Below are 72,089 nucleotides of genomic sequence, written 5' to 3' on the forward strand. Positions count from 1 at the left end.
CTGCCTACACCAGAAGTCTGAGCTGGGGCACATCCAAAATCCAAGGACCCCAGTTTCAACTCTCTCCTATGAATGGGTTCAAATCCCTACCTCCTACTTGTCCAGAGTCTGTGATACACAGGACTGTAGGCTGAGATTCTGGCACTTCTTCCTCATGGGAACAATTCCATTTTGGAAAGAAAGAAAGGAAAGAAGAAAGAAAGAAAAGAAAGAAAAGAAAGAAAGAAAGAAAGAAAGAAAGAAAGAAAGAAAGAAAGAAAGAAAGAAAGAAAGAAAGAAAGAAAGAAAGAAAGAAAGAAAGAAAGAAAGAAAGAAAGAAAGAAAGAAAGAAAGAAAGAAAGAAAAAGCAAAAAATTTGATTACATGATTAGGTGTCTAGAAGTGGTGTGAGCTGTTCTGATCTCTTTCTGGGCTTAACACTACTACTCAAGGTGAGTCTATGTTCTGAATAGATTTTTTAAAGGGCACAATTTTTATGTGTAACTGATGCAATAAAACTGTCTTCAAAGCAGTTCACATTGAACACTGAGCCAAATTTATTTTGATATAACATTCATTCTTTTTGCTGGCATCAAAGATGCATTTGACCTCATTCCTCTACAACATAATGTATATCACAAAACTGTACAGCAACAGAAGAAAATTCACTTTCTATACTAGCAATAAAAATTAATTTTAAAGCCAAAAGAGATGGGATATTCAGAAGCAACATGCATTGTGTATGATTAAAGAACTTTTTCAAAAGTATTTAGTCACTGCTTTTTTTTCTTCTTTTGTCAAAGACTAATGTACATATTGTGAATATGAAATTGCAGCTTATGAACAAGCAGCAGAAACAAGTCCACAGATGTCAAGTTTGTCCTTCAAAAAGTGGTTTTCTGGAAAAATGTTATTAAAACCTTCCAAGAACAAATGCAGCATTTAATATAAAACTGCCAGATCCTGAATAATATGTGTGAAATTTTCCTCCCAGTAGCACATGTCTTCCAGAGAAAGATGTCCTTAACTGAAATGTCTCCTTCAAATAATATCTTTTTCCTAATGAAACATTCAGTACTTGTTTGCTCAGCATCTTCTCCACCTTCCCAGGCTTTACTGGGCTTTTTTGTAATTTAAATTGCTTATAAAACACTTGTTGCTAGACCATTCGCAATAATTACCTTGTTTTAATTTGTGTCCCTGCTAAAACACACCTATATTCACGACATAAGCTGTAAAAGCTTCGCATTATAGTAACGGAGCACCTTATTTTATTATGTGGAAGTGTTAACTCATCACATTGTAAATTGTATTCCTGTGATTCAAAAGCAATCACTTCATGTCATTCACTTAGTATCTCTCCACAAGGCAGCTGTGAGCTCAAAATCCAAGCAGGTATACTGACACAAAGAATTCTGATAAATTTGTAAAACATCTGAAATCAACAGTGCTGTGAAGTATACATAAACATTTTTTTCATTGCACTCTATCTGTCCTTTAATATTTCAATATTTCACAGCCTTGGAAATTTGTATTGTTAAAAACAAATCCCCATGAGAAATGCCCAACGTGCTTCTTTTATACATCCTCAAGTTCAGCTGAGTTCACGGAAGCCCTTTCTCCGGTGCCTGTCAGAGACACAAAAGGGGTGTCAGGAGTGCTGAAGCAGCTCCAATACCACCACGGTCAGAGAATGCTCAAGAAAATCCTCTTGAGGGGCTTGAAAGAAGTCATAGTATGAGAAGTGACACCAAAGGACATTCTTTCAAAGAGTTACAACACTAAGCTGTCAAAGGTGAGCTGTCACTTCTCAGCCGATGACTCAGGAGCACTTGTAAAAAGAAGCAGTGGAGAGGTCTAGGGTCACACCAGAGCCCAGGACATGGGAGGGAAGTTCTGAAAGTGATCTTGGGCTTTTGATTTCTAAAGATAGATAAGCACGAAGTAGAGAAAAACATCTGGGCTTCAACAAAATCACACCTTATTTTGAAACATGTATTAAAAAGTACAAGGAGACCTTGAATATTTATAATGTCAAAACAGACTAACATTTATTTACATTACACTTCGAAATATTTTGATTATATGATTGCAGATAGCTAAGAGTAATGGGAAGTATGTGCTTATATACAATGTATGTTGTATTCAGAACAATATTCCAATATATATTAAGGAAAAAGCTTTCATCAGGATTCTAAATATGTATATATTCATGCTCCAATATAGAGATCTCGGTCATCTCATAGGCAGCCTCTACGGCAGAGGAGAGAGGGCATGATTTCCAGTGGGAAATTCCCACAGGCAACAGTCTTCTGCATATCCAACAAGTTCATTTCTGTGGTGTCAAAGCCCTGCAGAGCCTCTGGGATGTGCACAGCCTTTCACTGTCTCCCCAGTGAACACAAGGAAGCACAGCAGTGCTGCCTCATGCCTGGTTCCTGCCTCGCCAGATCTGCCAGGGAGTTGGAGAGCCCATGTGGGATGGCCAGCATGGCCTGAGAGTGCAAGGGGAACACAGGGCAGAAGTCATCTTTGTAGCCACCATGGTCTTCAGTGGCTGCCGCACCAGGGAGGCCATGGAGAGGAGCAACACGGAATGAGAATTGTGTGCATTTGTTAAAAGAGGTTTGCTAATAAGAGTGCCTACATCCAGACAGTCACAAACTCCCAACTAGTGGAATTTACAAATGCTCTAGGTCTGCACAAGTTCAAGAAGAGCTTGCACAATCCAGATACTGGAATAGCCCAGTTTATTGAAACAAAACCCAAGAAGGTTGGGGATTACTGTATGCACTAACTAGAGGTATTAATGTATATAGTAAAAGCACTAACTGGAATGTCCCTATATACATATGGTAAATTCACTATCTAGAGGGTCCTAATACATATATATTAAATGAACTACTCTGGGGCATTACTAAGTATAGTAAATACACTAATTAGAGGGTGTAGCTCACACTGGTCACTGGAGTGGAGAGGTGCCAGCTAGCTGCTCCTCATGTGACCGGAGGAGGCCACAAGAGCGGCCACTCCCAGGCTCTCTCTCTGAGGATAGCCGGGTAGTGGTGCAGTCTGCGCGTGGGTGACACAGACAAGGGCAAGCTGCGAAATCCCAAGGAACGAGAGAGCAGACACTTGTATGGATGCCCAGGAAGCTTTACTCCAAGATGGGACCGGGGACAAGCATCACTCCAAGATGGGACCAGGGACAAGCATCAGTGAGAAAGGGTCTGGGGAGGCTCTTATAAAGGGAGTGGGCATAAGGCGTGGAAAAATAAGGCAACCACTAAGCAAAGGCAAGGGGAGGAGTGTAAGATATGGCAGAACCCAGTGAGAAAAGGTCTGGGGAGGCTCTTATAAAGCATACCACTAAGCAAAGGCAAGGGGAGGAGTGTAAGATATGGCAGAACCAATGAGGACTGCACAGGGGCGGGAAGAAGCCTCGGAGAAAAACCATGGACTAGACTAGGGATCATTGACACAGAATGTTCTCGAAAGAAAGGGGCGTGGTTACAATGACAGGCAGGGGTGGTGGGAAGCACCATAAGGATTGACACAAATATATAAGGGCATAAGGGGAGGAGCAGAATCACTCTGAGGGGCAACCCAGTGGCGGGAAAAACAGGGTGTAAACAACTTAGGGAGAAACCATTCTGAGGGACTTAAACGGGGGGAACAGAGGATTAAACCATTCTACACACTAACAGAAAACAACAATAACATTTAAAAACCACCCGACGCCACAAGAGGGTATTAATATATACAGCAAATGCACTAACTACGGGAGGTTAATATATACAGGGTCTGCCAAGAGGCCTCACAAGCACAGCTCTGTGCACCAGCGTCTCTTTCAATGGCCAGGATCAGCAGTTGTTGGAGCCGATGCAGCAGGCGGTTGTACTCCTGCACAGCCTTCCTGTGGGCATCTGGACTGCTGGCCAGGTGCTCAAAGAGGCTGTGTGCTTCAGCCGCCCTGAAGCCGGAGGGCAAGCTGATCTCCATAAGAAAGCTGTCACTGCTGAAGACAAAGTGGTGAAGCTCTTTTGTCTCCAGCGAGCAGCGGAGGTACTTCAGGATATCCATCAGTCGCTGCCCGAAATCCCTCCTGCACCACCGTGTCAGGGGTACAGTGCTCAGGAGGTGCATCACCACTGTCTTCAGGGCATACCTGGAAAAACCTACACTCATCAGGAAGCCTGTGAGGAGCTGCAGGCACTTGCAATAACAGCTGCCCTGGGGGGCCTGCCTGGAAACATGCCTGAAGAATTTTGCCTCTGCCACAGCATAACTCTCCAGCCATGTTGTGCTTGGGATGCCTACTTCTGTAGGCGCACTGCCCACAAAGATATCTGAGTCTCCTTGCCGCACTCCAAAGACCATCTCAGCCGTGAAACTTTCCTGGTCATTCCTCAGCTGAAATTTACAGGAGCGGCTGCAGGGCTGCAACATTAAACGCCAGTGGCGGGATTGAGGCAACAGCAGCCAGGCTACTCTCACAAATCCATAGAAACACTGGACAGTTTTCTCCACATCTAGATAGGAGCTGGTGCAGAGGGTGTGCAGGAGGCTGGGCTCCTGTTTCCTTCTCAGCTCCTCCTTGGGGTGGTGGAGGAAAGACAGCATGTCCTCCCCCAGCCTCTCCCTCATGCAGGTGCACAGCAGCTCCACACAGACACAGAAGTTCCTCTGGAGCATGCCTGCAGTGTCCAGCTCCAGGTGGAAGGCATGTCCTGGAGGGGGACTCAGGGGTAAAAGCACACAGTACACAACATATGTGTACAACACAGTGCCTGGGGACTCCAGCCTTCAAAGGCGCTGCCCACTCCGAAGGCTTGTTGTGGCACTGGGTAGAAACTGTTGGACAAGCCTTGTCCAAAGATGTGGATGAGTTTATCCATCATGTCTGTTATCAGTGAGCAGCCTTTGTCCAAATCTAGATCAGGCAACTGAATGCTCTCCTCTAAAGGGCTTCCAAGCTTCCTTTTGACATTGTGGTCATTGTTCTCTCCGTTTGCCTTCTCGTCATTGTCTTCGTCGTTTCTGGCAGCATTGGCTTCCTCCCCGTTCTCATCTTGGTTCACTTCTTCCTTTGCAGTTTCGTAGCCTTCTTTTGCTTCATTTCCAGCATTGCTTTCTGCTGTTGCATCAACATTGCTGCCTTCTTCATTTCCATCATTTTTGTCTTCTTCCACTTTTTCAACAATGCTGCATCCTTCTTCATCCTCTACCAAGTTGCTGCTGGACCTCTCCTTCTGGCCACCCTTGTCTGGATTGCCTCAAGTTTTCCCAAGTCTAAACCACAGCGCCAAGAGAAGGACGAGGATTCCACTCAGATCCCAGAACTGCCACCCGAGCAGGGCCCCCCAGGCCCCACCACTCTGCTCCAGCTTCATCTGCTCCAGCTCCTGAATCAGCTGAGTCATCTGCTGGCTCAGATACTCAGCATGCTGCTGCATGCACTCCAGTGTGGCCTCATCCAGCCCATTCCTGGCCTGCTGCGGGTACTGGATGAGGCCTTGCACAAACAAGAGAAGGAATGTAATGGCAAGCATGGCCTAAGGACATGAGCAGGGCTTCAGTGGGGATGGGAGGGAGCTACTGATAGGGGAAGTGCCGCGGCTGTACTGGGGCAGCGTTACCTGCTGCTTCTGTTGGCAGCCGTCCCCACTGTCACACGGGGGCTGTGATGTCACAGGTGCCAGAGTGCATTCAGGCCAGGACTAAATTATGGTGGACTTAGTGATCTTAAAAGTCTTTTCCAAGCTAAAGGATTCTATGATTCTCTTCCCTAAATATATCCCTTGCTACTGGACACTGAACAACCACTCCTGACTACCCAGACCTGCTTTGAGCCACAACCTCTATAGTACAACCTCCTCAATTCTGAACAAAATGTTTTTGCCAATGTGTATGCAAGGTACTACCTTTGGTGTATATGCTGGGAGATGCATATAAGGGTTTATGCACATACAAGGCACTATCACATGGTCTGTTCTGGGGGGAAACCTCAGAAAACTTGAGGGCTAAAGGAGCCAAAAAGGGTCTTCTTTGGTACTTCATACCTTGTCTGATAGTTTTAACCACACTTTGATCTTCTGCAGAAACTGAATGTCTGAGTCTGAATCTCACCATGAATTTTCACATCATGTACTCTGGTTAAGCAAGCAGCACATCCCTTTGACTCCATCATTTGTATGACCATGCATTTTTTAAGTCCGCACTTCTTATAGAAATTGTGGTACTGAAAGCAATACTAGAAAGGTATTCCCTTTTCAAATTTGATAGTCATCTTTTTTCTGTCTGTTCAGGGAATCTGTTTTATCCATTACATTAGGTGCAGTTATTGTAACAGTCACCACCATGTTTGCCACAGCTATTTCTATGATGCAGTAGAAATCAATAGCATTTTTTCTATGCATCAGGGATTTCTCATACATATTTATTTACAACAATCAAATGAGCACAGGTTCCACTCATCTGAATAAGCCTGGTAGCTTTATCCCATTTTGGAAGCTCTGGAAGTAGCAAACTGTGACATTAGGACCTCATTTAGTGTCTGAATGTTTCCACTTCCCTTTCTAAAGCATCCTTCCCCTCAGTTCAGCTCCAAGGCTAGGGCTGTTCCTTCTGAGCCTTCTAATTCCCCCTCCAGCTCTTGAATTTAATACTCTGTTTAAATGACCTTCCCAACCAAGCAAGCAGTTAAGACATCAGACTTCCTTACACAGACTTAAGAAAATTCCAAAATTTTATGTCTTGTTCAGGTGATGAATCTATTTGTCCTGTCCAAGGGAATGTGAAATACACCACCATCAATTCTATGCCATGTATCAGCTGTTAGGTTGTTAGGACTATATCTAAAATACATTATTTGTAGTTTTTAGACTAACAATTTTCTATCAGTTAATCCCTATGCCAACATTTCACAATATCTGAATTTACTCTAGCTCAGCAGCTAATTCAGGTCTGTTGGCATTATTCTGGATGGACCATTTCATGGAGAAATCTGATGTCATTTGTTGTGAACAAGAGGCCTGTTTTCATTATGACTCAATACCTGTATTCAATACTTGGATTACACATAGACACTGCCTAAATTCAATACCTGTGTTACCCATATTCAGTAAGTAATGATTAATTAGTCATTAACCAGGCCTCAAATGGTTAGCCATGGCAATCAGTCTATAAATCATCAACACAAAAAAAAAAGGTCTCTCCCACGTATTCTAATGCTTTCTCATGTTTGGTTTTTTAATTGCTTTTTCTGCTTACAATTTTCCTAGCTACAGTGGGCATGGAGATGGATTATGAATCCCTTTCATCCTATTTACAACAGCAACAGCATCTCAGATTCTGACCTGGCTTGCTGCCAGATGCAAGCAATACATTTCCTCCAGTTGCAAGCTATAAAATTATTCCGTCTTTGTCATTCCCTGGATCTTTTTGAAGGACATCAATGATTCTCTGCCAGTGTTGCTGTGATGAATTATATGCTTTTGCTGTTTAGCACAAGGGCGAGCTACACAAAGCCACAGAGGATGAATTTAAAAAAGATCCACATGAGTTTTTATTGTTTATTGAAACCAATTTCATAATAGCAATGCAAGTACAGCAAAAATATTAAATGCAATTAGGGAGACAATTGAAATTAGGAAATTCAAAGCCTGGTTGTTGGGGTTTTTTGAATGCTTCATGCCTGTTTTCTTTAGTATTGGGATCAAAAAATTACTTGGGAGACTCCATGTCAGGTTTATGCTGCACAGCTACATCTGTGCTTCTGAAATACGAGTATACATCTCCTCTTCTTTTAGAGGAGTTTATGTTGACATGTTTCTGATGGCATTCTAGCCTACTCAATAAATTAAATTTTCCAGTAATTTATTAAACATATTGAGAGTTCTTGTGCACAACACATATAATTTTTGAGACTCTCTCAAGTCTTTAATAATCACATTTTTTGTTTTTTTTTTCCTTTTTCCTCCTAAAATTTATAGTCATGGAAGAGGGATAGCAATATTTTAATTTCAAGTGCATTAAAACTATTTTCCTCACATATTTCCTTATTTTTATTGTGAATGACAGGTTGTGCCCGAAAATATTGCCTTGGTAAACAAAACCAAAACTTTGTCCTGTTTCCTCCATTTTTATTATTTTCATTTAATGGTCACTGAACACTTCTTTTGAATTTTCAGAATTGTGGAGACACAGTTCTGCCAAGGGCAAATATGTCTCCCTCTCAAGAATGTCCCATTTATGCTTTCCCATACAGGCAGGTTATAATCTTCGTCTGAAATGTTCTACTTTATCCTGCTCCACCCAAATTCTTGTGTCACTTTCATCGCTGTGCTAACATAACATACTCCAGCAAGTGAAGCAAGCAAGATATCCTATTTCCTTTTCCTTTCTTCTCTCCACAAAGAAATTTGCTCAACTACATTTTTTAATAAAGATTAGCATTAGGGGGAAAAAAATAGCAGTAACTTGGAGTAATAAAAGCTAAGGTTTAGAAACCCTCTTACTTTTTTTGTGGAATAAACCACAACAGCCTCATTACATTGGGCCTGCCTTTGAATTCAAGCCTTTTTGCCACCTTTTGGCAATACTTTCATCCTTTTGTTAGTACAATCCATTCCTGTTCCCCTGTTTTGCTCTCAACCCTGACCTGTCATTATCCCCAGGTGCCACCCTGATCCAAAGCCATGTGTTCAAACTGGCAATGCTAGAACGTGCCCAAGGCTCCCCAAAGGCTTCCTTGGTCCCACTGCCCGGAGGGGACACAACAGGTCTCAGCACTGTGACGAGCTGCTCTGCTACTCTTGTGCTCCTGGGCAGCTCTCTGAACAAAATCACAGAAATAATTAGGTTGGAAAAGAGCTCTGAGATCACCAAGTCCAGCCTATGACCGAGCACCACCATGTCAACCAGAGCCTCGTCTAGTCCTTCCTTAAATGCTCCAGGGATAGTGACTCTATCACTGCCCTGGGCAGCCCATTCTAGTGTCTGATATCCCTTTCTGTGAAGAAATGCCTCCTAATGACCAATCTAAACCTCCCCTGGAGCAGCTTGAAGGAAGCTATGTCCCCTTGTTCTGTCATTAGCTGCCTGGAAGAAAAGGCTGACCCCCCCCTGGCTACACCCTCCATTCAGGGAGTTGTAGAGAGCCAAAAAGCCTCCCCTGAGACGCCTCTTCTCCAGGCTAAACACCTTCAGCTCCCTCAGCTGTGCTCCAGACCCTTCACCAGCTTCATTGCCCTCCTGTGGACTCGCTCCAGCACTCAATGTCCTTCTTGTAGTGAGGGGCCCACAATTGGACACAGCACTCCAGGTGTGGCCTCACCAGTGCTGAGTGCAGGCGCACAGTCACTCCCCTGGCCCTGACACAGGCCAGGTGCCATTGGCCCTCTTGGCCACCTGGGCACACGCCGGCTCATGTTTACCCGGCTGACAACCAGCACCCCCCGTGCTTTTCCATGGGCTGCTTTTCTTCGATGTCACACGGGCGCCCAACAGAACCAAGACCGTGAAGGCAGGGCAGGGTTTCGGAGCCCGGCACTCTCGGGGCATAGCCCCGTGGAGCGGCCCTGTGTCCCCTCGGGCCGCAGCTCGGCAGAGCTCACCTGGCCCCGGGCCGGGCCCGGCCCGCAGCACCCCCTGCAGGCGCCGCCGGGGCACGGCGCCGCGGGATGCAGCCCCTCCACATTCCGCCCTCTTTAGCGGCGCCTCAGCCAATCAGCAGCCGGGGCTCGGCCTCCCACCAATGGAAAGAGCGGTTGTCGCCAAGCCGGCAGGGCGAACAGCCAATGGCTGACGAGGAGAGCCCGCCCCCGCCCCGCCGCCTGTTGCCGGGCAGCCGCTGTCAATGGCCGCCGCGCGGCCCCTTTAAGCGTAACGCGGCAACCGCCGGCGCGTCCTCCGGGCGGGCCGGGGGCTGGGCAGGTACCGCCGGGACGGGCCGGGGGGGACATCGCGGACATCGCGGGGCGAAGGGAGCGCCACGGCGGGGGGACAGGACCGCCGTGGGGCCGTGTTTTCCTAGGGGCTGTGGGAGCTGGGACGGGCCCGGGCCTAGGCCTGGGGTTGGCCTCCGAAAGGTCTCGGGCCGCTGGTGTTCAGTTCCTTTCCTCCGAAGTCATTTATGTAGGTTTCGGTGATTGCGTTTAAAATGTGTCATCGCGAAGTGCTGCTAGAAAATAACATTCGATCTGTTCTTTAAGAGTCTCCGCTGGGTGAAGGAAAGCTGCCTGCTTGCGCTGCGGGACCCGGAGGGTCGCTCTCGGCGCTGGGCTGAGCTCGGTAGGTCCGCACGCACCGGAGTATGGGTATGGCTGGCAGTATGAGCACGGGCCCCGTGAAGCTCTCTGATTTAGAAACATAATCTCTTCTCCCGCTTGTAGGACTGGCTTGCATGTGCTCTGTTTGAAGTGGAATTTCCTCATTTCTGACCGGGGACTTACAGCAGCTTTTTCATTTTGAGATCTGACAAAAGTAGCGTTGTGGCTTACTGGGACAGAGTCAGGTAAACGTAACATAGGCTTTTAAAATCATACAGCGTTTTAATTCACCAAAATACAGGACAAGGCAACAGTCTTAAGCTGTGCCAGGGGAGATTTATGTTGGACGTTAGGAGCAATTTCTTCACAGAAGGGTTTATTAAACATAGGAATAAGCTGCTGCTCAGGGGCATGGAGTCATCATCCCTGGAAGTGTTTGAGGAAAGACTGAACATGGCACTTTGTGCCCTGAATTAGCTGACATGCTGATGTCCAGTCATAGGTTGGACTTGATGATATCCAAGGTCTTTTCCAACCTAATTGATTCTGTGATTTTGTTGAAAGCTAATAAACCTAGAAAAACTGCATACAGTTAAGCCAGCAGGTGCAGTACCTAATGAAATTATACTTAGTCCTCACTAAGGCTTGTCATTCAGTATGTTTTGATGCCATAAAAGTAAATGATTTTGCTTGACTTTCGTCTGGAAAACTTACAGTATTTGGATATGAAAGAGATGAATGCATGGAGTGGAGGGAGACGAATTTCTTTCGAAATCATTCTTTGCTCTTAAGTTCAGCACTTCAGTGACTTGGACTGATGCTTTGTACTTGTCTGAAGCTGGCTTTCTTGCAGTGTCCCTGTCTCAGAATAGGTGGAAGAACGGAGCGGGCCGTTAGAGGTCAGTGTTTGTACGGGGAAGTGCCATTCGGTCACCAGCAAAGGCGCTGAGCTTCCCCTGCGCTGGGAAGGGGAAAAGGACTCAAAAGTTTTATGAGTCTTGCACTAGAGAACTAAGCTTTGGGTGCACTGCGTGGGAAGAATTGCTGAGTAATTTTCCTTGCTGTCTGTTGCATAATACCTGTAGTTCCACAGTTTTAACTTCTGTTTTAGTGATTGGCTTAGGAGTAATAGGGAATCTCCTGTCTCTGTTGTAGCTGTTTTGTGTTCTGTGTTTTGTCTGTCATGTTCTCTGTGGTGACCTGGTGCTTGAATGTTTTTTGTAATGATGAACATGGTTTTGATACAAAATATGTAAATAACAGCAATAGACAGAAGTACCAGAAGTGAAGGAGTGTGAAATCTTGGAAACAAAACTCTTTCTAAAGTTTTGTATGCAAGTCTCAGATTTCCTTCAGCCTCTCTGTATTGATGTGATCTCAATTTATTAGTCTTCTAAAAGCACGCCTTGAGCTTTTGAGGGGAGAGGATTGGGATTTTGATGGTGGTGGTGGAGCTTAGTAGACCCACTGCTAATCCATAATGTTTCACTGCTCACAACTTATTAAACCTACAGGGGAAAATAGATATCTTTGTGGATCTTATTCACATGAGTTAAACTCACTTTATAATCAACTCAAACTAGTTTGTAACAATTGGAAAGTCAGGGAACCAAAACATTTATTAATTAAACAGTCCTTAGGCTTACTGAGGTGAAACTCAAATATCCTAGTTATTCTTTTGTTCTCAAGATAAACTGTGCATTCTTTTGTTAATCAAATTGTATTATGAACTGTTGGAAAAATTAATTTGGAAAGACTTGACAGATTAAGGGTTTTTTTTTGTTTTGCATGGAAAATATGATAATATTACCAGTTATAGAACTAAAAACCATTTGAAGATCCAGGAGATGTTTTTGGGGATTCCTCAAGGGCGCTTTCTTTGTTTTACCTTTTTCAATTTGTTTTCATTCCATTGCTTTTCAAGTACTTCCAGAATGCATTGAAAATTCCTCTTCATTTTTATATCTGTATGTCAAAATGATACTTAGCAAAATATTCTCAGGAGTGGGGAATATCCAGTACAGGATTGGTGGATAATTCTAATCCTCCAGTTCTTACAATTTGTTTGTTTTAAATACAGTGAGTTATGAAAAGCATTCTTCAAAAAGATTATTGCCTCTTCAGTGAACTCTTGTGAGGCTAGAAAATAACTGATCACTTTAATTTGGTAAAAGTGAGTGCTCTTCTTTTATATATATAATTAGACATGAACTGTAGGCATTTATGCTTTCCTTAAATGTAAGAATATGAGGTCTGTGCCTCCAGAGTACTATTTTTATATCTCATATTATTTTAGTACTTTTATATAAATGTGTTGGTTTCTGTCTTTGCATTCCCTGAAATCCTGTCCTGTGGAGACAGACCTGATGCAGTCTTGCCTGTACATCCTCTAGAGAACAGATTGTGCCCAAAATGCTACCTGTTCAGTCTTGTTTTGCTCTTCAAGGAGCAAAATAACATCCATTCTGCACAGGTGTTTGTGGGGCCAGGAGTTAGGAAAGGAAGTGTTTGGGAGTAGGGAAGCACCGTGATATGTTCTAATATTCTTACATGATCTTAGTTACAGTTATTATTAGGTACATCCTTTCAAAATGATTTTAATAACTCTACTATCTTGTAAGGAAGAAGAACAATCATTCCTGATTATTTGAATGTTCACAATAATCATACCTTCCAGCTTGTGCTTAACAATCTCTAGGACAGGTGATCTCAAGCATAGCTGATTTAACTTCCTAGGCTTTGCAGTGAAATTTTAGTTTTCCTCAGATTCTTTTGACATAAGTTTTCGGCATCTAATTTTTTTTTTGATCACTTTGAAAATATTTAGGTGTTTAAAAAACGTTATTTTGGAAAGTTACTTCATAAGTGACAAAAAATACTCTTTTCCAGGTAATTCAGTATTCATTTCCAACTATCTTCCCAGTTTAGAAACCTGATGGGATATTTATTCCTCTAATTCCTTCTGTATAGATTATGAGGCCAAATGGATTCCAGTCACTGGAGACAGAGTTGTGCTAACAGTGAACTGAGCCAGAAAGCTTGAATTTGTAATGAAAACTGTCTTGGCAGCTGACATTTCTGTTCTGCTTGGCTCTGCAGTAATGCATGTATAGGCAGTGAAGGCTGAGAAGAAGGCCAAGTTTATTTTATTGGGGAAATAAAAATATAGTGAAAAATTTACAGCTCATTTCCAGGTATGTTGAATGTCCTGCAGCATAGAGCAGTTTTGATTGAAAGCAGCTCAATTTTTTGGTGTGTAATTTGCTTTGCCATTTAGAAATCAGCTGGGAGGTTATGTCATTCAACAGGTGGAACTGATGGGCTCTGATGCAGGCCCCATTTATTCACCCACTAGAGACTTGGTATCTCAAAGTTGGATTGAAAAGAAAAAGATGGTGAAATTAGGCTTGAAAGCTGCCAACAGTGGTGAGAGAGCCAAAAGACAAGGGAAGCTGAGGAAGTCAGGAAAACACTTCCTCAACTGTTGAGAAAATTCTTTTGACCTTTGAAGGTGAATAAAATTTGGAATATATTTGCTCCATTATGTTCTCAGGAAGTATCTACAAATACAAAATGGGATGATTTCACCTTGAGATATGGGATTTTTCAGTTTGCATTAGGCTGCAGGAGGAGCCTTTCTTATTTTATACCTGCTTCAGATGTAATGTTTATCATGTACCGGGGGCGTGGTCTCTCTTATCAGATACAAAAAAGGTGTAAATATATAAGTACACATGACACAAACGTGTGTGCTCTGGCCAGTCCTTGAAGGCATGAAGCACCAGATGTTGTAGGGTATGGGAGTACTTTTCAGGGTGAAGATTGAGATAGATAGGTACAGTTTCATTAGGGGTTAGGGAATGGATATTTTCCAGACAAATGGGACAATTGATATTCAAGCCCATTATTTGACATCATTGGAATGTCAAAAATTGAGAAATGGAATATTTAGTCAAATTCTACAGATATCTCAATTCAAGTCACACAAATAAGTTGTTCATTCATTTGGTTAAAAAGTTTTAAAACATGTCTAAATTAGTTTCCTGAATATCAACAAACTTTTGCTTGTGTTCTGTTTTGTTTTCCAAATTTTTCTTTTCCCTTCTCTGACATGGGAGAAGTTTCTTATTCTAGATTTAGCTGTGTTAGTATTCTGATTTCTCTTTTGGAATTTAAATACCTCAGACTATTGAATGTAATAGTGGTAGCATTCCTAGAGTGATGCCTGCCACATTTAATATAAATATAATTACTAATATAAACAATAGGTAGCACAGTGTGTGTCATAAGGTTATGGGAATCATGAATAATTTTACAGTTTTTTTACCTTTCTTTCTTAAACAACTTTCCTTCTTAGCAAAACCATTCTCACTGTTTTTTTCTCTCTCTCTAAATTGTTACAGAAAAATGCATTCTGAATGATAACTACTGCTTGCTGAACTGAACTGCAGAGATCTCGTGTTTGGAGATGAAGATGATAAACTGGAGGAAATAATCTAACTACTGCCATTGTGACAACTAAAAGATCCTTTGTGCCAAGATGAGCAGTCTTTGAGAAAATACTGGAAAGCTGTTAAACCTGAAAAATGGGAGAAAGAGTAAGGAGCCCAGATTCTGAGCAGGAGAGGAAATCAGACGAGGATAAAAATAGTGACTCCTATTATTCAGATGAAGGTAATGCATCTCGTTCATCCAGCCAGTCACCAGCACTAAGCTCTCCATCTACAAACCAAGAAAAAAGACATCACAAAACACAGACTTCAAACAGCCTGTTGCACTACCAAGGTAGGTGGGTAGCAGAAATTGCTGCTTTGTAACTGCTCCAGAGAGTTAATTATCTTTGAAAACTCAAAAAAGAGAAACTAGCATTGTAAGCATCTACAAATACAGTTCGTGTGAATTATACTACAGATGGCAGGTAGACAGTAGCTGCTCCGTTGAAAATTGAAATTAACTTTCTCTTGCATAAGGAGAAATTTTGGTGATTTTCAGAATTCTTCATAATTTTCTAAGCAAGTGAATATTGCTTTTATACTAGCCTTCTGTTGAATCATGCTGATGCTTTCTTTTTGTCACTGACAGAAAGCTCAAAGCCAAAAACCCAAGGCATGTTCTTGCTACGCAGTCTGTAAAAAGGAGACAGTTGTTAAAATTTCCCTGATCAAATAACCTACAGATACCTGTCCTGTGGAAGTCTAGTTGACTAAGCTTTACAGAATAATACTGTGACTTTAAATAAACAAAAGACTGCTAATGTAACTAAAAAAACCAAAAACATTTTTGATGAAAATTAGGTTCAGATGGAGATTCAAAAGAAAGTTTTTCCTGCTTCTTCTCTGAGGGTAAAATATTTCCAATTTGAGATGACACAGCTCCACTTTGAGCTCCCTCACAGACAAAGGCTCTGCTTTTTTGATAGAGTTTGTAGGGAGGTGAACATCCCTGCAAAGAAGAATAGCATGGTTATGCAGGCCCTGGGCTGAGGTAGGGCTGTAAAGCCTTTCTGGTACACTTTGACAGCTTCTTCTAAATAATTGTATACATTTTTTTGTGAAGTCGTAGTGTATCCTACCTTTCTTGGGCAGATGTTTTTGTTCATTGATAAATGCTTGATACTGTGTGAATCATTTGGTCTGTGTTACAATCTAGGCTGTGCCCAAAGGTCTGACCTTAAATGTTTAATTTGCCCAGGGAATGTGTCTCTCCAGATCCTTAACAGTGTGGGTATCCTGGTGCAACTGGTGTTTTGCTGAGCTTCTCTGTGTTCAGAAGTGGCATCTCCTCCATGGTAGTCATCTGTCTGGGAACCAAAAACAGCAGTTCCACCATGCTGTTTAATTTGGACGAGACAAATGTGTGACCATTTCTTTGTTTACATAGCCAGAATTGAATATAATTATTACATGAAGGTAGTGTGTATGCCATATTACATTGTCTTGAAATACACTATTCCCCAATGTAACTGTATGATCAAAAGTAAAATATTGGTACTGGAATTTTATGTGTGCCCTAAATAAGGAGAAATTCTTACAGGGACTGCAGGTCTAGGGTTAATGGGAACTCCCTTGGTTGGTGTTAGGAGTGGCATCATTCCTGCAGTGCATGTATTAGGTAATCTTTTTACACTTGAATGTGACATAAATGTTCTTTGTAAAGGAAAAAAACACACCTTCTATTGTTTGCCCAAGCTGTAGAAAAAATGAGCACCGAGCAGAAAATGCATGAGTATTTCTGCAAAATGTCTAGAGGAAATTATAAGAAGGTATTTTTAAGCTGTTATTTTTGCTGACAAGTATTCTCAGTAGAATAGAAACATGGTGAGTGGCAAAGGTAGGAGGAAGAATTTGCTGTCACACACACTGTCCGTGTACACGTAACTGGACTGCTGCTGTATCCCAGCTTTCAAGCCAGAATTACAAACTGCTGCTCAGTGTACTTCTTTCAAACACTGATATACCTTAAGGAATTATGCACTCTATTAATTAACTCTATTTATTCAGTTGTTTTAAGAGATATTTTTAGTGGATTATATGATTCATTCTTTGAGCTTGCCATGAGAGGCACATAAGATAGAAACAAAATGTTCAGCTTTTATGTGTGGGGATGACAATAATAATAATAGCAATAAATAGGAATGCAAGCGGGGCATACAAGTAATCAAATGAGAATACTGTGTAGAAAATAACTTGTGATACAAGAATAAATTACTCAGGGAGAACTGAATTTTCATGGGATTTATTATTTTGCTTCGGAGGCTTTTTGCATTGAGCCTTTGAAATCTGCTGTTTTGTCTGTAAGCATGGCAGCTGGATTTGAAAATACTACTGCATTTGTCTGGGAGAATTACATCTTGCATAATACATAACTGGCTAATGCTCAGCTAATTGTTGCCATTTTAAAAGCATGTGATCATTTTGTATGCATTTACAGTATAGTATTTCTAAACCATTTTAATAAACAATATCAAATATTAACAAAATATTACTCTTATTTCTGATACGATTTGCAGATTATTTCTTTACAAGGGTCCTGTATTAATGGCTGCAAATATTACCTCCTATAGTAGATCACAGACATAAATCTCCATTTTTCAGCTATCAAAAGGAGCATAACTCTGTCATATATACGCCTTTTATTGTCTGGTTTGAAAGCTGACATCTCTGCTAGATATTGTATGATTGTTTCAGACAGAGCTTGGTTCCAAGGATGTCTGAATAGACAAACTGCATTGTCTAATAGTAAACACGCTTTTTATTTTTCCTCTCTCAGCCACAAAGAAATTGGATTCCAAATATGCACCAAGCAAAAGAGGGACACGGTGGGGTTTCCGTTCTCAGAGCCTCACTAGGGATTCTCCTGCAAAAGATATAGATCTTGTTACAAAAAGAGTTCTTTCTGCTAGGCTGCTGAAAATCAATGAGCTCCGAAATGAACTGACTGAACTCCACATCAAACTGGATGAGCTGCAGAAGGAAAACAGGGCACTGAAGAGGCTTCAGCACAGGCAGGAGAAAGCCTTGAATAAGTTTGAAGATACAGAAAACGAAATCTCTCAGCTCCTTGCTCGGCACAACAATGAGATTAGAATATTAAGGGAGCGCCTACGAAAATCTCAGGAGAAAGAACGTGCAACTGAGAGACGGCTGAAAGATACTGAAGATGAACTGTACAGGAAAAAAACTGCCTTGCAGAAACTGAAAAAGCTGTCTGCAGATAAGCACCTTGCTGAAAGAGATGACCTGGCAAAGAAACTAGCCTTAGCAGAGAGCAAGCTGGAGGACAGGGAAAAAAGAATTAAGGTGGGATGACTTTCTTTTTGCAAGAAATTCTGGTACAGATATTTCTTTCCACAATGAATTGTAATTTTACACAGCTGTGGAGCAAATAGAAAACAAATATTTTTTGGTTTTACCCATAAGTAGAATCAAGTAAATTATTTCTAAGGTGATTATATAGTTACATATGAGATAGTTGGACATTCAAATTTCTCTTTACAAATTAAGCATATTTTGTCAGAATATATCCTGTGGATTTGTGCTTTTAAATGTTTTTATACCTAGCAATAACATTTCAGAAGTGGGTACAGATGTAATATAACTTCATGCAATCTAGTTTCTCCTTTTTGAGGGAAACAGTTTGTAAAATTATCTGGGTATTTAGGGAACTTTACACTAAAAAAATTATGTAATAATTCCTTTTCAATTTTTGAAAAGCATTCATACAGTGTTTGATTGTCCACTATTCTGCACATCTAGGAGCCCAGCTGGACAAAGTTACACCATGTTTTTTAAATACTGAAATATCTTTAGACCTTTTTATGGGTATAAAAGAAATTATAAGAAATTTGTCCAATATATTTTAATTTCATCCAGCAAAAATGTTTTTGCTTTTGTAAACATGTCTAAGGATGTCTACACTGTAAATATGTTTATGAACTTATTTATTTACTTAAAAATTGTGTTAACACTATTAAAATCTGTTGGTAGTTGTACTGTTTTGATAGTATATATATTTTATATATTGTATATAAATTTTATACTATTGTTAGCTTAAATTATGTCATTGAGATGATGTTAAGGTTTGGTATCTATATTAGTAATTAAACCTAAATTACATTACAGAGATAAGAAATCCAAGGATTAAGCTGGAAACTAAGCTTTCATAAGATAAATCCCACAGTACCAATACATAAATGGCTGAGTTAGTTAAACCACCTCATCCTGTAGTGTCACCATCTGTCATCTGTACTTTTATGATTAGGTATTTCAGCATTTGTAATACTGGATCATGTTAAAATGAATCATGCTTTAAAAAGTAAGGGATTTTCTTCTAGTTTTTTCCTACTGTCATCAACACAGCTTTACTTAAAACAGCTATTACAAGATGAGGGCATGTAAGTGAAATCATAATCACAGGCTAGTTTCTAGCAGAAATGTTAAAAATTCCTTCATGTTTTCTTCCTTCTAATGCTGCACTTTCAGGGAAGGATTCTGTCTCTTACCCATCAGTAGGAGATTTGTCTTAGAGATCTAGAGGTCCACTGTTGCAAGACCCTTGCAGAAAGTAGTGTGAGTTTCTATTATGTCCTCAAATCACCTCTGAATACTCAAAAGGATGAGCTGCAGCATCTGCAGATGCTTTGCCCCCTCAAAGTTAGGATTAAAGGTTTAAATGTATTCAGTGTTACAGCAATGGTTGAGCCTATATCCAAACTCAAGACACTGGTTTACTTCATTTTATATAAGTAATTTGACTATAAAAACTACTGCAGTTATTAAAAAAAAATATTATTTTGTTTTAATTGAAGGATCTGGAAAGAAATCTTGAATTAAGTAGTAGCAGTTTTCAACGAGAGTTACATTCAAAGAAAAAAAAGTTGTACGAGGCTCAAGAAGAAAACAGAGTTCTCCAAGAAGAGCTTAATCAGCTAAATCAGAAGCTGAAGGTAAAATAGGTGAAAAGAGTAGAAGTTGCTAACCATGTTCTGAGATTTTATCTTAGGAAGTATCTGTAATCAGGTTTGAATAGTTTACCACTGGTTTACACTCTCTGATGTGTATTTAATTATATACAACATGTGAGCTCTTTTTCTGCATTAAATTGAAATGTTCTGTGCTCTGACCCTACAGTGTTTATAACAGGAATGCCTCTGTGTTAATCATTATTGTTAGCACTAGTTAAGAAAAGCAAGATCAAATACATGGTCAAACATTGAGAGCAAACCACAAAATCTGTGGGAAATTAGGTTTGAAGGCTTGAATTTAAAATTAAATCTGCAGATGTAAATAGTGCTTTGTTACTAATACACTTTTATTAAAGTAGGTTTGCATGAAGATTAATGTAATTTATTTGTGATATTCATGTGTTGCTAAATGTGTGCAAATATTTATTTAGACCCCACACCATCACGATTGTTGTCCAAATTCTCAATAAAAGTACTTAAAATATTATGTTCTACTTAGTGTATCTTTAGAAAAAAAATAAGTAAGACTCAAGCTAAAGTACTTAGTTTCTAGGAGAATTTTCCTCAAACTCCAAGTCTCAATATGTTGGAGATTAACCAGTTCACCACATTCCCAGCTATCCAGCAAGTAGCAGTAGTGTTAGCACCTCTAAAATATTTGGAGTAAGAGTTTTAAGATTTGTTAGTGGAGTTTACAGTTTGAAAACCTTGTCATTGTCAGACGAATTCTGATAACTCACTGTTCATTTCTATATTTTGTTCAGTAAATGTGCTAAAAGAAAGGTATGCCTCTATGTGTATGATGCAACGGGCCTCTGCTAACTGATACTGACAGTGCCCTCTGACAAGTATCATTGCTTGCTTTGAAATGTTTAACTCTTCACAACACTTAAAATTCAGTTGTGCAGTCTGTACACATGGTGTAAGTCTTGTTCATGTTTATGGAAGCACTGGCATTTAGTTTTATTTTCACTGCAGAGATAGGTTTTTTTCCTCCCTAATGTTTTGCTAAGGAGTTTTTTGGGCAGGAGAAAGGTGTCTGCTTTCTCATGCCATTAACAGAGTTAGGAATGTGATTGTTATCCTTGAAACAGTGGATGAGACAATTATTTATTCTGTTTCTATTTACCATATCTATTTTTAATTTACATTACAGCTTTGCTAGTGACTGAAATACTAGTAACTGTTTCTTATACCTACCTCTTCCATTCACAGGAAAAAGAAAGAGAACTTGAAGCAAAAAATATATATGCTAATCGTATGTTGAAGTCATCACCTAGAAAAGACACGGATATTGTACAAAGAAAAAGAGGTAACTTGTACAAAGCAAAAATAAAAGCAGAAAAATTATTAGCATCACTTTGAAATGTCTCAGCTGGGTTATGGCTTTCATGCGCCACTCAGTGCTCAACCCTGATGCTGCTTGTTCAAGCACATTTACCTTTTTGCACTTCTTTCAACACAGCACTGGTTACAAATCATTGTTTTTTTGTCTGTTACATAACATAGCAGAGCCAAAATACAGAACTTCACCAAACAGCAGTTTTACCTCCTTTCATACCAGAAGTTCCTCAGTAAAGGAGGAGGGGAACGTTGGTAGAAAAATCTCCAATAGATGATAGATAATATTTACTTGACAATAAATTAGAGAGGCTTTAAAAATATGTATCTTCACTGCTAAGAATATTTTTGTGATCTGTTTTATTTATTTTTTTCTAATTCAAACGTGTTATCTGTCACATGGGCTGCACTTATTTTTTTCTCAGAGTATGTGTCCCAGAACATAATCTTCTAAAAGTATCAGTACAGTGATTTCTTCTGGTGTGACAAGACAGTCTCAAACCTTATCCATAAATATGTGTGTCTGTGTGTGCGCTTAGACTGTTTTCACTGGAGAAAAATCCGTAGAATCTACTTGTCAGAAGAAACAGAAATTTATGGGACTGTTTTAAATATTTAATGCCAGTATTTCAAACAGTTTGTCTGCTGCTTGTTTTATTATAGATGCTCTACCATTATTCCATTTTAGGTTCAGATTTTTTTAAATGTCATTCCATAAACATAAGTATATGTGTTTCAAAGATGCAAGTAAGTGAATTTTAATTTTATGAGTTTGATTCTGTGACAAGCAGTAGGATGAGTGAGATATTTTGTGGGGCTTTTTAACTAATATTCAGTGCACTGTAATGACCCTATAAGTAGCATTAAGGTGGGGTTTAAATTATTTTTCAGTAGAATTTTTGCATGCATTTTTTTTATGATTAGGTTTTACAGATGCTGAAAACAACTGTGTGAAACTCATCAATACTTTCCACTTCCATTGACTTCAGTAGAGTCTTTTGTTTGCTGCAAATCATGAAAAATGAGAGACAGGTGTATTTTCAAATGAATACACCATTTAATTAGTTTGTATTTTCTACAGTCAGCAACCAAAATATTAAAAAGGGACCGCAGCTCACCAAAAGTGTACAGACCAGTGGATGCTTCTCACCAGCAGAACTTCTTCCAGAATCAGAACTTGTGTGTGGTGACACAGCAAACAAGAAAGAAGGAATTCTTCCTAAAATAGTGAGTTCCATAAAAATTTGAGACCCAGTCCAGACAATGTACCTATTGGATTGTAAAATGCAGCGCTTATATTTAAAAAATGTGGAAATATACATGTCTAAATATATAGAAAATACAATTTCAAAAATATTATGTTCTTTAAGAAAAGATGTACCTTTCTTAGAAATATACTCAATTGTTTTAGAGAGTTTGTCATAATCTTTATCTTACTGAGAGCCATTAGCTCAATTTTTTTTTTCTGCCACTGTAACTTCTTTGAAGTTTTTAAGACTTCATTTTCATTTTCACCCTTTTTCGTTGTTTCTAATGCTTATTAAAGGAATCTGTTAAACAGTGCAGTGATGGCTGCCTTTTCTCTGTTTTCTTTTTGGTCTTAATTATGGTTTCTTTTACTTTCCAGAATTATTTCACAATTCATAAATCTAACACTTCCTCTTATTGTCACAGTGCTGGTATTTCTTTTGGCTTTCCAGCTTTGTCAATATGCTTGGGTTTTTTTTAGTTTTTCCATTTCCTTTTTTAGTACAAAATAGTACCAATTAGAAGTATTGCTAACCCCAGGCTAAAATCAGAGATTTGTAAGGTATTACAAACAGAATGACATATCTGACGAATGAGATTCTGGTACAAATTGTGCAAATTCTGATTACTTGAGGCTAGGACCTTTTTTCAGAAATAACTGTCTGAAGGTGGTCTTGGCTGGCTTCCTGGTAGGGCTGAAGCTTTTTCATGGCAGTTTCATTTGTATGTTTTCTCTTCCCAAACCCTTTCTGTAACTATGGATGCAGTTAAATGTATTCTTCCAGTATGTACTTGTGTGAGTTACAGAACCACACAGTTGGTACAAGTGCAGCTCATGGATTCCAGGTGTGTGTTCTGTATATGTCTATTGCTTTAAATAATGTAAATTAGATTTGGGTAGTCTAGGCTTTCTTCAGTATTTAAAGTCAAGCACTTTAAATACCTGACCACCATCTCCTTATGTAGTTTATATTTTTAATATAACAATGATAACCTTGTACATGAAGGAAAAATACTTGCAGGTTTTTTGGCTAACAGTCATCTTTTCTTTGTTCATTAAGTAGCAGCTATTTCTCTTAGAAGGGTATTCTTAATCTAGAAGTTTTTGTTCTAAAATAAGCACATAACTCCCATGTGTTGGACTATGCTGACTTTCTCTTCACTTCATTGCCACTACTCTTCTGTTAGTGATTTTTACTGCTGTTGTTAATATGTTTTCTGCAGGTTCTTGCCATTTACATATGCACGTGTAGTCACTAGCTAAAATTGTCATCCGAGATTAAACCTTTCTCTTTGATTGTTTGTTACTTAATACTCCATAAATTTAAGTACCAGAATGAAATTATCTGAATCTACCACTCACTCACTTGAGTAAAAAGGTCAGATTGTACAAGTAGAGGGCGACTAATTGCTTGCTTGTTAAGAGAATGTGATGGTGAAATGTGGCCTTCTGTTAAACTGCCTGCAGAAGACAACATCTGGTTTCTAAGGAGAGCCACCCTGAAAGTGATAATTTTGCTTTATGGCATTGGAGCTGCAACTTCCCTGAAATGTGGAATACAAAATAGAGTTCATTGTCTATTCATTTTGTTTCAGGTGTATAAAAGTATACTAGAGGTGATACTATATTGGGGCCAAACCCCTTGGTCATCAAAGCTGGTTTGGTTTAAGGAGACTTACTCATTTTATGTTTAGCAGTAAGAATGTGATTTCAGAATGACATAGAAGTTCTTATGATTTTGTTAGGTTGTTCATTTTATTGACTGCTTTTCCCCATCAGCTTCAGTTTTCTATTAATTTATTTCAGGAAAAAGAAACTCAAGACAAAGCGTGGAAAGAACAAACACAACTCCTAAGACAAGACCAAGACAGGGAGAGGGAAGAGAAACTGAAACCTTTTCAGGAAATAGAGTCCTTAGAGGAGAGGGTTCCAAAACTTCCTGACGGTAAGGAAATGGGCAGCTGAAGGCTGAAAAATGCACCATAGAATACTAATCAAGTGAGGCTGCTGGTTTCTGGTGAAAAGAGAAAAATGATTTTTCAGAGATCACTACAGTGGAAAATTATTTGCAGTTATATTATGCAAAGAAGAATCAAAAAGAAATACAGGATATAGAATAATCCATGCCCTGTACTCAGCTGTGATTAAGTATGCAGCAGTAAAAAATGCTGTCCACAAAAAAGTATTGGAGTCTGAGAGATTGTGCTTTACAAAACAAGAATGACATAGAAAGTAAATGCTGATGTTATCTCTGACTTGCTAAATGTTATTGAGGTAGGAAGTAGATTTTGACTATTGAGATTTGAGTTACTATTTTTACTATTGTTCTGCTATAGTAGAACAAATCTGTTTTCCTTAATATAGCCTTTTTTTCAGTACTTTCTACTATATATATATAATGTGAAATTTTAGTTTCTCTTTTCAGGTCTGGTTATCTGAATCATTTGGTGTGGCTATTTGAGAAATGTCAGTTTCCATCATTATATATTAATATTGCTTTTTTATTATTAGTTTGGTTTTCACAGCATCTTAATCACTTAAATGCACAAGTCAGTCTCAGGTATTTTAGATGGACTGCACCCTGTCATGTTAAAGAACTCTTTCAGTGATTGCAGTTAATGAACAGTAGTACTTATTCTATATGACAAGAATTCTAAAAATCTGTAGCTGTGTTCAGAGGTAAAATCTGTGGAAAATCTTATATCACGTATTACATAAGCCAAGAATCTGATTTTATGTCTCTGAATAAGATGATTTAACCACCTTGCCCATTGTATGGAATAAGCTGGTATTTCCCCCACCTTACAGACAGAAACATGGCTCTTAACTTGTATAATGATCTGCTATTGAAAAAAATATCTATGTTAAATATATTAACTGAACTACTGCAACAGTTTCTGAAAGCCTGAGCCAAAGTACAGTAGATAACATGGAACTTTGTGAAAGCCTAAGTCAGAAATTTGAGTCAAGTGTTCAAAGGAGAATGCCACTGTGTTGGAGGGGCCAAGTAATCATATTCAACTTTTGGCCAAATATACATCTGTTATCTTGGGGAAAAAATATTTTTAAGAGAGAAATATGTGAGAAGCTTCCTCCTTCTTCTACACATTTTCTGGTTTCTGTAAGTTGCTTTTTTGTACCTTTGGTGTCCCTTCATAGCTGTGCACAGTCACTCTGAGTCCTGGCAGTGATGCACAAGAACACTCATGTAAAGGTCTTTGCTGTTTGCATCTGATGCAGGGTATTTTAAATCATTCACTGCTTGAAACAGGTGATGACTCCTGTGACTTTGAGGCCTGATTACTTCACAGAAATAGTTCCCGTTATGAAAAAAAAAGAACCCACACATATATCCCAGGACTGTCCTAATGTCAGCAGTGGTGAAAGAAAAATAAAGTACTGTGCAAGTCAGAACTGTTAAAATCAGTAATGTTGTATTCATTTTCATTCAAACTCAGGAAATGGGAAGGCAATTGGCAGAAGTCAAATTGCTTTGAAAATTCTAAAGCATGGGTAATGTCCTTTGGAAGATGACGGTAAACTTTTATATCTTATCAGAGATAAGATATCAGGTGTGGATTTAGTTGCCATTTTTGAAGATTTTATTCTTGCAGCAGGAAAATGTCATTGTACATAGAAGAGCATGTTACAAACTCAATGGCTTTTGCTTGCGTTATTTTCAAAATCTTACAAGGGTATTTTAAAATTAAAACATTTTAAATATTGCTCAAACATTTTTTGCAGAGTGGCAAAGGAAAGAATATGACAAAATTAAAAAAGAAAGCAACTTTTTATTGGATAAAGAAGAGAAAATAAAGATGGAGACAGAAATTCACAAACCTGATGAAGAGAGAGAAAGCACTGAAACAGTGGAAGAGCGGCGAAAAAGAGAGTTCCTGCTTGCTAAAATGCAGGAAATTGATAGAGAAATTCAAAATACAACAAACACAAAACCAACTTCCCAAGTTCCACTCGTAAATACAGCAAGAAAATCTGATTCCCTGGAGAAAAAAGAGAAAACTAATCCAGTCTTTGAGATTCCTGGGAAGGTTACTAATGGATTTCCTGTAAAGGACAGCCAGGATGATAGCACAAGAACACAAGGGCAGAAACAACGAAACGTAAGGACTGTAGCTTTAAGTAGTGAGTTAATATTTGGTAGTTATGTACCTTCCTTTGGGAAGGGATCAGGGAGACCAAGTTGGCTCACTCAGAAAAGTGACAAATTAGAAGAAAATGTTACGGAGAATGCAGATTTTGATAGTAAGAAAGAAAAGAAGTCCAATTTAATGGAACAACTCTTTGGAAGCAGTGCCAGTACCATTCTTCTTTCTAAAAGTAACAATACGCCACCTTTGGACATAGACTGGGACTCGAGTAATAAGCCTTTTGTTGATAAAAACAGTAAAGTCAAAGTGAAAGAAGACAATGGGCTTTTTGGTGGAGGAAGAAACCTAAACAGACACCGTCTGCAGTACACTACAAACAAGCCAGGAGTTAATAACCTTGGTTCTTTAGAAGATGAAGTTGAAGAAGTAGTCTTACAGTGATCGTGTTTTATATGTTTCATATGTAAATACTGAAAACTATTTTCTTGTAATATTTATTAGATATAGATTTGAAGTATTTCAGATTTATTGTAAAGCCTTATGAAGGAATAATTTACATAAATGGGTATGTGTGTAGAGGAGAGATGCAGAGGAGAGATGCTTGGGGTTTTTTTACCTGTATTTTTACGTGTAGGCCCCTCACAATACGCTGCTTTTTATTTACAGTATTTCTTTTAGGCCTCAGATACTTTCTTTCTTTCTTGGGCATTTGGAGAACCTCTTAACTGTGCCAGGAGAAGGCAGTCATGAAATGAGTAGAAGAGACAGTCTTAGCACAAATACTCTTAGAATATCTTATGCTGCTGCCGTGTTATCTCAGAATAATATCAAAAGAAGCACAATTAACTCAGGAACAGCTGCTCTCTCCTTTTGCATAGGTTTTGTGGACCTTACTAGCAAATGTGTAACTCTTCTCATATATTCAGATTATATTTGTTATACAATGCCATCTTTTGTAATTTCTGAATTTTTTATGTAAAATTCCAATCATTACTAAGTAATTTTTTAACAAAATGGTTTTATTAAATGAGTTGAGTAAATTTCTTGTGTGTAGATCATCTTTAACACAAAGTTTTGACATCTTATATCATATTATTGATACTGGGGGTGATGCCTTGTGAAGGCTGACCTAGAACAGAGACTAGACAGAGTTAAAGAATAAAGTAGGTATTTATTAGAAGGCCTCAATGGATACACCTTGGGCAGCACAAGAGCCCAGCCAGGGCTACACCCAAGATGAACCCAAAATGGTCACAAAATGGATGACCAGTCATGGGGTCTTACTTTTATGAGTTCTGGTCCATTTGCATATTGGAGTTAATTGTCCAATTATAGCTTCAGGTTATGAAGTCCCATCCTTCTTGTTTTTCTCTCTTCAGTCCACATTTCTCTTGGGCCTGAAATTTGGATCATTTGTCCTTGGTACCCAGCTAGAGAAGGAATTATTTTGTCTACCTGCTCTGTGAAGAGAGCTTACTATCCTCTAATATGAAGTTCAGAAGTACACACTAAAGCAGTACAGAATCTGAAAAATATAAAAGCTAAAACCTGAGGCATCAGGGGAAGTTGGTTGCAACTTCACTCATGATGTTATTTACTGATTGGTGCTGTGTACACAACTTAAAAAGATATGCAATGAAGAATTTAGCAGAAGCATTCCAGGAAATAAGCTTAAGGTCATTCCTTACTAGAACAAGAGATTTTCAAACACCTCTCTGATATGCTCCCTCTGAGCCTGATTCAAAACACACTAAAATACAGAGAATTCTTATGATTTAAAGATGCATTGATTCAAGATTTTTCTGAACACAGTGGCTCTTCTGAAGAGGTGGGCTGGTGTCTTCATCATGCAGTAACTCTTCGCTCTTCTCCTTCAGAAAGAAAATTAGTCACAGATCCAGATCCAGGGCGTGGGACAGTTCTCACTAGGTGCCCAGTAGTGAAGAGCAGCTCATGTTCACCTGCTTGCTTACAATCCCCATTACATTCATTGCAGTATTACAGAACTTATCTGGCTCATTTTGCCTGCAGATGGTCAGAATATCAGAAATATTTTAACCAACAACAGTGAATTTAACTCTGTGTTACTTTCCTGCAATGACTTTTTGGGGCGGATGCTGTGCTGTAAGAGGTAGGAGAGGGCTGTGGGTAAGCACTGCGGTGTTTGTGACTGGGTAGTTACTTGTCTTGTCCTACCTGTGGGTGGTGCTGCCCATCTAGAAACAGGTGCTTTGCTCCTGAAGATGACATTGAGGTGGACTGTTTATTTTTATTTCCTGTGGTTGTGGACTATAAGGCATAAAACAATGTATCTGCTGCAGGTGTTAAGGATCATGTAGTGTATGGAGGGGGGGACTATTGGTTTTGTTTCTTTGGAAGTCAACTTATTAACAACTGGCAAATTCCAACTGTTGTGCTGAACTGATGTGCCCTGCTGTTTTAATTACAAGTGTATAGTTTCTAAGCTGTTTTTTTATTATCAGCCCCTTCTTAAGCTCACAAATATTCACATCCTATTGCCAGCCTCTTCCTAAAGCAAATACTGTGGTGACTCACACCAAAAATAAAAGGTATATCTGCATTAGAAAGGTGAAAATTAATTGATCTGCTGGAAACAGTGTCACAGGTATAATTTCCCTTTTCCTCTCATGGCTGTCCGTCTCTACAGTTTATTCTTTTCTCTTGCTGCACTTTCTACTTTTAGAGTTACTGGCAAAAATACCATTACAGATAAAATGTGCGAAAGCAGAGGTAATCTGATTGTGGGAGGAAACATTTGTGTCCTTGTAATATCTGTAAGCAGCATTTCTGCTGTAGAGTAACAGTTTTCTACTCACTGGAAGAAACTTTTGCAAGATCTTAAAAGGCTCTGTAGACCTTACAAATGGGCACACTGATCCCTGTAGTCCTCTGGACCCCTGGTCTCAGCTGCTGTAGCTGGACAGTCTGCATGTTGCTTTTAGTGGGGCCAGTGTCTTAACAACTCTTGATTGACTGCAAAAAAATTCCAGCTTTTGCAGTAAAAAGTAGGTCACAACAGTTTTGATGACGATTTGTGTAAGATTTGATGGTTTTGTCCAGTTGTAGGTTCTGTTTGATGTTTAGACCATATGGCTATTACATCTGTTCTTGCTTTCCTTCTGAACCATCAAAGGTGATGGAAGAAATTTCTCCATTCCAAAAAGGAAGGATCATTAAAGTTTGATTAATAGTTTTAGTGGAATATTCAGGGACATTATTACTGTCCTGGGAAAAATGGTCTTACAGTTCTGATCCCCAAGAGAGTGGTCATCAAACAAAAGTATCTGAGGAGCATCTGTTGAGGGTGGTCAGGTGATCACCTGACAGAAAACAGGAAGTTTTAAGAAGGAATATTTTTCTCTTTGAAAGAGATGAACTGGTGAGTGTGTTAGGGGGAGTATAATAGGTGTTCTGTAATCCAGAAGAAACGTAAACCACTGGAGGAGAACTTGGGAGACCCTTCACAACTCTGAACTGAAGCCTCTCAGCTGAGGTAAGAAAAGGGAAAATGGGAAATGCTTAAACATCTTGAATATTTTTCCCAGATCTGTGGAATATTTGGGATAGCTAAAAAGTGGGACATGGGGAGAAAGTTATTTTCTATAACCTTATGGGATACTCTGTTTGTGATTTTGCTTTTTCTATTGCACCCGTGCCTAAAGGTGTGAATAGCAAATCTGATGCTTCCAAAACAGGACACAGAGAGGATGAGCTTAGGCTACTTGGTAGCCTCAAGTTCATTGCTGGTCCTGAGACAGAAGGTCTTACGCAGCCTGGCCTGAGCCTATTTGCGCTGTCAGGAGGTGGGACAGAATATCTAAACTGGCATGTTAGGAGTATGAATTTGTTCTTGGGACAGGAGCATCAGCAAGGCTTTCACTGATACTTGTGCTCTAGAAAGTGCTTTGGGTGAGCCTTTGCTATTCAAGAGAATAGTAACAAATTCTGCATAATGCTCTGAAGCAGAGACCAGCACAAACCAGTGCAGCAGACATGAGTGCCTTCAGGAGAGTCATGGTTGCAGGAAGGGAGGTTTTGTTCCCAGCATTGCAGGGCTTCGCTAAGCCTGACCTACTCTTGTTCCAAGATGACAACTTTAAGCATAAGAGATGCCCCGGGTGACATTGCTCATTTATAAAATTCCCTTTTGTTGGATCAAATTTAACGTAGTCTCCTGTTTCAAATGATCTCTTTGATTAGCTGCAAAGTTTTGATGTCTGCAGGAGGAGAACAATTGCATCAGTGTGCGCTGTCAGCCAGGACTCGTGGCTGCTGGGGAGTTGCTAGGATACCTCTCTAAAAGGTATGATTCACTTGATTAACCACCAACCCAGTTTGCATGAGAAATATTTTTCCTATCATTGTTTTGTGCTGGCATCAACTGTGCATTAGATGTGCATGTGTGTTTAGAGCAAGCTACAGGTTGATTTTCATGTGTGTCCATTTCATCCTTTTGATATGCAATAAAACCCTCTCTGCTGCACAGAAAAGAATCCAGAGCAGTTGTAGCAATTCCAGTAATCTGTAAAATGAGCATTGCTTCCAGAGGGGAACATCAACCTAGAGAACCATGGGAAGGTTTGACTTTGGATATGCATTTTTGGCATTATAGCTAAAGCTTCACTTTATATGTGTGAAGATGCAAGAGAATTTTAATCTCCTATGCATTATTTTGTTTCCCCACTCTGAGGAAGGGGTTGGACCACATGACCTGCCACAGTCCCAACCAAAACTATTCTATGATTCTGTCATCCTTGCCACATTCCTCTGGTATTAATGCTCCCTTCCAGTGGAAATGCCTTGCACAAAGCTGCTTTGTTCCACTTCCACAAAGTTGTCTCAGAACACCTCCTGTGTGCGCTACTGTTCCTGAATATGGGAGTATTATGTTAAGGATGCAAACCCTAACTCAAGTCTCTCCCCAGCAGCTGCTTCCTACATGCTTATCTTTCCAATGCCTTATTTTTACCTCCATTTTCCTGTTTCCTGAAACATATTGTTCAAACATTAGAGCATCTCGCCATCATTTCTGTGAATCCTCTTTTGTCCCACAACTCTCTTTCTGCACTTTCTCTCGGACTTCCATAAACTCCTTTTGCTACTTCCACCATGTCTTTCCTCTGATGGACCATCATTTGTTCCTTCTGTCTGAACTAACTTCTGTTTTTCGTCCCCTAGGCAGGACAGTTATCCTTTCCCTGCATTCCCTTTATCTCCTCCTCTCCCACGGTTTTGTTCCCCACTCTCAAGCTCCCTACCAGCTGTTTGTGCTGTGTTCCCTCTCACCTGTGGGTGGAAGTAGGTGGAAGTAGTGTTGCAAGAGGGTAGGAAAGATGCTGGAAAGGGATGTGACCTGATTTTGGAACTGAGTTGCCCACACATGAGCACTAAGATGCAGGTGCTGGAGCACTCTGTCCAGCGAGCAGGTACCAAGATGGGTACCCAGCTGGCTTGGGAACCCAGAGCACAAGGCTTGCCTGCTCAGAAGTTCTCCTCAATCTTCTGTTCACTCTTAATTGGGCAGAGTGACTGGCTTTGGAAATGCCATTTGTGTCCTTTAGGAGCAGCCCGTCTTATCCCACCTCTGCAAGTCATTAGGATTTCCTCATTGTCCTTTCTTACCTTCTTGAAACTGCTAAGTGCTCCAGGCTGTTCTTCCCAACATCCTACCTCAATGGCATGTCTGTTTTAGTCTGGGTATAGATCACCCCTACTGTTCCAAGTAGCCTAAAAAGCTGCACATTGCTGTGCTAGGATCTTGATGACCTGCTAATCTGAATGCTTCTGACAGCCCTTCTGCTGATCCTCCTGCTGCTCCCACATCCCAGCCTTCCCAGTAGTTTTTCCTTTTTGCAGTCTTCTTGTTTCCACTGCTGTTCTCTGTGCTGTGATATATTGGGAGTCATGGGACTCGGGCTATGTGCTACTGTGTTGTGCAGAGCTTCTAACGAGCTGTGAGCTTCACAGTTTGCTGCTTAATAATTCTCATGGTAGCAAGGATGGATAACACAGGTGCTGTTATTCACTGGAGATCACTTAATTACTAGTACTCAGCATGAAAAAATCGTGCTCAGATTGGCAAAGGGCACACACTGAAGTCCCATACCTGACCTTCCTCTTGCTGTAAAGCTAACTCTGGCTTTAATGCTTGGTTGAAACATCTTAAACTGCCTGAAGCCTTGGGGAATGATCTTTGTTTAACAAGTAAGCATTAGTTTGACTGGTACATCGTTTTACTTGTCTCATAACCCATCATGTACAGTAACAACAGCACCTGGGTTTCAGAGACATTTTTGACTCAACATGCTCTCTAAACCTACAGGTCTCATGCCACCCATGTGAAAACCCTGAGGAAATGAGAGGTCAAAGTGGCCTTCTCCAAGTCACAGTGGCCAGTGGTGGAAGTTAGACTAGGAATTTCCACATTGTCATGCATTATAAGGCACTGTCCCCAGTTTTGTTTGTGTATGGGCATCCTCTATCCAAATCTCAGGTATAGTGCAGTTCTGGAATGAGTTGTGTGCAATTTTTTTGTTTGTTTGTTTGTTTGTTTTGGTTTGTTTTTTGTTTTTTGTTTTTCATAAAAGCATAAATCTAAGATGGAAACATTCCCAGGATTATTCTAATGTCTTCTGAAAATCATGGCTCTCTGATATTTTGTTTGTTTCTAGTGACTACATCACAAATGCTGGCACATCTAAGTAACATTTGTGAGCAAAGGATGTAGCTTCACCTTATCTGGTAAATCACAGCATCCTCCTGATACTCCACCTGCAATCCAGTGGGGGAAAAAGCATGGTTAAAGCTTGAGCATGATCAACATTTACAAGACACACTGGAAATACTTAATTTTAAGCAATATTAATATTTTTATCTTCTCATCAGTTACAAATTACACTCAGGGTCTAGAGTTTCTCCAAAATGTAATCAAGTAAATCCTGATTTTAATGAGTGGCAATCACTAAACCTGGGAATAATTGTCCTGACTTTCTTAGCAGCAAAGCATTGCAGCGCCTCTTGAATTCAACACAAGATTAATCTTCCTGGGGAAGAAGACTCTTGTCTTGGAATAACGTATACCCATGTATAAGATCTGCACATCAGTACACTGGAGATCAATAGCTCTTCTCCTGATTTGGCCAAATGATGGTGCAATCAGCCAGAGCTCAACTGGGAGATTGAAACAAAGCGTGTGTTGCTGTTTAAGGTACTTCATACTTCTTTGAAGGGAACATGTTGAATTTTATAAGTTAACCACAAAGTAATTGCATGCTTCTGATGGCTAAGGCTGAGACAAAGCACTGCTTACAGTGCTCCGGTTGCTCTCTGGTGCTTGTTCGCTCACATGCTTCATTCCTGTGTGGCTCTTGTAATCATTGTCTGTGTACCTGCTGCTGTGCTGTGTTGTCACACAAGGGAAAAGGTTGGAAGGCACCCCAGTGGGTCACCTTGTCCAACCTCCCTGCTCAGGCTGTGTCATCCTACACCACATTGCACAGGATTGGATCCAGATGGCTCTTGAGGAAGGCTCCACAATCTCCGTGCGAGAATTATTTAGCTCAGATTAAAGTTTTATGAAATGTATCATGCCTACTTTCACTGTGCAGACTACCATTGAACTGGTAGTTCAATGTACTTTTCTTTCCTTAGCCATGATCTGAGGTCTTGGTCCCCACATTTATGTTGCTTGGGACAAGGATGCCTTCTCACCATAAGCAATAAATGTTTGAAAAAAGCTTTCCACAAGGTTCGTTCCCAAATTCAGAAGAGGTATTAATGACTGCATTTTATCATCTTACGGATTATTTAAGTTATTGCACCTAGGCTGTTGCTGGGTTGTTCCATGGCTGTATGAGCAGTGGGTCTCACAGCTGTGCAGCTTTCCTGTGTATCACACGAGTTCCCTTTAGAGGGCACCATTGACTTCCCTGAAGCCTATGTTGATGCTTGTGCTTGCTGTTACCCCTCAACGTTCAGATACGTTTCAGTATTTCTTTTTGCTCTAAATATTTTGGATGCTCTAGGCTACTGCACATTATCGACTGTGTGCAAATAATTGACGTAAAATCCACCTTGTAATAGACTTCTAAGGCCTTGGCTACAATCATTTTCTCAGCCACCAAGCAAAATGCTGGAAGAAGCATGCACTCCAGGATGCTGAACTGTGTTTTCTCACAAAGGTCTTAAGAGGACTGGAAGGCTCATCTTCAAAACACAGAGGCCAACACAAAAGTGAGATTTCACTTCTACTGTGTGGTCTGGGAGATGCAGGTTCTCCCATCCTGTGTGACTGGATCTGCAAAGATGTAGTAGGTTCTCCTTCCCTACTAATGTAGCTGTTTCACAGCAGACGGGATGTTTCTGCAGACAGATGTTTCATTTCATCTTTCTCTCTCTCCCACACTCAATTTCTTTCTTTGTCTGCTGTCCCCAAGGTGGGCAGGATGTGGCTGCATGGTCATCTTACCTCATGAAGTGGTACCAAATAAGCACAGCTTTAGGAGGTTGTTTGTGACGTGAGTTCCTTTCTAGAATGAAGGAAGTTGCTTTTAGATTTTTTAATCTACATTTCTGCTTCTTGTCTTTAATGAAGAAATATGGATATCAGGGAGGTACAGAAAGTGCCTACTGCAGCCTCACAGCTTCAGGCAATGCATGGTTCAAGGGAAGTCCACAGTGATACAAGCAGGAAAATTGTGAAAATAAATGTCTGCTCGGCAACAAAAAAAGAGATTTAATTTTAGAATTGAACACTCAAAAGGATGTAACTCATTTTTCCAGACAATTATTGCAATTTCATGTAGAGCATCCAACAAAATAGTCATTGAGATGCTTACCTGGTCTCTCACTCCTTGTTATTGCTCATGTCCTCTTCAGTGCAATTGCATCAACCTAGTCCTCATACATGGGTTTATATTTTCTATTTATGCGGTTAATTAACTGCAGGGCTGCCTGAGCCTTTCTCTAATATTGCAGATGACTGAGGACTGTTCAGTATTTGCAGCATCTGAGCTGGGTTTTTGATTGTGCCCGTCACGTTGTCTTCTTTGTTGGCTTGAGAGGTGCCCATGGTCCCCAGGGGAGCAGCTGACTGCTGCAGGCAGAGGGGCAGGACGGGGTTGAAGGATGAAGAAAAGCCCAGGTGAGGGTGTAAAAGCCATCCTTTGGAGGACTGCAAGGGGGTATGGCAAGCACCATGGGGCTCTCACAGGGCAGCAGCAGTAGCGGAAGGCAGCCCAGAAGATGTCCCTAGGTGTGTAATCCTGTGAATCTCACCAACCCATCACTTACCTCTTCTTCCATCCCTGTCATGGGTGACTTTCATAACACCCAGCAGATTAAACCTCTCATTCAGCAAACTCAACATAATTTTGTTTTGTTTTGTTAGTGGCACTTACTGTTACACTGTTGCACCTCTATCCCAAAAGCTTTTCAACATCACTCTTGCAACACACTGAAAACATCAAATCTCTTCTGAAATGTTACAAACTGTCTTTTTTTATTCCTAGTTAAATCAGCAGACCCAAGTTGGAAGAAAAATCTAGTTCTACCAAACTTCTAGTTTATTTATGTAGTCATTGATGGCAGGCATGTTTACATCTCCGTGATCCTAAACCTTAGGGAATTGCATTTCATTTCAGGGCTGCTGGGTCTGCAAAATCCCATGAGATTTTTAGCTTTGATTTAAAAATAAACAGAGTGTTTATTTTCCTATGGTTGTGGAACAAGCATTGAAAGATAGAAGTTGCAGACCTCAAAGAAAAAGAAAAAAAGCACATTTGAGAGATAAAAATATATTATTAAATAATAAAAGTTTCCAAGTGCATATTTCATCTTGTGCCTTTTTTAGAAAAATATTTTCATTTTCATGACAGAAGGTGACAATTCATGATTTTGGATTTCCTTAGAGAAAGATTTTTTCAAGTCCCCATCAAGATGACCACGAGTTTCAGGCTGGAATACACCATTACACTGAACTCAGTACTCTTCCTAAGTAATAGAGGGTGCATCCAGTTAAATAAATATGTATTATCAGTGCCTCCACCTTACAGAAGGAGAAAAAACATGCACAATCTGCCTCTTCCACAGCTCCTGGCTCCCAAGTACCTTAAGGGAGCCATGCAGTTACTACACCCACTTTGTCGAGTTTCAGACTTCAAGAGACATATTTTAATCTTGGCTCATATGGGAGCCAGTGGAGTTGATGATAACCTCTCTGAAATCACAGGTTCTTTGTACATTTATTCCTCTCTCTTCAAAATGGTGAGAGCAGTGGTGTGTCTCAAAGTATTACCAGTTAACTTAGAAGTACTTGTAACCCTTTCTGTGATCTTCCTCTCTCACACTTCAGTGGTCAGAGACACCTCAGAGTGGAAAGCATTCCAGTTTGTACAATCCAAATTGAAATCAGTTACCTGGTGATCAGATGTTTCACCTGCTCTGTTTCAAAACCATTTATAAAACACTTGACTCTCAAACCAAGTTCAAGAGCACTCAGGCACCTGATTTGCCAGGAAAGCGGTGGACAGCAGGTCCTGAAACACTCCTGAGGCCACCAAGTGAGGAGCACCTCTGAGTGAGAAGGGCCCAGCAGGCTGCAGCAGTGTGTGGGTGGAACACAGGTGCTGTATGCGATATCTTGTGTTTATCTCATTAGCTTGCTGCTCATAGTGATCCTTCATGGGATGAGCTTGTTCCCAGCTGTCAAAAAACAGAATTAGCAAAGCAGAAGGTGGCCACAGACACAAACTAAATCTCAGCCTGGTGTTGGTTCTTGCATTTTCTAAGCAGTTCCTTGCCACATGATCAGCTATAATATAAAAAAGAAAAATACTTGGCACCCTGGATACCTTGTAGGCTCCAAATTCACCTTTCTACCACAAATTGCACAGGTAATCCTAGCACTCAAGTAAGTTCACATAGCAGCTGAGAGAGAGGTTTTTAGCTGCAGAGGAGGATGCTTCTCTTCTTACAAGTACACTCTTGGCTCTCATCTTTCTGGAGGTTTGTCCCAAAGAGAGCAGCACTTCACCTGCCTCAGCCTGAGACAGGTTCTCTATAAAAGGTGTATTCTCCTGATCTTCCTCTTCTGAAGGTCAGTTACGGTCAGTGCTGCCCCTGCATGGTCTGCAGCCATTGATGCTAAAATTACAAATTGTTCCTCTTTTACTATGTCTATAATGTGTTCTGCTTGAATTTTAAGCTAGACTTACCTGTCCAAAACACAATTGGCTTACTCCCTGAAAAGTCCAAATTCAGCAGTATTTTCTTTCTTTAAATGGAGACTGTAGTTAATACAGCAATAGAGTTGCATCTTTCACATTTTCTAAAGATTTTCTTTTTACTCCATTTTACGGTCTTTTATAACTTCCATGCAATGTTAGAAGACCAGCATCTAGACCTCTGTCTCAGTGCAACAGCAGAGAAGCAGAAGGCACCTCTTCATCATAAAACCCAGTCCTGCAGAGAGACAAAGGAACATGGCATCTCATCCTTAGCTTAAGATGAATTATCTCAGTCTTAAGACTGAGTTGTCTGGGTTGCTTTTGCTTCCATCTAGAAAGCTATTCTCACTGCTTCAGTGACAAGAAAACCTCTGATTTTCAAAATTACTTAAATGGTACTCTTCTGTTTTCCCACTGACTAAGGTATTTCTGAAAGAAGCTACAGTGGCTTTGCTTTGTGATGCTAAATAAGTCAGGTTCCTCTTATCTCCTCTGGAAACAGGGCTCTGTATCCCCTTTACTGTCCATATACCCTCCAAATTTATATGAAGTCCTTTCCCTATGAGCTTCTCAGGCAGAGGTAAATTGGAGTAGGTGTCTGCTAGAATCATTATTAAATATTATTTTGAGTTTAATTTGATATATGAATGTGACCAGCTTCAAAACTAAGGGAGCTAAGACCCAGGCATGTGATCTGTGCTTCTTCTCTTAATAGTGAATACTTGTTATGTATTATTGATTTCTTATCAGTTTTTGTAGTTTACAGTATTTTGCTCAAAACACTAATGAAAATGTGGCTGCAGCTATATTAAAATTCTGTGACAGTTATTCAAATATAAAGAAATTTGTCATCCAATGTATTGCTGATAACTGGTGGGACCTACACAATCCCTGTAATTTTCAGCTTTGTGGGCTATCTGCCTTTCACACCTAGCAAACACGAAGACAAAGGACAGTTATGATGACAATTTCCCATTGTTTCCCATTGTTGAGGACAGGAATGTTATTATTTAAGCAACTGGTGTTAAATACAAAAGGCACAAAAGCTCTTGCTCCCACTCAGTGTGTCATGCCTTACACATTTAAAGACAGTGTTAATCTTTTAAGCTATCACTTTTCACCGAAGATTCAGGATTAGCTCACCATATAGTGTGACTCCTCAATTTCTTTTCCTTTCCCCAGGATGCAATCTCTGCTCCCATAAGCACAAATGTTCTTTTTCCAAGTATTTAACTGTCTGGCTTCACTGTAAATTAATTCTGTTTTCTTGTTTGTGCTCAGTTTATTGCATCTGCTAGAGGGAATACCAGTCCTTTTTTTTTGTTTAACAATTCTCATGGTTTTGTTTTATGTACAAATTTTATCAACAGTATTATATATGCTCCCAGTTCACTGATACAAGTTAAATAATGGGAAGACACAGGGCAATGCACTAAAAATATGCTTCCTTAATAAGGATTTCCCAGGAACACTTATCTTTGAGATCAGTCAGTTGACTGCTTTTATCATCTACTACCTTAGTGATGATTCAGCAAAGGTGTAATCTACAATAATCAAATTTTCATATATATATATACACATGTATTTGATATATTGGATTGGCATTTAGACATTTATCAACTAAATCTGTGACATGACTAAAAGGATATTGAGTTGCTTTGGAAAAAGTCTTTGTTCTCTTATTTTCTCAGTGGTATTGATTGTATGCCTCTCCTGTAATTTATTTAATAATGAAATCCCATACATACCCTTCTGTTAAATTTGCTAGAACTGATATTAGGCTGGCAGAAGAATGGCTAATTTGGTAATCCTTTCAACGCCACTGACATATAGAAACACATTGAGAGCAGCCCTGTGGAGAAAGACTAAGTGGTTGTCATTATTGAAAAGCAGGACACAAACCAACAGTGTGGACTTGTAACCCAAGAAGCCAACCACATCCTGGCTGCGTCAAAAGAGGGATGGCCAGTAGGTGACGGGAGATGATTCTCCCCCTCTGCTTTTGACACCCTACTTGGACTGCTGCATCCAGGTCTGAAGTCCTCAGCACAAGTGTCCTTGCTCAGGGCAAATTTGGGAGACATGACAGACATGGACCCATTACAGCAAGTTCATAGAAGGGCCACAAAGATGCTCAAAGGGCTGGAACTTCTATGTAGACAGGCTGAGAGATCTGGGACTGTTTGGCCTTGAAAACAGAAGGTTTCAGGGATACCTTATAGCAGTCTTCCAGTACCCAAAGGGGGCCTTATAAAAAAGACTGAGAGTAACTTTTTGCACAGGCATTTAGTGATAGGAAAAGTGGGAAAAGTTTTAAACTGAAAGAGAAGAGATTTGGATTAGATGTTAGAAATAAATTCTTGACTGTGAGGATGGTGAGGCACTGGAACAGGTTGCCTGGTGAAGCTGTGGATGCCGCATCCCTGGAAGTGTTCAAGGCCAGGTTAGACAGGATTTGGAGCATCCTGTCTAGTGGGAGATGTCCTTGCCCATGACAGGGGGGTTGGAACCATATGATCTATGAGGTCCTTCCCAACCCAGACCATTATATGATTCCATGATACATTCTTATATGTAGCTACATTTTTTTTCTTCTTGCTTGTCTTATTTTTAAAGGCAAAAAATATACCTCAAAATACAGTTGCTGTTGGCATAAACCAGCTTACTTACTACTGCTTTCTTTCCAGAAGAAGGGACAGGATGAGACTATCAAAGTGTTTTTCTAAAATCAGATGCTAAAACATGAATGAATCATCCAGAAAAGAAAGAGCAACAACTATTTGTATACTAAGTTCATCTATTTCCAGGGAGCATCCTTTAGTGATGATAGAATTAATTCCTTTTGCTTCCCTTCATCTTGTGTGTACAGTCATTGCTGCTGTGCTTTTACACTGATGCCTCTCCACCATGATACACTCTTCTTTCTTCATTAATTTCAGATGACTGCTGCTCTTATCTCTGTTCTCAGCATCTTTTGTAGCTATTTAAAGACCAGGAAGGTTGGTTTGCTCTCCTCAGAATTACTTTGGCTAGTCCTGGCAGGACCCCCGATTTGTTTATCTGAGGAAGTGGTTGGGATTTCATTGCTTTTCTCATCAAACCATAGTGAGGTTTCCCTTTCAAATATAAATATCTCAGACACCTGAGATGCTGAGAGCTAGTTTCCCTTTGCTGCAAAATTATTTCAGATTTCAAAAGCTGTCCTATCCTATTCTGGGACAAATATTTTTCCAGACAGGTTGAGAGAGCTGGAGGTGGTTTGGAGTACAGCACATATATGCAGACTCTCCCACCCTCATCCAGGGCAGGAATTTGGCCCATCCTCCCAGGCCCACAGGGCAGCTCTGAGGAGAAACAGGTATAGATTAAGAAACCTAAGTTTAGGAATCTGACTGCAGGTTGTAGAAGCATATCAGACATCTGAGCTTCTTCAGCTGATGGGTATCAATGGAGCCAGCTCAACTCCCTCTGAAGCAGGTGCCCTGTGCCAATGTGTTGATCCACTGCTTGATTCAGTCACATACACATGGGGCTGGAAATGCTCTCTGCTGCCTTGCCTGACTTTGCAAGGTGCACATCTCTCCTACTTCCTGTGTCAGGTCTACAAGCTCTGTGTAACCCTTGCATTAAACATCCCTGTCCCGCTGGGCAGGGACTCTGACCCAAATCCATCACCTCTAAGTCAAGTAAAGAAGAAATTTCTTTCTCTAGTTGGTAGATATGTCATTTATACAAAGTGGAACAGCCTGGATAGCTGAGAGCACTTGTTAGAGGGGGAGAAGAAGAAGGATCAGAGTGAGAAGTGCCTGCATCCCAAAAGTTATTGAATATTGCCAGAGGAGCCATTGCCATAGTAATTAGTAGTAGAATATTTTGAGAAAAAGAATGTTTGATAGCAGAGACATTCCAGAAAAAAAAAAAAAAAAACCAAAACACATGTAAAATTCATTACTACATGTTCCTAATCAACACACTTGGAGTACAGTTCATGCTCAGAGCAGTGCTGAGAGTGGCTTATCTGCCTTAGCTGCCGGGACTGCAGCTCTGCCTTTGGGGGAATTGCTGAGCTGTGTCCCTTCCTGCCTCTGTCCCCTGCCGCTGGCCCTGCAGCAGGAAGCTCTCCTGCAGAGGAATCCCCCCTGGCAGGCAGTACTTAACCTCCACAAGGAAAGAACATATACAGGCAGTGGAGGATGATGAGGTGAGTCAGCTGTGGCACACAGGTGTTCTGGCAAGGAGATAAGAATGCTTCTTTTGAAAGACAAAGTGGAACTGCTCGCCCCCCTGTCCCCTACAGCTCCATGGCTGGCACCTTTGCAGAGACCATTTGAAGCCTCTTTCTGCTTTCTGTTTCCATCTTGCTACTGAAGACGGAATTTTGGAGATAAATCTTATGCTTCTGAAATCCCACTTTATGTATTATCATCCTCAGAAATGTTGGTGGGTTTTTTCTGGCTTAATTACAGTATGAAACACACACAAGACCACTTCTCCTCACATCCTCTTACCAAGCGTGATTTTTTTAATGGACAAGGAGAAAATGCAAACACTTTGCTTGGATTGACAGGGTGTTCAAGTGATGTCAGATTTTCTCTGTTGTGATTCTTTATTAATTAAACAATATTTCTGTATGTAATTCCTCAAGTTCAACATGATTCTTCATCCCCTCTTGAAATTACTCTGCTTTTGAGTCTTCTGAATCCAAAATGGCCTGGGTGCTGCAGGTTAGGATACATCATTTTTCTTCTTTTTTCTTCTTCTTTTTTTTTCCCCCCCCTCTCCTTTCTTGTTGTCTGGGATGAAAAACTTCGAATAAAAAAGTCTAGGAAGTTACCAACCCAAATACAAATCAGCTAATATATATCCACCTACCCCAGTGCAAGTTCTTCCAATGTTACTGTTTGGCTTCAGTTCTCTGTTACCCAAAAGGACAGTTTTGCTTTTGTGTTTTTGAGGGTTGAATAAACTTGTCATCTTCCTACATCTATCCCCCAGCAAATCTGGAGTTTCCAATTTCAGAAATTCTTTTGAGATATCTTGGCTAACAAAACTGCCTGATTTCTGATTTTATTAACAGGGAATATTTACAGAATGCCAAATCTCTTCCCAAGGTCCTTCCCTGAAGCTCTTCTTTAATATTGGGGCTTGGAAGCCTGCATGTGCTCCAGGTCACCCAGTGTTCAGAGCAATTGATAGCCTTTGGAAACCAGAAATTTAGGAGCTGTCAGTCAGTGTTTCTAACAGAAGTATGAGCATCTATTAATGCACAGATGCTACCTGTTAAAATGTCTCCTGGGAGGTATTCTCCTTTGGGTTGTGGGTGGCTGACAGAAGGTACTGTGGTTTTGGCAACTGTTTTCTGCATGGTGTTTATTCCCCTCTCCTTTAAGAAGTATGCTATCTAGATATAGCCTAGGGGCACATCCTCTGTACTTAAATGCGTGGAGTTTTTCTGACTGCTTTGTTCTTCCCTGACCCCGTTCTATGAGGACTTTGTCTTAAGAGCAGTAACCGTCTGGACTGTCCCCTATTGGTGGTACTAGTCCATAATGACAAGGACAAACCAGCACCTCTGCAGATCCACAGGGAAAAGGGAGAATCATATATTTGAGTCAGGCACAAATACCTGAAAGCTGATTCAGCAGCTGCAGGACTCAAAAAACTCTCTTTGCAGAACAAATTATTCCTTCTACAGAGAAAGAGAGAGAGAGAGATACTTTTCTTTTCTCTCCCACCTTCCAGACCTATTCCTAACTGCCTCTCCATCTGTTTCTCAAGAACCTTAACATAATTTCAGGCTCTCTTCTTCACCCACTTCTCTTTCTGGGATGCCCCAATGGAGCTCCACTTCTGCTTCTTTTCTCTCCTTGTGTAACTGCTGGCTGTTCCCTTATACAGCAAATATCTCTGTGCAAGTGATAGAGGTGGTTTAACTTCTATGCCTCTCTCCTCTGTTCAATCCTGTGCTGCTGGCAGCTCTTGAATAATTATCAGCTTCCAGAGTAGCTAACATACATCTCAGTCAAGCCTTCTGGCAGGCTCCTTTCTTTGTGGTGGAAGATAGTGCTGGTCATCCCATGCTGCTGGCATTAAGGGCCCGAGAACCAGGGATATGCTTTGAGGCCTGCCTCCCATCTTCAGGCTCTTTCTGTGACTTTCATAAATGTAGATGTTTACATGCCAAATGTCATATGTATAAAATACATTTATTTGTGGCTTTACTCTTCTAGGAGATGCAGTTTCACTATCCACCAGCTGGTAGAGAAGTCACAAGCAGGTGCCAAATGTGACTGCCCTTTCTTCCTAAGGCTGTTACAGACAACCAGACACCTTGGTGCTCTCTTAGCACTCACAAACACTGTGCAAGGAGCAGGCATGGACCAGGCAAGGCTGGGAGATGCTCACTGCTCTTCAGGGGTAGGGAGGAGATCACGGGCAGAGGAGCAGCTGGGGAGTGACACTGCTGTGAGCTGTGTGTGATGGGGGTCCCTCAGCCAGCTGAGTGGGAATGGCTGCTCCAACAGCACTGATCCCACACAGATGTTACAAGGTCAGTTTAAACACTTACTGGAGAGCCCAGCTGACTGGTCAAACAGCATTGCCCAAGTTTTGGAAAGGTGAAAATTCAAAGTCAGGCTCTACCCAAGCCATGCCACCAATGATCTCTGGTTTGTAACAATTAATGGCCTTTTTGTTCTGGCTTTGTGCATCATGCAATGAGATCATGATCCATGACTACAACTCCTGTGCAATAAAATAATACAAATAATTAATAACAATAGTAATAATAATGAGTTGAGTTTCATTATGTGTCTTGCACTGCTTAAAATCCCCTGTGAGCAGTTACTGTCAGTGAGAATATTTAATGTCTTGATGCAATTTGAAAATGTAGTGCAAATGACAGCATAATAAAACAAAGAACTTCATCAACTTCTAATTGAAATTAATAAGGACTGAACTTCTACTTTGTGCATAAAAGAAGAGATTTTTCCCCCGACCTTAAAAGATGTTGGCTACAGGAATAGCATGACTCAATTTGAATTATCTTCTTTTTCTACCTGAAAAAGATTTTACTGCAGAAAACTAGTCTTATTCCAAACAACCAGTAAATATCATATGGATTAAAAAGTCAGACTTTTTTCTAATTCCTGCAGCAATGTTTTCCCTGTGTATTAGCAGATCTGTAAGAGATCATAGCCATCTGTATTTTGTGAAACTAGGAGCTGAAAATACATTCCTTATCTAAGACTCTATATTCTACAATACTATTTCAGAAATTTATACATAGACCAAATCTTGACAAAAAAAGACTCTGTTATTTCAAGGTCATTTTGAACCTCTGTGGCAGAGGTACGAATGTTAGTAACGTCATCAGGCAGAAGCACAGTGCGCTGAGGCATGCCAGCATGATAGTCAAAATGGCTGTGGAAGCCCTTTTCCCATTCCCTGGCAGCAGAAGGGAATAACAGAGATGGCTGGAACTGGCCATTGCATTTTATTACCATGCAATAAGACAGGCAAATATAATTCTCCATGCTAACATTTGGCACTGCTACAATTTCACAGACCCCTAATGACTGTAGTGAAGCACCGTTCAAGCCACTCAGCTCCAGAAAATGGAAGTGTTCCTTGTCTTCCAAGTTATATGTAATATCTACTTTTCTTGTAGCTTTTTTGCTATAAAACCTGCTAAACCAAGAATTAGTATTTTCTTTTTTCTTTTTTTTTCTTTTTCTTTACTAGTTTCCACAGCTTTGCAGAGCTTTAAGAATGTCTAAATTGCTGTGAGCTTTAGCACAGCCGTTCAGGTCATTCCACATTGCTATACCACAGCTGTTTGCATTACGTCTTGTGGGTCACTTGTGAAGGGAAGAGTTGTTGTGATGTACTGCACTGGCCAACAGCAGGCACAAATCAGGAGAATTGTACTTGGAGGCATATCATTAAATTTCAACAAACAGGTTTACTGGAGAAGTCATTCTTCCTGTGAGATCACTAAAGCTGCCATTGTCCATAAACTGTTTAGAAGACCTGAGTAAAGGGCTACTTAAAGTCTTCAGCCGATAAGGCTTAATGCTGTGTTTTCTCATTCCTTTGTTTATGATTCTCCTACTTACCAGTGGTTTCTTCTCAGTGCCTGAATAATTTGTGTTCCTGGGCACCTACTTTAAGGATTGTTGGAAAGATAGGATATTTAAATACTACCTCCATCTAGTACCTACAGAGAGACCTAAAGGTCTGTAGGTTTTTTGATGCCACGGCATAACTGGATGGTTAGCTTGTGATAAAAGCATGCCACACAAGCCTCTAAGAAGGTGAGTTCAGGCAGCAGTTTTTACCTCAGATACTGATGGCTTATTTCTTTTCATAGCAGTTACATACACTGCTTCTAAAAATAACTCTTTTTCATATACCATCAGCCTGCATTCTGGGTCTAACTCAAAGACTGTGAAGAAAATTGAGATTATTCTAAGCAAAGATTTTAAAAATCTCTATAAATAGGATAGAACTTGTGATATTTTGTTCTATTTTTCTTTAACCAAATGTGAAGATAGAAAAACTAAAACTTCTCTTTTCCAAAAATGTGATTAGTCTGCACCTTCCAGAGACAAAGGAAGCAGTACCCAGAATCCACAAACTCTTCTCCAAAATGGTTACCCTCTTGGAAAAAGAAACAGCTTGGAATTTGCTGCTTCTTGATGGAGAAGGATGCTTCCTGCAGCAGTATTATACACTTACAATGCATGAATCAATTTACATTTTAATCATGGGGGGCCCATACCATCAATTGGTGAGAGGGCTTTTAATTTACCTGAACTCAGTCATTGGGTTGATCCCCAAGAAACAGCTTGTCAAAATCCCATCTTTCATAATGGAATTTGCTACTTCTTGATGGAGAAGGATGCTTCCTGCAGCAGTATTACACACTTACAATGCATGAATCAATTTACATTTTAATCATGGGGGGCCCATACCATCAATTGGTGAGAGGGCTTTTAATTTACCTGAACTCAGTCATTGGGTTGATCCCAGCAGATTTGCCTCTACAGCAACACCTGCTTTTATCATGTCATCTCTTGAGTATTCAGCCTCCATAAAAATAAATAAATTCTCCTGAAACTGCTAAATTCCTTACCAATGAATCTCCTTTCACTATATGAAAGTCTAAATTTAAAAAGACAGGTTTATTTTAAGCTTTTAACAGACTGTTGTAGTTAATCGTGTATATCAGGCAGGAGGCTTGGTTGCTAAGAAAATCTTTGGCATGTTTCCATGGGATTTGTGTGTTATTGACAGAAAAAGTACCAAATGATAGGAAATGCATCTGCTAATTTGAATAGTGAAACAACAAAAAAAAAAGAATAGAACAATTTTCTGCCCAAGTTTTGAGTTAATGTAAGCTCAGACCAAAAATAACATACTTCCCATCAATTTACAGAGAAGATTTTTGGCTTCAAAGACTTGATTAAGATGATAAAAAAGTAAAATACCCATTTCTATGTGGATAGAATGTATGGATCTCTGGTTGTCAGTGGTTGCCCTTACACTGCTGCACAGAGGTTCCTAGGATGAGCTCAAAGCTAAAATACATTCTGGAGGTGATCTGCAGAAACACCCAGTGTGTTTGTTACTTCCAGAAGAAATACCAGCTGTATTTACATTGAATATGTAAATACAAATACATAAATGTTCTCCCGTGTGCAGTTGTCTGCCATGTGATCAGGCAGACCTTTCTCCATAGTTTTTCCAGCTGTCCCAGTTATCACAGTCCAGAAGAGAGGGAGAAAAACGGCTGGAGATGGGAAAACAGAGTGGGGCCTGCTTTAAAAATCCCTGACAGTGCTTGCCTCAGGAAAGGACACAGCAGTAGGCATCCAGGGCTTTAGTGAGCAAAGCCTGCCTGGAGGAACAGATGCCTAGTACTGGGCCATAGCCTGGAGCTCAAAATGCTGCCAGAGAAGTTTTGCCAGGTACTGGAGCAGCCAGTTGCAGGGCAAGCTAGCAACCCCAGCGTGGAGATGGAGCCCTGCACAGGCCAAGTTTTAAAGCCTGGCTGACCATGAAAAACACACTTATTCCACTTCGAAACTTTTTCTTTTTTGTATTTAAATATAGGCCAGAGTTATCTGGAAGTCAAGAATCAAACAATGGGTTAGATCTTATTGATGTATTCTCAGAAACCATCATTTTAGCTGCTCTGTATTTAGACACTTGGCTATGCTCCATAATCAGTGCATGACCCCATAATTTAGGATTTTGGAAAATAAATTAGTCCCTCAGGTCTACAAGCCAAAGAAAACAGTGGATGTATTGTGGGAGGATATATTGTTTAGCAGGATAACATAGTTCAACAAAGTAGTGTGGTGGCCAAGGAGACTACTCTGAGAACAAAGTTCCTAGGCACCCTGAGAACACTGATCTACAGTGTAAAGCTCATAAAATCTTGTGGAAAGTTAGTTATTCTGTGGGGTGATAATTTTATTTTGACTTTTTGAATTCCTATTGTTTTTAGGTATCATTTTTTATTCCTGGACAAGGAAAGTTAACCGTAGAGCTGAAGCCTATAGCCGCATAAGACGTGTGGGGCTCAGTAGTTGCTGCCTACAGTGTTCTTTTACCTTGTGAAAGAAACCTGGATTTTTTGTTCTCTCTCTTTTAAAATAATTGTTTCTTATTTCAGTTAAAACATGGGAGGATTTTAAAGGCCAAGGAACAGGATTTCTGCCTCTGGTTACCGTTGAGCTAATTAAGCAGCAAAGCAGTACTGGACAATGAAGGAATCTTATGGAGGCAAGAAAATTGAGAATATAAGACTCCCTGTTACAATTCAGTAATGCACTGGAGAGAATTATTCTTTTGTTGTGGAAGATAAGCAACCAGGGATCTTTTCCGTTTTCTTTCTCCTTCACTATTTTATCCACTGTGTGACTTTGGGCAAATCCTCCCAACTTCTTGGTCCCTCAGTTTTCCCTTTCTGAAAAACAACGAATCAAACTACTTTGCTAGAATTTTGGAGGAATGGATGTAGTGCTTTATAAATATGTAATGAGTTCTATTTTTGCTAGGAGGCAAAATGGACTACTATATATATAAATTTAATGTTTGCCACTGGCTTTGGAATTTTTTCAAGATATGCCAGTAAGATAATATATTTAGAAGCTAGTCTGACATATCTCGAGTGTCAAAGGTTTGCATCAAATATTTGATTTGAGCTTCTCTATGAGTCTGTTTTTAAAACAGCACAGAGACAAGGCACATTTGCTTAGCCTGCATATCACTAGAAAGAAATGATATATACATTTTTAAACCATCTTCATTTACTTATGAGAAGAATATCTATCTGCAATGCTTCATGTATAAAATGCATAATGCTCACATAACATATGTACAGAGCATATGTTTTAATTTTAGTTCAGTACAATATTTCAAATTTAAACAAATTAGCCCAAGGCATAAAGTACTACCAACCATTTTTTCTGTTTTTAATACAAGCCAGATTGTAGAGAAGCATTACTAATGAAAACAACAATCATAAACCTGAGCATATTTTACTTACCACATGTTAATAACATAATATACCTCTTTTTTTAATTTAGATTTTCGTACAGTGAAAGAAAATTAATTGGTAATGCCCTTATCTTGCTATTTCTTCACATATTTTTGTCATCACTGTTTTAAGGAATTTTGAGTTGATGATACCATTAAAACATTGTTATTCAGGGCTGTCTGCCTTCAACTTGTTCAGTTTCCATGCTCGGTAACCAGGAAACTTGGACACCACGATCTCTGAACTACTTCTAAGATAGATGCTAATGATAACTAGGAAAAGCAAGTCAGAAGGTTTAAATTTACTGTTCAGGAGTCCACGTTTTTTAATCCTGAGAAATGGTGTCTCTTATGTATATTGAACATGTACTGCAGTAAATTCTCTTTCTCCCACGGAAGGCTTAGCTAAACAAATGGGATGCTATTTTTCCAGTTACAAATATTCTGTGGGAATACCATAGGTAGTTGCATTGCTAGTTATATAAAACTTCATGGTGAAGCCTCTTTAACTTCATTCAAAACTCAGAAGTACCCTCTTGAGAATCCTCTCACTGAAGGGAAATGGAATAGTTAATATTATTGCATGTTATTGAATACTCAGCTATTGCAAAGAATTGTGTTGTCAATTGAATAGAGGTAATAAATAGACTGCTTTTTCTTTCCTGTGCAGCAAATGGGGCATTGTTACAAAAAAAAAAAAGATTAAAGACCAGGTTTAAAGTCCATGTAAAGCAATACATTTAAATCTGCTACCAAAACTTATTTGGGTGTCCCTCCTGTTCACAAGAACTCTTTCATCAGACAGGGCTTCCTACAGGATCTTCATTTGTGGAATCTATCTATCTGACTTGCTCATATGAACCCTCCTCCTTGGTATTAAGTGAAGTTAACTGGGATGTCTTGAGCAGAATTCATTTAGGTCTTTGACACCTTCTCAGGAATGACTTATAAGCAGCTCAGCTGGGAGGCTGAGGAGGATGGAGATCTCTGGAGCAAAGATACAGAGAAAAGGGGGGAAAGGGAGTTGTGTCTGTATGGAAAGGGCACTCAGGAGAAATGAAGGTAGGAGAAGAGGAGTGAAAACTCTCCCATTGGCTCAGCTAGAACTGGAGGGAGACGTGCCCATGGCAGTGTGGGACAGAAAAGGATCCAAAGGATGGACTTGGTGGAACTTGCTCAGGTGGACTTGGTCAGGCACTCAGTTAAAGTTGTTCTGCTCAGTGCAGCACCAGCAGCACCAGATCATGGGTACAGCAAGTGCAGCTGTGATCCCACCCTGACTCTGATTCCCATGCCACACAGAGATGCACACACCCACAGACAACCCTCTGCAGGGAGACTCCTACACCCCTTGCACTCACAACTCTCTCCCTGTTTCTCACCCAGAAAGGAGAAGGCTGAGGGACTCACTTTTTACAATTGTCTTAAAGTGAGAAACCTAGACTAAGGTCTGGTTCCAGATCTCTCTCCAACTTGAGAGAATATAAACTCCAGTCACTCCTCTGAGGGATTTCCAGCCCTGTATGGATAAAGAAATATTTTATCTTTTTTTTTTTTTCTTTTTTTTTTTTTTTTTTTTTTTTTTTTTTTTTTAACAGCAGCACCTAAGTACCACCCTGAAGGGTCTGTGTTTGAAGAATGAGTACGGTGGGGTTTTGTAGGGAGCCCAGTCTTGTCAGCATGCATTCCATGTGTGCTGACAATTCCTGCCAGACCTGCTAGACACACCCCCCCTTGGGGAACACCTGCCTGTTTCCTGGAGGGTCCTGGAGTTGAGCAGACACCAGACTACTCAGCCTTGTTTGAAGTAGGGCTGCCCTAAAACAGGAGTGTGGTTTAGGTGTATAAGGAATGGAAAAGCACTCCCAGAATTAGACAGAACAGATTTAGATTCTAATTTCTGTATGAATCTTAATTTCCCTTTTATTTTTTATTTCTCTGAGATCTGGTCCTAAAACTTTTGCCTGGTATCATATAAAGATGCTGCAATGAAGCAAGAAGTGGAATTCTATGTCCAGCTCTCAGATTAATTGAATACCTAATTTGTGTTTCAACACAGCCACAAGTATTCATTTATTTATTGAAAGATGCATCAGTGCAACAAAATAAACTTTTCACATGAGCTCCCACAGACCTATTCTTGATTTATGGCATTATACTAGAAGCTCAGTCAAGCTAATTTTGTTCACCAGATATCAAGGGAACAAATTTTAAGTGCTCTGTTGAAGCGCTTTTCTAGTTTGAATTTTATGTGAAAACCAACAGAGTCTACTTCGACTCATTCCAGTGCAGATGAGAAGAAATTCTGCTGCAGCTATGGTACATGAAAAGCTGCCTGTTTCAAATAGTCATTTCTTAACATGGTAGTTAAGACTGTCTCATGTCTCTTTGTTTCTTGGTTATAATTAATCTTTAAAAGAAGAATGGCTCAAAATTTAAATTAACTATAAAATCTATAAAAATATAAAATAAAGTATCTGAACCCAGGCCTTTGACAGTTACATTTATCACTGCACACTGACTGAAAAAGATTCTGCATTAGATACAGAAGGACAATTGACATCAAGCAGGCACTCAACATAAAGTACAATATGTATTAGAGAGGAAAGGCATTTGTGGGGCATTTGATTAACATACTTCTAATTGGACTTTCCTGCCTCATTGGTTTTATTCTTTCAATTTAGTTCAAGCTGCTCAAACACATAAATAGGCAAGGCACCTACTGTAATTAACACAATACGCTGTTTGCAAATTACCATATTTCTCAGATTGTGTACACACAAATAGGATATTGTGCAAATATTGCTGAACTCCTACAGAAATAGAAACAGGCAAGGAAAGTCCATTACTGACCAGGAAAAAGCCAAACAACGAAAGAAAAATAACACCAAGACCCTCCTCTTTGAAAGTTACTTGGGTCACTTGATCTTTGTGATTTGTTGTCAACAGCAATTTTAACTTTAGTTCTATATTTTAGTAAAAATTCATAGGATCTTCTGTCAGTACCATCCAAGCTCAAATTTGAGTGTACTAAGTTTTGTCCCTCATGTGATGCTCTGTAATCATATAAAAGAATGTGTGAGACCATACTTGTATAACCAAATTCAAGAAACACCACTGAAGAGCAAGCATATACTGCATAAAGGATGCCTAGAGCATAGAAACCCAACAGAAAATGCTAAGTCTATTGCTATTTATAATGCTGAAAATATTCCAGGATTTTTAAGATCACATTTTAGGTGCTATTAATCTAGGATGTAATTAAAAAAGAATATTTTAATTGCACAATTGCCAATAAAACACATTAAACATTTAACAACTGAAAATCATATAGGTAATTTGGATTTGATACTTGCATTCTCAGAAAATGTGAATGGCATCTGGGCAATAAAGCACATGGACAGAAATTCCATAGCCAGGATATAAGCTGAGTGAACAATTTGTGGATATTTGGAAGAAAAAAAACAGACTGAAAACTGCACATCTTCCATGTTTGTTTGAGTGGTCATCTAGTTTTACATTATTTCAAAATTAGAGTTAGTATAATATTTAATATATTTTTCAAAGTTTTACACTTTAAATACTTTTCAGTTGCCATATTAAAAATCCCAGAGTTCTCCTTTCTCAATAAACACTATTTAATTTTCATTTCAGACTATGATTTACCTTGGGAGCACCACCTACTGTTGAACACCTACATGGACAGTGTACAGGGGGAACACCTACAAAACTGATGGTTCTGGTCAAATGCACCTTAGAAAAATGCACAGTGTTTCATTTAAAATAAACATAGACAATTAAAGCTACAAGTTCCAAAATGTACCTCTATATTATATGAGCCAACATATGATATGATATTATTCTTTTCCTCACACAGATTAGGTAAAGGTTGCTCAGGAGAAATCACATATTGTATTTATTTTACACTTACTACTGCCCATCCCTTCTTGGCTAAACTTTACCACATAAAAGTGTAAAATTCTTATTTGCTTTTTCTTTATAATGCGTTTTACCATTTCACCCACAAATTCAATCAAATAGGCTTAATTAATTATTAAAATTAATATCATTTTCCTCAATAAGTACTGATGACAAAACCCCCCATTATGGGAGTCCTTATATGTTCTTTACTTGCAGTTATGAAAAGCTAACAGTGTGTAAGATGTTACTATTTTCTCATTGGCAAGGAGGATTTTTGAACTTCTATTCAGTTTGTGGTGCACTCAGATATTCCTGGGGAATACCTAGGTGTCTTGCAGGCTGACAGGGCACTGGGTGCTCATTATTGCCCCAAAACAAAAGGTTCTGTAACATACACACTTAGCTAAGGAATTCATTTTATGGGGGAAGGAATTGAGATTGAATCTCCCTATCTGTGTTGCAATCTTTTGTGCTGAGCAAAACAAGTAGCAAAGCAAAATGAATGTCCATCAGGAGGTAATAGCTGGAGTATGCTCCACTACTGCTGTTTCTGCACTGATTATGTAAAACAGCTGTCAGTCAGGAAATTCCTTTGGGAAAACAGCACTTCCTTCTTTCCAAATTAATTACATTAAATGTGGTGGATTACATTAGGGAATGGGAGCATGCAGGAATGGTTGTAGGAAGTTTGCTTCTATGCTATCAGAAAGTTTCAATCAGCTGTTTTCATGGAGGTGCACAATGTAACTGAACTGTCCATATTAGCTTCTTCTCCAGCTGGGATAAATATAGAACAGACTTGGAGTTTTTATTTTTAAATGCATGCACCATTGCTTTATTTTGAAGAGAAAAATCCTCACCTGCTTCCTTCTCATAAGGAATGTAATTATATACATTTTTGAATAATTGCCTGTAATATGTTTCCAACACACATATCAGAATTAATGTTCCTCTTATTTATATTTAAAATTTCTTCAGACTCACAGTCTTTCAACAGAATTGCTTCCATACTTCCAACAAATATTCTTCTCAATGGCCCACCATCCTTTTAACTGAGGACAACAAAAAAATTGATACAACTGTTGACAAAATATTTTAAAATCTATATGCTGATGAATGACTCTCTTAACTCTGCATCTAGCTGTCTTAAGGAAAGAAAAATAGCTTCTTTTAGTATTCTCTGTCCTCTTTAGTTCCACATCTTGTGTCCAAGACACAAGGAAGACATTATAGGCTAGTTTTACTTGTGCCTACAAAATTTTCCAAACAGATTCTCAAAGCCTTCTCAAAACCGTATAATTCTGATTGCTTAGATGTGGGGGTTTTTCACTGTACACATTTGTTTTGAATGCCATAGCTAATTTCTATTACCAGTAATCTCTTTTACCACTAAACTTTCTCATTCATTTACTTGCTGCTTCACTTTGTGGTACAAGCAGTTCAATAACTACTGAATAATAATAGCTGAATAACTCTGATTGTGTATATATATATATATTTTTTTTTAAGTTAGCCATTATTTCCTGATCCCAGAATGGCAAGAGGCTGGATCTAAAGATGTAATTGAAATTTGTGTCACTGTAGTTATTGAACAATATCATTATAACATAGTCTCCGTGTGTGGATTGAATTAAATCAGTCAAGTTTGAGGCCAAAATGAATAGAATTTCACAATGTTTATCACTGTATGTTAAACTTGGTCATTCTCCCAGTCAGTCATTCCAAGCTATGGATTTCCTAAAGCTGTAATCTAATATCATAAGTTTTTCTTCTGAAGTTAATGGATATTTCAGAGCAAGAAATGGAATTAAATATTTCAAATATACTTTCAATACATTTAGTACTGTCTGAAATCAGACTCTTCCTGCTGAAAGAGTTTTTTAGTGTTCTAACACTAACAGTTTTCCTGACAACCCTGAGCAAGCTCTGCAAATATTCCCTTGTTAGGGATCTCCACGTAGAGGTCCCACCCTGCAAGCACAAGCAAGAGTTCAGTGTCATTATCCAATGTTCATAAAATTCAGAAATAGTGGAAAGAGTGGATGAAAATTCACCTTCACTGAAGATGATGTATTGACATCAGCAAGGCAGGATTTCACTCAATATGCAAGAAATAGAGGGTTTTCACTTTTTCACTATATGGTTTATGCACCTGCAGTATCCTTGAGGAAAAGCAACACTTAGAGCTAATTTAAGTAATCAGAAATATTTAAAGAAAATTACTGTTTCAACTAGTGAATTGTAATAACTATACACAGCTGTTAAAATTGCTTATGCTGCACCACCACCAAACTCACAAAGCATCTGTGATGAGAGATCAATCATTTCCTGGTATTTATCAAGACATAGCCTATTAGAACAACAAATAGGATCACACACATTTTTGTGTTGTATCATCAATTCATCTTTTATAATATGTAGCTTTGATTGTAACCAACATTTGTTTTACTGAATTCTGTCTAAATGCTCTCTCAGCTTCTCAATTCAAAACTCCTTGAATGCATTTCTTCCAAAAATGTTCTGGTTTACCTTTTTCTACTGCTAAACTCACCCAAGCCCTTGCAAATAATTTGCAGCATATTAGCTTTTGTAATGCTTTATGTTTGTCCTTCATGTCATGTGGTGAGTGCTTGTGGTAAAAGTGTATTAATTTCAATATTGTAAGTTCTTTTGGTCTGAAGGGACCAAAAGCTCCAAGGAACACAGATAACCACTTCAAACCATTTTAATGAGTATTGTCATTTTATCTTGACTAGAAAGAAATCTTAATCAACTTCAGTGCCAGATAGTCCAGTCACCATTCTCATTCAAAAGGATTTGTGGTCCCTAAGTGCATCTAAAATTCTGGCTATCAACAAGGCTTGATTTTATTCAGTTTTATCTCTCCAATAGAAGGAAGAGGCTTAGTCTGTGCTAGTTCCCAAATTTCATATTCTCTCAGTGAGGAGAGATGGACTCCTCCAGAATGTGTTTGATCCTCTCTGTCTCAGAAACTCATTCTGTGTCCATGCAGAAAGGGCCCAGCACTGCTGAGGCTGCTAAGGGTAAGAGAGATTCACTCCACAAAGAGCAAGCAGATGAAGGCACACTATAGAAACACTATTTCTACAGAAGTAAAATCAAGAAATCAAGGGAGACTATGCAGTGCAGCAATGCTATTTGAGCTTTCTCACTAGTTTGCACCACCTGTTACAACTGGCCACAGTCAGACTCTGCAGCTACATCTTTGCAACAAACTTCTATTCACAACCACTCATGTCCAACATGACAGATTCCTCCTTTGTAAAGCATTACCTACATTTCTTTTGTTCTCTAGATGTACAGTTTCCCTTAGACTGTCCAGAAGTGCATGTTCAGCACACTCAGAGAGCAATCCCTGCTGCTGTCTCTCTCAGTCTCTGTTACTTATTGCTTTCACACCCTCTTGTGTCGTCTTCAAACAGTATTAACATCAGAATTGTTGCAAGTCTGGCCCCCCAGCTGAACCCTGTGGGACCAGTTAGAACCAGCAGGCCATTGGTGAATCCAAATTTATGACTGCATTTGGAGACACTGTCAGTGAAACTGTTTATCCTTCTTTTACTCCATATCAAATACATATCAGTTAGCTTTATGAGTGTGTATATTTTTGTTGTGGTATGCAAAGTCATGCATTTTTTACTTACTCTATTATTTTTACAGATTAAACATGAAATGTCACTTTAAAAAAATCAACATAACAGGATCAAATCTATTTTCAGTAAAGTCCTGTTAGCTGGTATAAATTATATTCCCTGTTTTTAATTCTTGATTAATCAAGTCCCATATCAGTCATTCCATTAATTCATCCAGGATTGATATCAGGATGTCAGAACTATAATTAGCTGGGTCATCCTGTTTGGTTTTAGTGTAAAAACTGGTCACACTCTTCTCAAGTTGTCATAACTAGATTATGCTCACTCTCTTCAATTGAAGAAAAATTCATTAGCTATGTGATTATTGCTGTAAATCAGAATTTCTTCAAAGTACTCTTCCAAAGCAGAGCTGCATGGTATTAAAGCATCGCATTAACTCACAATTTTCTTGTATCCAAGGGAAGCGTTCAGGAAGGATGTTCTCCATGCTTAGGCTGACAAGGACTTGGCCGTAGCTTCCCTTCACAGCCTTTCTAAACATAATCACTGGTGGCTCTTTGTGAAGCTGTTAAGGCAACCTCATCCAGCACAGAGACTTCTCTCCTCAGCCTGATGAGAGAAGAGACAACCTCGACAGGCACATTTCCAAACTGCAATCCAGGTGCTGCCCCAGCTATCCTTGGCTGCCAAGTAGAAGTCAGAAGTTATCTCCGACTCATGGTCAGGAATGGACAGTGCTTACAGTATCACAGAATCATTGAACCATTTAGGTTGGAAAGACCTCTAAGGTCATCAAGTCCAACTGCTAACCCAGCACTGCCAAGTCCAACACTAAACCATTCTCCAAGTTTCTTTAAAATACCTCCAGGGATGGAAGTAACCTGCATAATCCGCACTCATTGTATCATAAGGTACATCCCTGCTCATTTTCTTCACTGTCTAAATCATTGAGTCATAGAATCATAGAGTCATGATCTGGCTGTCAGATCTTTGGCCTTAATTTGTCCAGCCTCATTTGAAGCTGCCCCCACAGTCCCCTCTGGCAACAGAAGTTCACTACCCAAATGTGTAAAGATGTACTTTATAAAATCTGGGCTTTAAGATGCTCTGTCACTTGTTTCAGTGGATTTCCCTAGTTCTAGTATTGGAGGTTTCAGTGATTACCAGTTCAGTTTAACTAACATCTACAAGATTTTTTAAATCCATCTTACTTTTCTCCTCTCCAGATGGAAAAGTCCTGTATTTTCACTGTATTTTTAGCCTCTGGAAAGGGAAGAATGGGAGGTTTAAGCCTGTCACTCTTAATTTTGTGCCATTTCCCACTCCAGGATGGTCATCCTTTCCTCTCATTCCATGTGTGATGGAAAACCAGATAGCACTGAAGCTACTGGGGGAAGTGGGAGGCAGGGGTTGATAAAAGAGGTTTGGCTTTACCTGTGGTTGTGGGACAGCTCACAGCCTTGTTATGTGCAAGAACACTGTTGTTGACAAGGCTCCTGTGTATATCCCAAGCTCTGTACATAATCCCTGCAGACACCTATCCCCACAGGACTGCCGTTCTCAGAGGATTTGTGAAAAGGCGGTTCATTAAACCCAGAATGTTGACATGAGTACGAATGAGAGCCTCAGTGCACTCGTTCCCCATCCCCACTCTGACTGCTGGGACTCGAAGATACTCATGATGGTGCTGGTGTAAAGCAGCCTTTCAAGGGTGGCAAGTGAGACTCCTCTCAATAGATCATCCTTTGAAAGTCCATCAGTTGAAGATGGATATGCCTCTTTGTCTTTATTTTTTCTTTTAAACTGCTAGTGCTTAATGCTGTCTAGCATGTGCTTCATAATATATTTTTGGCCAATTTTATGCTTGCCAGTCTGGAAAATCAGCATACAGTCATCTTTCAATATTGAGCTTTGTACACAGCTAATGTTAATGGAAAACAAGGGACTGTTAACAAAGACAAAGAGCATGAGCTGACATTATTTCCTTCAAGCTTCATTCAGCAGGAATGCCCTGTCAAGTGGAGCACATTATTCCCAAAAGCATTATGAGAATGAGTGGGTGAACATCCTCTATCATTCTGTAATACTTGTCAAATATTGACTGTGCTGCCAGGAGGGATATACAGCATTAAGGGTGTGGCTAGAGGACTGACACTCCTGGGCAAAGAGCAGCACAATACCTGTAATTTTGTTGTTAGCTCTTTGTAAAATAAATAAAGAATCATTTCAGGGAGTAAAAAGCTGGACAGAGTCTGGTTCAAGTTTACAGCTGAAAAGTATGCACAGGGAAAATAGCGGACAGAGTCCTCTGTAAGAAAAATGATCTGCCTGTATTTGTCATTGAATCTGCAGTACATAATTTACAAAAGCAAGGGTCTTACAAATGTTTCCTTAATGGTTTCCTAATTATTCTAATTAACAAGTGTCTAGTAGGTTCCATCAGTCATTGGTGAACTCATGTGATGTGTTTCTACTGCTGCTTTGTCTTCAGAAATTCTGTAAGACAAGAAGTCAAGAATACAAAACAGTAATGAGGAAGGATACAGTGACTAGTACTTGACAGAAAATAATAAATAAAAAGAATTATCATGATTCAAAATGTAGGTACAGTGCTGGAAAAAAGCAAAACCAGAGTGGAAATGTTTACTATCCTACCAACTGGCATGACTAAGTGTGCTGTGGATTTCTTCCCTTTTTTGCTGGTCATAGTGACGACAGAAAAAAGACTTGACAGATCTTCTCCTTCTGTATATATTAAGCTATAATCTCCCATTTTAAAAACAGCAGAGTATAACATATTACTTGGCAATTTAATATCAAATAATGAGCAAACAATTCAGGAATAAATTAAAGTCCTACTGAACTCACACTGCTGCTTAAGCTGAATAAGCTATGAAAACATAATTATGTTTTGGGAGTTCATCTTGTCTTTCTGAATAAATCTAAATATGTATTTCACAAATCAGTTCATAGTTTGTTTTATTTTCCTTCTTCTTTTAAACTTCCCAAAGTCAACACAATAGAACATGAGAATATGGATGGTATAACAGTACCATGACACGACAAAAGTTCATGGATTTTTTTCTTAATGTCGCTCTAGAAAGAATACTCTAACATGTTACAGATTACTAGGACACGATTGCTTTTGCATGAAATTCTGGCTGTCTGAATCAGTTAGGTGACATCAAGGATTTCCAGCTAAATGCAAATCAACACAAAGGGGGAAGATGATAGTGGAAGAAGTAGGTTGTTAGAGGGAGAAGTTTGGGTCACAGGTTTTCAGAGGTTCTATTGCATAATTAATCTTCATCTTCCCAACAAAAAGCAGGAATCTGCTGTAAAATACTACTACCTGTTTTTTTCTTTAGGAAGAAAATTGTTCATGGTAGAAGTCAAAAGAAGCAGGGAAGTCATTAGGAGATGCTAACAAAGTGGTCCAATGGGATCTATTCAGAACAAACCAGCAGTGGGTTTTTTTGCTTGAAAAGAGAAATGCATTTTTTTCCTACAGACAACATCCGAGTCCCTGAAAATCATAGCTAATTGTACAATCTGATCCATATTAACAGTCTTATAGGAATGAAATATGCTCCTGAAATTCATGCTGTTAACAAGGGTCCATTGTGCTGATCACCTTAGAGAACCTGGTCACCAAGGTCAATTTCCAATTGATCAGCTTAGGCCTGAAAAAAAGACATTATTATACTGCAGTCAGCCTGAACATTAGCAGCACCAATGCCATTAATTCAAAACTATGTTATTTGCAAACAAAAGTAGCGTCTCCATGATCTGATCACTGGTGTCAAGAGGACACAGTAAGCATAGCTGAAATTTTAGAGCAGGCAATAGCTCCATACAGCTCACTAGCTGAATTATTTTCCTTTTAATGTCAAACCTAATGTGCTGCTAGAGGATGCTCAACACAGCAACACTGAGCATTGCATTAAAGCTTTGCTTAGCAAAGGCTGAGCTTCCCAAGAAAGGTGGATAGCAATAGCCAAGAGGTAGAAATTCATCCCAGTGAAATCTTTCTCTCTGTTTCTCTCCACTTCAGCAAGAGCTTTTGAGTTTTAGTCACTTGGTCTGAATTTCACACACTCCTTTTTCAGGTTTAGTGCAGGACATGCAGCATGCAGGCTGTATGTGGCTCATTCTGGACCCCAGGTATAATCCATGGTCGTAGAGACAGACCCATGTCAGTTTCAATTTCTCTATTTTCCTTCCATAATTACCAGCAAAACAATACAATGATCCTAGGACTAAACACAATAAAGCACTTCATTTCTGCAAGAACACAGACAGAAACACTCAACAATCTCTTATCCTCTCCTCAGCTTATATGTACCTATTGACAAAGCTGAAGAATTTCCGTGAGGCATCAGCTTCTAGGACTGTACTTAGATGCTATAGTTCTTCTTTTTATTTTCTTTTTTTTTTGTAATGTACATTTCTTATATTTGTACAGTTTCTACTCCTGAAAACTAGGCCTGATTACATCTAGCCATTCTAGAAGCCATAAAAATTTTTTTAAATTAATCTCTGAATGCCTCAGACTGGGGAACTTTTACACGTATTTGGTTAGAATTAATTACAGCTTAAATGTATGATTCTTGTTCCAAATAATGACTTCACAAGTGACTTCTAAATCTTCAGACCTTTCCTGTCCACACTGGTGAGGTCACTGCAGACAGGAACTTATTAAGATAATGCTGGAAAATTTTCTCTTAGCCAAAAATGTTAAAACTGATTCTACAAAAATCAAAACTGAGGAGGGAAAGGGACATCCTGTATTTCCAAGTTCAACACAGGGGACAGGCTGATACACATGGGTTTATTAAGCAGAAGGAGGACTTAGGGGATGACCAGGGGCTTATAGAGAAGACAGAGTTTTCTTCTACATAGTAAGAAATAAATATGAGAGGCAACAGGTACAAAGAACTACAGAGAAAATCTGACTGAATAAAAGGATAAAAAACCCCAAACAATTCACAGGAAAATGGTCAAGTGCCAAACAGAGTTCCCCAAAGTGGTTGTGGAATCCAATTCCCTGGAGATAATTTCAAGTGGAAAAAAACCTGAGCAGCTTAATCTAACTTTGAATTTAGGCCTGCCTTTGAGAAGGAGATTGAACTGAGTGGCTTCAAGAGATCTATTCCAATCTGAATTATGATACATGTCTTCTTATTTTGCTAAGCTACCCAAGCCAAATGTTTTTGTCCCACTCTCATAAAAAAATAACGTCAGACTCATTATTATCTACCATCAAAATGGTAGATAATATTATTTTCCTGTGTCAGTCAAGAATTTGTAAAGAATGGCCTGTATTAAACTCATGTAAATGCTTGTAAGGAGTACATTATCCTATTTGTAGGTTGATATAAAATAGAAGCTCAGTAGATGGAGACACTTCACACTGAAATGTATGCAACAGATTAATGACAAAGGGAGATGTTTTACTGCATGTGAAGTCAAAGTTAGCCTGGTATGTATGACACCTGCTCTAGCAGCGCGACATTTCCAGCCTTGAAAAGGTGAATCTATTCCTATATCAACAGGATGAAGATCATCTCTTGTACAACAAAATAATTTCTGGTTGGCATTTCTGAATCTGAATGGATTCCCTGGAAACTTTTAAAGAAACAGTGGCTGCAGGAGTTAGGGTGGTGTACTAGTAGGTGGGTGCCACTGTGGAACACAATATGTAGAAGAGCAAAGAGAAAGAATCAGTGGAGAGAGGGGTACATCTATGCTGGTAAAAAAGGGAGGACTGTGACCAGTGCTTGACCTTGAGGTAGATATTATGGATTAGCAAAAGAGCAAAAGTCCCCAGCGTTTAGGTCCAGTCTCTCCTAGAGAAATCAGTTATGTACAAACTACAGACTGCTTGGCATTGAGTCTCCTCTGTATCTTACACATCACCCACAAGATCCTATGACATAATTATTATCTTTTGTCTTTTTAAAATTTTAATCACAAAGTCTCTGAAATAAGTTCAGGACTATATGTCAGCCTGCCACCTTCATGTCACTGGAGTATGAAACTGGAGGGTTTGTATCATGTTCTCTAGGAAGCAAAAGTGTACGAAGCCTGTTAGAGGACTTTCTGGGAGTTAAACCTGATAGGCTCATCCTAAGTGACTGCTAGATTGATTTCTGGATTGAGTTACTCCCAAAACTGTGTCTGGGTTTTTATGTTACAGAGAATGAGATAGAGTGGTCAAATGCAGAGCCCGGGGTAAGCTGACAATTGCAATTGTGACATCTACTTTACATTTGGAACTAATAATTTATCTCTTTCTTTTGACTTACGTATGATATCTAAGTAACTGGCTCAAAGTCAGTGGTCCCACACCCCTTTGATTTAGCAAGACATTCCTTTAGATTGGTAATGAGGTAACTGTTGGGGTAAATTGTTTACTTAGAATTTCAGCAACTTTTCTGGGATAGCCAAAGGAAAAAGAACTGTATCTCCACAGTAGCTGCAAGAGCTACTTTGAGAGTTTCCATTACTATGCTGGTACTGTCCAGGCACAGAGGAAGCTTGTAGCAGCTCCTCACAGAGAATCACTTCCCTGGCTGCTTTTTTCCCTCTTCACAAAAAATCAATTAAAGCAAAACCAGCACATTTACAAAATTTACAAACATCAGGAAAGGAATTAGTGTGCTCCAGCCACAGCTAGAAAAGTTGTCTAGACTATAACAGGGTAGTAGATACTGATTGCAGAGCATCCACGCTGCCCAGTGAAACCTCCCCAGGCACAGGCTGCTCCTGCACACACCTCACAGTACCTGAGCTGGGTCTCCATGGGGACAGCACAGTGACACTGGGAGTCTAAGACATCACCTCTGCATCTGTATATGTGTGTGTGTGTGTGTGTGTGTGTGTGGTGCAATGAGGTTTTAGCTCCAAGTGTAAGGATTATGCTGAATAGAGCCCACCGAGTGTTGATTTTAACACAGTATTGTGAAAGTACCTATTGCCTGTTCTGGGACTTGGTGCAGCCCAGTGGAGTTTAGGGATGAATTGAGCCTCCAGGAATAGTGTTGGAAGAATATGAAGGCTCAAGGAGGGGAAGCCTGGCAACTCGGTCTGCAGGGAACAACTTCCATCACAAATGATCACCAGAATTAGTCCAAAGAATGATAGTCCATCCAAATAATCCAGGAGCTTTGCTGTATATACTCACACTTCCTGGAATCACATCTGCCTCTTTCATGGTCATATCAAGACCACGCAGTCCTGTGTTTATCTGATGAACACTTATGTAACAGCAGAGATTCCTGTTCTTTGTTCCCAAGCCTATTGCTTTGCGTGTCATATTGTTACATGCCATTCCATGCTCAAACTCTTCTCCAGTTCTCTTTTATATCCTCAGATTCTGTTTTATACTGTCAATATCCAAATCCTTTTCTATGTTAGTTACCTCTCAATTTTGCATCATCATCATCATCATCATCATCATCATCTTCCATTAAGATATGCACATTTTCCCATGACAATAGACACTACATGAAAATATTAAATTAGAGATTGATACGGACCAACACTGTTCTGGAGGAAATTTGTCACATACTTCTTTCTAGTATTATGACTGTTTTCAGCACAAACTCCTGTGATCTGTGTTCTAACTATCTTCTTTTCACTTATACATAGCCCCCTCTTCATAAACTGACGATTCTCTGAGTGGAATAGAAAGTAAGTAAACAACGTCCAAATGGACTAAAGCTATTGCATTTCAAGAGAAAGATAACACAGAGAAAATATTTTTGTCCTCAAAAAAAATGTGTTGCCATCATATAATCTACTTCTGAAGAACACAAGCTACAATTTTTTTTCATTTATTCCAGACATACTGGCAAAAAAGCAAGTAAGATCAGCTTTGCTACATAAGATCTGCTGCTTTCTTTTCTGTTTCTCTTTTTGTTTATAAGAATATATTTTAAATCTACTATTTTAATTTCTCTACAAGATCTTATGCATCTGAACATCCAGCAATTTTTAATTTAGTCTACACTTTTTGGTCTCCAGGAAACTGTTCAGTCTTTTTGGTTTTGTGTTTCACTAAGAGTGTCTACTTTTTTTCTGATATACTTTTGATGTGGTTAATTGTCCACCTTGATTCTATACATTTTCATACAAGTTTCTGGTTAAAAAATTCACGCTATTTTTTGCAGCTTTGACTTCAGAAAAATCCAGTTCAAGCATTCCCTTCTCTTAAGCATTCCATCCGTCCTGCCTCACTATATAGTTTTCTCAGCTTATGAAACTTTGCCCATTCAAAATCCTAACTGCATGTGCAGATCACTTTTGTTAATCCTTCCATTTCATCATCAGTCTTTGCCACAAAACAATGAGCTCCTTGGTGAATTCTCTTAGCCTAAAAGATGATGAGCTTTGTTAATTCTGGCTATGGTTTACATGTCCAGATGAATGAGTCTGAATGAAGTTGTTTTACCTGAGGCACCTCTCCTGCATTTTTTTTGCAGAGAAGATGAATGCAGTGCCCTCAGCTTTCTTGCCCTACTGGCAGGTATAGACATTTGTTTTAAAATACAAGATCCTGCGGAAGGAGTCATGTAAACATCTCTGTCTGAGACAGTCACTGCAGGTTGCTCTCCAAGTTCCTGAAGAGAAGCAGACATTCTAAGGCTGCAAACCAGAAATAAATATTTCTAGTCCTACCAATGACTAATTTTGCATAGAGAGGCTAAACATTTATCTCAGAAGTAGCTTCTACAAGGCACATAACTGCTGTTAAAGGAAATTAATCAAAATGCTGCTTTGCTTTAAACGGTGTCTTCTGAAACAAACTATTGCACCCATTTTAGTGCTAATGAGGTTGTGGATTCTCTGTGCTACCTATTAACACTGCTGGAGACAGGATACTGGTTACTTGGGCCTTTGATATGATACAGTGTGGCTTGCTCTTATTGTAGACATTTTTCAAGATAATTATGTCACTTTTAGATTTTGGTTCACTGATAATTAATAGTAGTGAGATTCACTTGCTAGATAATAATTAGTATTATCCCTCAATAGTCTTTTATAAATTAAGTACAAAAGACAATGCTTGCTCAAAATGAAGCGCTGGTCTGAATACCTGCCTTAAATTATATATTAATTTTGTACAGAATGTGATCATTTTGGGAGACCTCTATAAAAGGTAGTGCATGTATGGTGGTGTGTATTTACAGAAGGTTATCTACTAAAGATAAGTTGATGTGCTAATAAACATACACATATTTGTCTAAAACTTTATAGTTCATTTAAATTTGCATGGCCATAAAAAAAGCTCACAATTGCTTTCATCACTCTGAGTCATCCTAATGAACCCTGTCTTTTTATATTCTTAGTTAAGCAGCCAATAAAAATTGGAAATTTAACACGTCTTCCTTCAAGCCAGGAATGGTTTTTCCTCTGATTATGTATACAAAAACTTACTACTGAAAATAATATTCTAAGAGGAAATAATGCAATTAGGTCTTGACTTTTGTTTGGTTATTTAATCATTAGGTCCAACATATCTTTTCTGTTACCGTATGTCCTGATTTGTCATTAATCAGATATGTAAAGTAATAAACTATTTCTGAAGAAATAAATCAACTTTTACTGTAAGGCTAAGGAGAGCAAAGAAAACTGCACTGAACTATTAGATAGTAATGAGCAACCTTGACATCTGAACCACTTCATGATACTCTTATATCTTCAGGCTGACATATAGAAGAACAATAATACCAGTATTAAGCAGTATAGATGTACCAAGTGGTACTGACATTTTGACATAAGAAAGCTTAAGGTGATATACAGATACTCAGTGCCAAAAGCTTACCTGGTTTCCACAAGCTCAGCTGAGGCAGCAATCTAGTGGAAGAAGAGGTGAATTTCCCCAACAGCTGATGTGCAGTGATGGAAGGAAGGAGGACCACTTCCATTTCAGAAACAGGAATCTCTGCAGCAGGAAAGTTGCTCACAGACTGCTGAGCTGTACAGTCATGATGCTTTTCAGGTAATAATTTTTCATCAGTTTAAGCCCTCCTTATACTTGTGAATATTTTAGTAATATCCATGACAGCATTTAGGTTGCAAAATTTGCAGGGGTACTGTAAAATACTGATTGATTTTTTTCACCAAGTCTGTGTGTCCATTTTTCCACAATATTATAAACTCACTATTTTCTGGTTTTCACTTGTGATAGGCAAGTCTTCACTTTCTTTCTAATTATTGATTAGAGAGAAAACCTTTAAAACAGCTAGGTAGGAAATAATGGATAGCAAGTACTATTTGGGAAAGAACAGGCTCTCTTTCTATAAACACAAAGCTACATCCATGAGGAATACTCTAATGATTGTGATGAACATTTCAAACCCCATTCCTTCAAAAAACATTTAGATTACAAGCCCAATTGTACAAGGCAATTCATTGGAATTTGAAGGTTCATAAAAGTCCTTTTCTGTGGCTTTTGGTATAAAACTGGCTTGAACTTGAACATTACATAGAATGAAGGTAGTCAAAACAGATTAGATTTTATATTTGGTTATATCAAAAAAGAGTTTAGCCTGAATTAGCGGGCATTAACAAACAAAACTCAGAGCTACTTAACATAAATGTGCAGCAACTCTATTACACACATTACATGGTATTTGTCAGTAAGTGATCTTTGAAGATTAGCAGCCAGGGAACTTAACAATCAGATGCATTAAATTCAGCTGTCAAGTAATACAGTGACTCACAAGAACTTAGAACAAATTTAGGAGAAAAAATCCCAAGTAATTCCAGTTCAGTACATGTGTGAGGAAGAGCAGACTTCTGCCCATTGTGGCTGTGGTCTCAGGTACTAATTTGAAAAATAACTGAAAGTACTTTACAAGGTTCCTAGATAAAAACACAGGAGGCTGAGAGGAAGAAAAACTAAAGTAATCTATTATTTTTTTTACCCTCTTTAGTTTTCATCTGTCTTAAAATATAATGGCAGTGCCTCAGGCCTTTGAGCATCCTGTCAATTACTTTGAAATGTAACTAAACCAAACAATCCAATCAGTTCATGCTTTACTACCAGGTGGTAGCTCCATGCATCTGTCTGCATGTTATTCCTCTCACCACTCTTCAAAGGAAGCTAACAAAAACAGGGGTGGCAGGATGGGGGGCCAGGAGGCAGCACCCCAAGCACTGCACAGAGAATACACCCCCAGTTCTGCTGCACTCCAGCTAACAGAGTCTCCAGAATGCAACCGAGGCTCTCTTAGGTATTGCACATAAATATATGCTAGGACATACTCGGCTCATGCTATTTATAATTTATCTCACTATGCTACTTCAGGAGAGCTTTACTGAAGCAGACTCATGTGGATTTACCCCTAGCTGCTTGAAGATAGAAAATAATAATGGAATTCATAATTAGACAAATTGCCAGTTTCATTACTTCTGACCTCCATCTCTCAGTTCCAGATAAAAGAACTACTGCTCCATGCTCATAGATGAAAAACCATTTAGATCAAGGCTCGGCAAGGAGCCTTGGACAAACCTGATATATCTATTTAGAGCCATGACAGAGAAGAGCAATTTATCAACATCAGTAAACCTGACGAATGTCAAGACATCCAAGCCTCCTAAATCAAATGAGAGCTTCAACCAGGTTTTGTCTAATGATTGGTTGCTGAAAGCTGAATGCGAGGTAGGACATAATTAATTGGATTCTCCCTCCCCACAGCATAGCAAAGCCCTAAAGTGCAGACTGTGAAGGTTTAGGATGTCAAACAGGAACAGGAAATTAGCTTGCAGAAGATATAGGAATGGAATTCTCACCTTCTCCAGCAGGTAAGATCATGTGAGACATGATCTTTTTGGATTGACTTTTTCAAACCCCAAAACTTATTTTGAAAGTCAGGAATTCTGCACTCCATCTGCTAATCCATTGCCCAAATATTGTGAAAATTTTATATCTACTTGGAAAACATGAGAAACCCATATTTGGGTTAGGTACTACATGATAATTAATTTCACCATAACAATGTACTGATCTAGAGATTAAAGGGCTAAGGGACAATTTGGGGCTTATTAAATGAATTGATGCACTATTTCAGCTTGTGAACAAATCAAACCTTGCTCTGCCAGGGAACAAATGTCATTCTGCATGACCATGAATATATGCCATGTTGAGCAAGTCACTTACACTTTCTTTCTGTTCCCTTTCCTTAAACGGGAATACCACCGCCTGACTGCAATTAATTTATGGACAATACATTTCTTTCAAACTATACCTATGCTGTCATAGAGGATCTGTGTAAGAATCTTCCACATAGAACAGTGACACTTTTATTTCTATCACATTTAGCCAATGTACAAAGCATGTGGATGAACCTCCAGGACTTGTGGCATCCAGCAGATAGCAGGAATAAGTGAAAAAGAGAGAGCCATCTTTACGTTCCTCATGCTTCCTTGGGACATAGGTAATACAAGAAAATAAAATTCTGGGGTCTGCACCTGATGTGTTTGGGTTTTGCCATCAGGATAAAAACATAAGACACAAATACACATACGTATCTAGAGGAAGAATTCAGAGAAATAAGTGAGCTGGCTTTCTCTTACATCAATTTCTCCTCTGCACAGGGAAATGGAATCCTAAGAAACTCATTTTCCTTTAATTTGCCAGAAGACAGCTTTGCCTGAGAAACAAGCTTTCAAGCTAGAAGGCAGACCAGCTCTAATATTCACTCACCAGTAATCCCCTGTAAGGATTATACATTTTAAAAGGAAAAAGGTGTACATTCTGTGATGATCCTTTTACTTCTCAGCATTTTTCATAGTTGTTCTGTCAAAAAGCACTGCTTCTTTGAGAACACGGTCCTCCTGTAAATATGCAGGTGACTAAGATTGTTGATGCTTTTCAAAACCCACTGGTAAAAATCCCCAGATCTCAGAAATACTAATTCCCAGGCACACAAGGCAATAATAGCCAAGATGCAGCTTATGCAGCTTACCTGTCTAAAATGGAGGAGTTCCTGTTGTAAGATTGTTAGTCTCATTCTTGAAAGCAGTCATCTTAGGGAAAAAAAAAAAGAAAAAAAAAAAAAGAAAAAAAGAGAGACGTGATACACAGGAAATACAGTCAAACCTTAATGAAAGTTGAATTTCCACTGACTTGTGCCAACATGTTGCTTGTGCCAGAAAAATGGCAGAAGATGATGTACAACACAATTAGTGTCTAGCTAGTAGGAGAGAGATTAAAAGAAAATTTGGGGAAAAAGCAACCAGTTTTTTATTTTGTGCATGAGAAAAACACATGGAACCCGGGTCTTGTAGCTACATATGAAGTCACTTAAAATTCCTGCATCATTGGCTGCTACTGTCAATAACAAGCAGGGCTGCTACTGATATTTCTGCAGCCAGACTCTGTGCTGTGGGAGGTGGGACAATGACATCCTGCCATTTTGGTCTAAGTGAAACTTAGGGTGAGTAAGTCCCGTCTGAACGGGAACTCCCCAAAAAGTGTTTGGAGCTCAGCATTGTGGCTTCCCCTCATGATTTACACTACCCTTTTCTGGGCTCAGTCAGCTGTACCAGGCAAAAATGAGCACTTCATAGGTTGAGTAAAACCCTCTTGAAAGGGATGAATATAACAACTGCTATTTGTTCAATTTCATAGTTAGGAACTGCATGAGGGACCTCACACCAGAACACTGCCACACGTTACCACTCCAAACAAACGTGTGCCCTGTGAGATCCCACTCAGGAATTTGAACTATCTGGGTGGAGGGCTTGTATAGGAGGAGTTTCTGTGAGTATTCTCATGGGTGTGTATGGGTGGGACAGAGAGAAAGAAAAAGGGAGAGGGAAAGAGAAGGGCAGGAGGAGGAAGCAGGAAAAGAACAGAGAGGATACGTTAACTTTATTTTTCTTTTTTTGAAGCAGATGTGAGCTTGCTTTTGTTGTGCTCCAAGCAGGCACACTTGTGCCCACACTATCAGCAAAGGCTTAGCAGCCCAGGCTTACTAACCATGGCTACACTGTTTATGGTTTGGAGCTGACTCATACCCATCCAGAGTGAAGGCTGACAACAATGCAGTTAAAACCATAAGAGACCTGAAAAAAAAATTCCAGACACGGGGAGAATAAGCAAGTTGTGTCTTCTCAGAAAAGCATAAAGGTCTTAGACTTTCAGTGGGACACTGTCCATAAAAGTTGAAATTAATCTTAGCACTGAGCTATGGAAATTCATCTTGCAGTTCTTGTCCTTCAATCCAGTAACTTAGCTACATGTATATTCTGGCAAAATTTCTCTTCTTAAATCTGAAAATGGAGCACACTCTTCAGTTATCTGCTCCATAAGTGAACTAATCCTTATTATTAACTGGTTTTGTTGACTTCAGCTTTCAGCCATGAGATTGTGTTTGTCTCATTTTTCTGTTCTCTGACATTTCATCCATATTCTGTGATGCTGGCTAAATCCAGCTGATGTGCATCAAATCAAATACCGATATACACATTAAAAAAATCAATTATTCAGCCCTCAAACTTGGATAAGGTATGTTCAAGTCTAAAATGAAAATGTGAAACAAATCTTTCAGCTTTCTTCTGAAGGTGTATGTGAAGCGTAACAGCACCTATGTCACATCTGCACCAGATGAAGTAGCAAAATTGTGATGTTTATCTCCCCAAGAAGACAGAAGTCAGGAAGCCTAGCTGGCCTTAGAGAAACATCTAAGATCTGCTTTGACAATTTCTGATTTTATAAGAAACAATCAGTAAAGAAAATTCAATAAGAGTTCTTGGAGCAAAAACTAAAAACCTCGGCCTTTGGGTCTTTACCTCTGGGTAAAGGACCTAATGCTCTGAAGCCTAGGATCACATCTTCTTTTCCACTGGGTGGAACTCAAAGGCTTTTTTCTGGTGCTGATAAATTACTGGCAGCTGCAACTCCAACAGGTGGCAGATGCTCAGAAAACACAGCTAAAAGACTACTGATTTCAAGTCAATCAGCTCCTATTCTTAAAAAGACATTTCTGCCACATGTCCTGAAGACAGGACACATCCCTCTTATAATGTCAAGTACCTAAGTGCCAGAGCAGAGCTGGAATTACCATCAGCACTGGTTAGGTGCAGGCAAGCCAAAACCTTTGAGCATGCTGACTGTACCTCCTGGTGCTGCCTTCGTCTGACCACACAGAGTGCAGGAACCTGACATGACCCCACCCAACAATTTCAGAACTCCTGCACAAGATAAAGGGATTGCAACTTTCAATGCTGTGATGTTCACTTATAGATACAGATGCGAGCTCCCAAGAAAGATATTGATTTTTCAGCTACGGTGGTTGCACTGCATTTGTCCTGAGAATATGTATCATTTCAAGGG

General features: G+C 39.4%; 2 protein-coding genes across 6 annotated transcripts; one reads left to right on the plus strand and one right to left on the minus strand.

Moving 5' to 3' along the window:
- Positions 1-3,753: 3,753 nt before the first annotated feature.
- On the minus strand, positions 3,754-9,543 carry LOC121339992 (inositol 1,4,5-trisphosphate receptor-interacting protein-like 1). Its single transcript, XM_041412329.1, is given in 4 exon segments — positions 3,754-4,755; positions 4,758-5,245; positions 5,354-5,494; positions 9,417-9,543. Coding segments are annotated over 4 exon segments (1,758 nt in total).
- Positions 9,544-9,832: 289 nt separating this feature from the next.
- LCA5 (lebercilin LCA5) lies at positions 9,833-27,426 on the plus strand. 5 transcript variants are annotated; one of them, XM_041412432.1, is made up of 9 exons: positions 9,833-9,915; positions 10,194-10,272; positions 14,654-15,035; positions 17,520-18,049; positions 19,558-19,695; positions 20,929-21,025; positions 22,136-22,281; positions 24,110-24,248; positions 26,048-27,426. In XM_041412432.1, the coding sequence occupies exons 3-9, from the start codon at positions 14,837-14,839 to the stop codon at positions 26,851-26,853; spliced, it is 2,055 nt and encodes a 684-aa protein (XP_041268366.1). In that variant the 5' UTR covers positions 9,833-9,915; positions 10,194-10,272; positions 14,654-14,836; the 3' UTR covers positions 26,854-27,426. The 5 variants fall into 5 exon arrangements, with proteins under 5 accessions (XP_041268366.1, XP_041268368.1, XP_041268367.1 ...); XM_041412433.1 differs by lacking the exon at positions 9,833-9,915 and adding an exon at positions 10,374-10,495 and having other exon boundaries at positions 10,037-10,272; XM_041412434.1 differs by lacking the exon at positions 10,194-10,272 and having other exon boundaries at positions 9,839-9,915.
- The last annotated feature ends 44,663 nt before the right edge of the window (positions 27,427-72,089 follow it).

Source organism: Onychostruthus taczanowskii, unplaced genomic scaffold (genome assembly GCF_017590055.1).
Source record: "Onychostruthus taczanowskii isolate IOZ18803 unplaced genomic scaffold, ASM1759005v1 scaffold39, whole genome shotgun sequence".
Classification (NCBI taxonomy): Eukaryota; Metazoa; Chordata; class Aves; order Passeriformes; family Passeridae; genus Onychostruthus; species Onychostruthus taczanowskii.

Excerpts from the sequence above, each read along its gene's own strand:
- LCA5 (XM_041412432.1), top strand. The coding sequence starts at position 14,837 with ATGGGAGAAAGAGTAAGGAGCCCAGATTCTGAGCAGGAGAGGAAATCA. Across the intron at positions 19,696-20,928 it reads AGCTAAATCAGAAGCTGAAG|GAAAAAGAAAGAGAACTTGA; the intron begins GTAAAATAGGTG and ends TTCCATTCACAG. Across the intron at positions 22,282-24,109 it reads AAGGAATTCTTCCTAAAATA|GAAAAAGAAACTCAAGACAA; the intron begins GTGAGTTCCATA and ends AATTTATTTCAG.